This window comes from Gordionus sp. m RMFG-2023, chromosome 2, assembly GCF_954871325.1.
Source record: "Gordionus sp. m RMFG-2023 chromosome 2, tfGorSpeb1-WG-v2, whole genome shotgun sequence".
Taxonomy (NCBI): Eukaryota; Metazoa; Nematomorpha; class Gordioida; order Chordodea; family Parachordodidae; genus Gordionus; species Gordionus sp. m RMFG-2023.
The window spans coordinates 42,376,064-42,448,152 of NC_088776.1; the positions used below are offsets into that span (position 1 = coordinate 42,376,064).

General features: G+C 25.7%; 4 protein-coding genes and 2 long non-coding RNA genes across 8 annotated transcripts in view; 2 read left to right on the forward strand and 4 right to left on the reverse strand.

Annotated features, from left to right (window-relative positions):
* The window catches only part of LOC135923615 (ATP-dependent RNA helicase DDX25-like), an 8,374-nt gene extending 6,404 nt beyond the window's left edge, over positions 1 to 1,970 (reverse strand). Inside the window, exon 1 of one of the 2 annotated variants that reach the window (XM_065458460.1) lies at positions 755 to 1,970. In XM_065458460.1, the coding sequence (XP_065314532.1) occupies positions 755 to 1,756 (1,002 nt within the window). In that variant the 5' untranslated portion in view covers positions 1,757 to 1,970. Of the gene's footprint in view, positions 1 to 589 lie in introns of both variants that reach the window. The other variant, XM_065458459.1, reaches the window with a different exon arrangement.
* Positions 1,971 to 17,194: 15,224 nt separating this feature from the next.
* On the reverse strand, positions 17,195 to 17,776 carry LOC135924351 (glycosyltransferase-like protein gnt13). Its single transcript, XM_065459409.1, has one exon. It carries the CDS (start codon positions 17,774 to 17,776, stop codon positions 17,195 to 17,197), a length of 582 nt encoding a protein of 193 aa, XP_065315481.1.
* Positions 17,777 to 19,390: 1,614 nt separating this feature from the next.
* On the forward strand, positions 19,391 to 37,964 carry LOC135925403 (cullin-3-A-like). Of its 2 annotated transcripts, XM_065460698.1 has the most exons (19): positions 19,391 to 19,539; positions 19,581 to 19,778; positions 19,827 to 19,940; positions 26,121 to 26,281; positions 26,898 to 27,012; positions 27,364 to 27,495; positions 28,126 to 28,248; positions 28,691 to 28,738; positions 29,932 to 30,135; positions 31,164 to 31,340; positions 31,689 to 31,859; positions 32,678 to 32,785; positions 33,147 to 33,268; positions 33,784 to 34,141; positions 34,424 to 34,541; positions 34,899 to 34,967; positions 36,169 to 36,424; positions 36,622 to 36,705; positions 37,526 to 37,964. In XM_065460698.1, the coding sequence occupies exons 1-19, from the start codon at positions 19,483 to 19,485 to the stop codon at positions 37,548 to 37,550; spliced, it is 2,640 nt and encodes an 879-aa protein (XP_065316770.1). In that variant the 5' UTR covers positions 19,391 to 19,482; the 3' UTR covers positions 37,551 to 37,964. The 2 variants fall into 2 exon arrangements, with proteins under 2 accessions (XP_065316770.1, XP_065316771.1); XM_065460699.1 differs by lacking the exon at positions 28,126 to 28,248 and having other exon boundaries at positions 37,526 to 37,958.
* A 3,660-nt stretch (positions 37,965 to 41,624) lies between these two features.
* LOC135924657 (uncharacterized) lies at positions 41,625 to 42,869 on the reverse strand. Its single transcript, XR_010571351.1, has 4 exons — positions 42,776 to 42,869; positions 42,650 to 42,736; positions 42,386 to 42,572; positions 41,625 to 42,196 (listed from the first exon to the last, which is right to left on the reverse strand). It is a non-coding gene; the product is annotated as an uncharacterized LOC135924657 (long non-coding RNA).
* A 1,069-nt stretch (positions 42,870 to 43,938) lies between these two features.
* Positions 43,939 to 44,947, reverse strand: LOC135924656 (uncharacterized). Its single transcript, XR_010571350.1, has 4 exons — positions 44,868 to 44,947; positions 44,655 to 44,827; positions 44,184 to 44,613; positions 43,939 to 44,123 (listed from the first exon to the last, which is right to left on the reverse strand). It is a non-coding gene; the product is annotated as an uncharacterized LOC135924656 (long non-coding RNA).
* Positions 44,948 to 54,155: 9,208 nt separating this feature from the next.
* On the forward strand, positions 54,156 to 66,674 carry LOC135924353 (flap endonuclease 1-like). The gene is made up of 10 exons (XM_065459410.1): positions 54,156 to 54,253; positions 54,296 to 54,398; positions 54,438 to 54,604; positions 54,649 to 54,758; positions 58,328 to 58,464; positions 58,946 to 59,012; positions 59,159 to 59,323; positions 60,172 to 60,225; positions 60,558 to 60,761; positions 66,579 to 66,674. Exons 1-10 carry the CDS (start codon positions 54,172 to 54,174, stop codon positions 66,672 to 66,674), a joined length of 1,185 nt encoding a protein of 394 aa, XP_065315482.1. The 5' UTR covers positions 54,156 to 54,171.
* Positions 66,675 to 72,089: the final 5,415 nt, after the last annotated feature.

The window sequence follows — 72,089 nt, forward strand, 5'->3', positions numbered from 1 at the left end:
CAATTTATTTGATTTAAAAAAATCAAATTGTTTTATTATCTACAACAAGAAAAAAAATATAAAAATATTAGTAGTTATATTCAGATAGTAATGATGAAAAGCTCAAATTAACAATTTTTAAAGACAGCTAACTTAAGATTTTAGCCAAGGTTTACCTAAGCTTAGAAATTTTCCCCATCGACAAAAAGATTGGATATTTGTTGGCCTAATTTCAAGGCTTTACTAATATTTTGCCTAAACCTGATTCAGTGTTAATCATTGCCCATATCTTTCAATTTTTTTATATCTGCCAATCCACAATATTTTCACTGATTTAATCTGATATTACCATAAAACCTATCCAATAAATTGATCTGTTATTTAGATTGATCTATCTATGTCATTAAAAAAATGAATATTTTCTATGTCCAATCCAATTTTGAAAAATGGTAAGTATTAGCCCTGATCTTCAATATTTAATAAATATGGTATGGTCCTATTTTGAAATAAGAAATCCTTTACAAGTTGATCACCTCTAAATAATGACCAAAACATAAATAACTTTATGGAGGTGTATGTGTATTAAATTATGATAATTTTTTAAACTAACATTTTCACTGACACTAGTCTTAGTATTGCCATCACCAACCTTATAACCATTATCAAATCCATCTAAGCAGCTATTTTGCTTATAAATATTATTCTGCCTTCCACTACCTTTCAAAGCTTTACCAATCTTTAGTCCTCCCATGTACATTCCAAGTGACAAAAATACTTGATATGTTTGCAGGGCTAGTTCAAATGTTGGAGAGAGACAAATGACTTGAGGCAAAGGCAAATTTAGATCTATCCTGGATAAAGCTGCAATGACAAATGCAGCTGTTTTACCTGTTCCACTCTGAGACTGTGCAATAACATCTTTTCCCTTGAATTGATTCTCAGAATTCACATTTATATCTTGTTCATAACTTTTAATATCTTCTTTTCTGTTATTTTCAAGGGTAAATGAGGTAGGCAACATGATGGGTAAGGTCATTTCTTGTATTTTGGAGGGTTTGTGGAACCCATAATCATAGACTGCTCTAAGTATAGGAGGCTTGAGTTTTAGATCTGCAAATGATAGACTAGTGGATCCAAGGTCATTGAGAAGAGAATTCTCATTATTGTATATATCCAAACTTGTCATTGCAGTGTTGATAGAATGGATACCTGTCAATTTAGCATTTAAATATTTTGATAAGAGAGATGTTTCAGCCTTTGATGATTTATCAGTTTCCTCATTTTGGGAAACAAAATTTGTTGCAGCATTCTTATAGTTTGCTTTATTTAGGTTTGGTGATATATTTGGTATAGTTAAATTTTGTTGGAAAGAATTATTATTTGTATTGTTTAAAGCATTTATATAGGTACCATCAATACTTGTAGTATTATTATAATATAGAACCTTTGGAGTATACTTGGTGCTATTATTCCTTAAGTCATTTGAAAAGGAATGGTGCATTTTTGAATTAAGCATTATATCAAATTCAGATTTTTGATTGTAGTGATTGAAGGTTGAATTTATTGATTTGGAATTGTAAAAATTTCCATCTACCAATTCTTTTGAAATATGAGAATGATTAAGGCCACTTTTATTTAAATCAGTCTGAGAAAGATTAGTATCATATTTATTTAATCTACCAGGCAAATTAGAATCAAGGTTATGGCTGACCATTTTTGGAATATTATTTAACTCCTGCTGTTTGGCTAATTCTCTCCAGGATGGACTGGTAGACATATTGGTTAGCGGATTATAAGGTATTTATAATTAATCTTTTATTTATCATATATTCCTTACTATTTATTACATTTTATAATGATAAAAGTATAATAACATAATGACGTCTTTCCTTTTGGATTTTTGAAATTGAAGAAAATAAACTTATAAAGGCGAAGTAGTTAACTTACAAAGATTAAGAACTATTACTGGTTGATTTTTTTGCAATAAATGTCATTCTTTTTTGGCCTTAAAAAGAAAAAAATATTTCTTACATATTATCCAAGCAATGCGTAATAAGATAATGAATGACATCTGTCAATCATCTAAATGTTTGACTGACGAAGCGTCAAGTTTATTACTAAGGAAGCAATCGAAAAATTTTTTTTTTTATTTATTAGTCGAACCATAAAATATTAAAATATATAAATAGTAGAATTCGTCTTTGTTTTTGAGTAAATGATCAAGTACTTGATTATAAATGTTATTGCTAGATTTAAAATTTTTTAATAAGTTTTTTTCAATCAAAATCAAAAATAGATTTAAAATTCATCATTTATTCATTATTAGCAACTATAAAATTATTATACAAAATTATAAATAAATTTATCAGTGGCGTCACTAGGGGGAGGGGGCGCAGGGGCACGAGCCCCCTAAAAAATTTGAATAGCCCCCTGGAGGAAAAAAATTATTTTTAAATGCTCAATATTATCCCCTTGAACTAAAAATAAATTTTTTTAATTGCCCCCTTAACGATTTTTTTAATAATTTTATTAAGTAATATATAGATTTAATTTTATTATTTAAAAATTAATAAAATTATCTAAATTTTTATTAAATGAATACTATTTTAATTATTAGATTAGATTAATACATATAAATTATATGTTCACTCTGTCAGCTTGCAATCAAATTCTGTGTTAAAAATATATCAATATCACTCACTAAATATTAATTTAGCAATAACAGTTGAAGCATAATTGACTTTTATTATTTAAATGGTTATTGCTTAAGTCGAGGGGTATATTATTTTATTTTTTGTTAATTTTTTTTTTGTTAATTTTTTTTATGTTATTTTTTTTGTTATTTTTTTTGTTTTTTTTAAATGTTATTTTAAATTAATATAGTATTTATTTGGTGATAATTTTTTTGTGATAAATTTTTAAAATATTGTTGCATATTTTTATTATTTAGTGATAATTTTTTTTTGTGATAAATTTTTAAAATAATGTAGCATATTTTTATTATTTGGTGATAAATTTTTAAATTAATATGTATTTTTTCTTTTAAGATATTTTAAAATATTTTTTTCTTTTTAAAAATATTTCTTAATTCCTAGGGAGGGGAGGAGGGTAGAAGAATTGTGATGAGTCAATTTTATTCATTAAATTGAAATATAGTCTGATAATCTAAGCAATTTTAGGAAAATTAGCATAAAATCTTAAATTTTGTATTTATTAGGGGTAAAATAGACCCCATCTTTAAATTCTAAGTGATTTTTTTAACCTTTGTTGGGAAGGGTTAATTCGAAATAAATTGAAATATATTATTGAAAAATATATTATTCTGTAAATCAAAAGTAGTAATATATTTAAATCTATTTATCTTAGATATAATTGGTTGGATCAAACAAATTATTTCCATTATAGGGTCAATCATTCCCGAAACTTCGTTGACCCAAATGATAGATCCATTGACACCCAAAAAGATCAAAACGACTGTGGCGGGATCTTAAGGAAAACTATAAAAGATCTATGGGGATTCGAGTAGAATATTCATGAATATTCTACTTGAATCCCCATAGATATTTTAGAAAATTCCATAAAATTCAGTTACAATCGCTTTCGACTCTTTGGGTGTGAATGGATCTATCATTTAGGTCAATGAAGCTTCGGAATGATTGACATTTTAATGGAAACAATTTGTTCAATTTAATCGATTATATCTAAGATTGACTCGATTTAAATATACTACTACTTTTGATATTATAGATTAATATATGTATATACCCTAACCATGAGTCAGTCATTATCGTGGAATCTTGCATAACATTATCTTTAACCACACGCAGTGTGGTATCTTGATCCCTCGTTGTTGTTGCACTTAGAAATATTTCATCCGTCTCGCGACATATGCCACCGATGATCCATATAGCCTCGGAAATCAAATGCCGGCCACGATTATATTTACGCTTCCACACATGAGTTTCGTCTATTTCGATAACTCTGCCAGGCCCCCCGATCTTTGTATGATTCGAAGCTATATGGAACCCACATACCTTGCGAAATTTTTTAAACCTATATAAATTAAATATAAAAACCATATTTTACTTTAAATTACCATCCAGAAATTGCATTCCTATGATAATCCAATTCCTTCGAAGCACTTAAAATTTTATAACGGCCTAAAAATAATTTTGTTCTTTAATATTTTTTAAATAATTACTACTTATATACAGGTATACTAGTCTTAAAAATTTCCCAACGTCCTGAATCCCTTCAAAAATAGAATCTAAAAATTTGTCATTTATGATATAAAATTAATATTACCTTTCCATATCGAATATGATCTACGACATCTATTGCATCGATATCGCAAACTATTCTTATTTTTTTCTACCCGCATTATGGAATTGCAACAAGTATGCTCTATTCCTAAAGGGATAAATTGATTATTAAGGCAAAATTGATAAGTTGTTTCAACAGTATTAGTAAACACACCTAGTGTAAAAATATTCATTTTAAAAGAAAAAAACGGAAATAATATTAAGTTAGTATGGAAGGAATCATATTATATATATACATAATCTAATAATAATCGGAACTACGAATTATTTCTTTAAAAAAACGATTTTTTTAAAAAATATGTAGACACAATTCTTTTACCTACCTCCCCTCCCTAGTAATTAAGAAATATTTTTAAAAAAGAAAAAAATATTTTTAAATATCTTAAAAGAAAAAATACATATTAATTTAAAAATTTATCACCAAATAATAAAAATATGCTACATTATTTTAAAAATTTATCACAAAAAAAAATTATCACCAAATAATACTATATTAATTTAAAATAACATTTAAAAAAAACATAAAAAAAATAACATAAAATATCTTAAAAGAAAAAATACATATTAATTTAAAAATTTATCACCAATAATAAAAATATGCTACTTTATTTTAAAAATTTATCACAAAAAAAAATTATCACCAAATAATACTATATTAATTTAAAATAACATTTAAAAATAACATAATATATCTTAAAAGAAAAAATACATATTAATTTAAAAATTTATCACCAAATAATAAAAATATGCTACATTATTTTAAAAATTTATCACAAAAAAAAATTATCACCAAATAATACTATATTAATTTAAATTAACATTTAAAAAAAACATAAAAAAAATAACATAAAAAATAATAAAAAATAACAAAAAAAATAACAAAAAAAATAACAAAAAAAAATATACCCCTCGACTTAAGCAATAACCATTTAAATTATTGTATAACCTTAATTAAATAAATATAATAATTTATTACAAATTTAATATTGTATTTAGCCGAGTTCAAAATCACTAATCAACTACATTATTGATTTTTTAACTTAATTATCAACTCTCTTCCTAAAATTATTTTCAAGGTCCAAATCCAAATGAGTATAAGATATAATTTTAAAATTTTAATAATAAATGCTTTTGATAATAAATATAAGTAACAATTTGCATTTAATTATTTAACGCCATCTATTTATTAAATTATTTATTAAAATTGAACATCTTATTATTCATCCCACAATGGATGTAATAAATTAGATATCTTTTCTTCTCTTTTTTTTACGTGTTTTTAGGAAAGCTATTTTTTTCTTCTTTGAAAAAAAGTTTTGAGTTAAATTTTTAATACGAATATATTTTTGATATAAACAATCTTCTATTATTATAAGATATAATATACCAACTAGAGAATATGTAAAATCATAATTACTTTTATTATAACACTCTGGTTCTTATTTTATAGTTACAAAATGTTTCATTTCTAATATGTCATCCTTGCCATATAAATAACTCAAGATTTCAATAAATTTTCATAATTTCTTCTATAGATTTTTACTGTTTTTGTTTTATCAATTTATTTAACATAATAAATTCTGATATGGGTTACCATCGTGAGTGTCATGGCTATGATTGCAAATTAACCAGCATCTATTATTTGTGTTATGTAATTTAAGATTATTACTATAGCTGCTGAGAGCATATGATTGCATATTTTAGATAAGCAATAATGGTCAACTGTGTAGTCGTTTATATATCATTAAAAATGGAAGATAATCTTTTAGAAAATTAATATCTCACAAAAATTTTCTCGATTACTTATTAGCTTCCATCATGTCATCTAAAAGGAAGCTCTAGCCACCATATATTTTTATGATTTGGATTGGTCGTTTTTATTTTCTTCTTCAAGAATTGTTGATTTGGTAAGGTCTATAAATTTTTCCTTATCAGCCCATTCTATAAAACATTGTCTAAAATGGTAATGACCTTTTGCCAATGTAACTTGCTAAGAATTATATAACCTTATGTGGGTTTTTAAAAACTATTATCAATTGAGGCATATGTATGAATTAATTAACCTTTTTTATCACTTGTAATTCTTTACGCAAAATTTTTTTAAATCAGCAATCGAAAATATTTTATACTGTAATAAATAGATTTTGTATTAAAAAATATTATTTTTAGAAATTGTATTGTTTTAATTATTTATAAACTAGTTTATTTTGTATGCAAAATATTATAAATGACAAAATATGAAATTCAGAATAATTGCCTAGAGTTAACATATTTTAAAAATGTATAATATATTAATATAAAACCCGACCGAAGGCCGGGCTAAAGCGGGCCAAAAGCCCGCTAAATGGGGGGTATGGGGGGGCGAAGACCACCATAAATTTTTCTTTAGCTGAGCCTCCTGAAATTGTAAAGGCTAGCGAGGCCACTGAAATTTATATGCTTAAAACAATTTTGTGCATCAATGATATTGATTATAATTAATGGGCGTCATGGCTAAGCAAGAATTTATAAATTCCTTTGCATGATAAAAAAAAAATATCCTTCACAATCTTAAATTAATATCTATAGATATAAATGGAGAAAAATTAATATATGTATATACTTTTTTTATATATAAGTTTTAATATTATATATATTTTTTTATTATATTAATCTTATATTTTATAATATATATTTTATTTTTTAGATAAGAGTTAAATAAAAGTATATTTAAATTATCTTAAAAGTATCTATAAACAGATACAGATAGATACCTATACAATAACATATAGATATAGATACAGATACTTTTTATACAACTCTGATAATCTTAATAAATTTTCAATAATATAACTACAATTATTAAACATTAATTATGGCATTTAAAATAGAAAAAAAGTTTTATTTAAAAAAAGTAAGGAAGAAAATATAATATAAAATAATTTTTTCTCTTTTATTTATTAAAAAAATAAGCATTTTTTTATTTGCTTCCCCAATGTTTATTTTTTTCTCTTTATTTATTAAAAAAAATAAGGAAAATCAAATTTGCTCCCCTAATGTATATTTTTTTTTAACTTAGTAAATAAATAGTTAATTTTTTTTCGTAGTAAATATAATAGTTAATATTTTTTTAACTTAGTAAAAATAATAGTAATTCATCTTAACTTATTAAAAATAATATTAATATTTTTCGTTAATTTTTTTAACGATCAGATTAGTTTTTTTAACATATGAAGGATTATATTAAATTTATTTAATTTTGTAGGAAAATTTCAAGGGAAGCAATGCTTCCCTTGCTTCTATGGAAGCTTCATCACTGAAAGAGAGTCATGTATTATTTATGAGAAAGCAATATATATTGAAACATAATTTAATAAAGGATATGTTAAATATATCATTCTCCAACTACACCAATTCTCTCTTTACAGCAGTTTATCTGGTGGTAATTAACTATCTGGCTAAAGGAGGCTGCTAGTCTCCCAAAAATAAAAGTGGTGGGTACGTAATAAGATTTTAGATAATTTTATGATGCATAGAGCTTACTCCCGATCTTTTAAAGGCCAAAACCAATCATATGATTAGCTAAATCTTTTATTGAGAATGAAATGTTAAACGTTAATCCTTTTTTTTTATTATTTTGAAATAATTTGGCCACTTTTATTATATTTTCAAACTAAAAATTAAAAATTTATTATCTTGGAAATGGTTGAAGATGTCAAATCTTCTGTATCTTTTATAACCTTACCTCAATTCGAAATAAAGCTATAAAAATGGTTACATATTTAAATAAAATTATTGCTGATTTAAAGCTGCCAGATAATATCCGGGTACAAAATGAAGTGCTAAAAATCGAAACATGGACAATGAAAAGTAAAGAATGCAAAGATGAAAGCTCGAATATCCCGTCAATTTCTATATTTTTAAAGAATTTTGTCGTACAATTGATCAAATTATAAATAATTTAACAACCATAAGATTTTAAGTGAATAAAGAGTTTATAATAAATGTGAAATAGTTATAACCATTTTGATGAAATAAATATCTAAGATATTTCTGGCCTTGATAAGATTTCACAATTAGAAAATGTATTGTGAAAAATTATGAATTGTCTTCATTTGCCCGTATTTACAAAGATTTAATAGTCAGGTTAATGAAAATATTGACAATATAATTAGTGATAAGGAGGAGTCTAATAAATATTGAAATATTACAATATAGTAGTAACTCCAACCAATTAATCGATGCTTACGTGTATCTATGATATTCTTTGATGCTATGATAGTCACACAGAGTTTGACATGTTACTTAATAAAAGTTAACGGTCATCGCTATGAAATTGAACAGCTAAGTTATCATCGCCACTTCAAAATAATCTGAGAGTTATCAGGGGCGTCGTTAGCCTTTACAATCTCAGGGGGCTCAATTTAAAAATTACTAAACTCTTGAAGGATTATTCTTATTTTCATATTTTGTTTTTTATTATATTATACGTACAAAATAAACTAGAATATAAATAATTAAGACTAGAATATTGATCATTAAGATTAGAATATAAATATCATTAAGACTAGAATATAAATATCATTAAGACTAGAATATAAATAATTAAGACTAGAATATAAATAATTATAACTAGAATATAAATAATTAAAACAATACATTTCTACAAATTTTTCAATACAAAATCGATTTACTACAGTATAAAGTATTTTAAATTGCTGATATAAAAAATTTAGCGTCTAAAGAATTACAAGTGATAAAACCGATTAATTAATTCATACATATGCCTCAATTGTTAATGTTTTTAAAAACCCCATAAGGCAATATAATTCTAAGCAACTAACATTAACAAAAGGTCATGAAACTAATATAACTCTCTTTTACCATTTTAGACAAAGTTTTATAGAATGAATTAATAAGGAAAAATTTATAGGCCTAACCAAATCAACAATTCTTGAAGAAGAAAATATAAACGACCAATCCAAATCATAAAACTATATGGTGGTTAGAGCTTCCTCTTAGATGACATGATGGAAGCTAGATAAGTAATCGAGAAAATTATTGTGAGAGATTAAATTTCTAAAAGATTATCTTCCATTTTTAATCCTATATAAACTATTGGACAGTTGATCATTGTTGCTCATCTTAATTATGCAATCATAGGCTCTCAGCAGCTGTAGTAATAATCTTAAATTACATAGCCACAAAAATAATAGATGCTGGTTAATTTGCAGTCATAGCCATGACATACACGATGTTAACTCATATCAAAATCTAGTATGTTAGATATATTGATGAAGAAAACACATAAAATCTTGGAAGAAATTATGTTTGGAAGAAATTATGCAAATATATTGAAGCCTTGAGTTATTTACAATTTAAATGTGCCAAATTAGAAATAAATAATTTGGGAGCTAGAAAATAAGTACCATAGTGATATGATGAAAGCAATTAAGATCTTATATATTATTGTATTGTCAATGTATTCAAATATTTTTAATTAAATTTTTCAGAAACTTTGGTCATATCAAAAGAAAGCATTTACTGTTTTTTTCTGAATTTTTCCTATCTCAAAAAGAATTATTTATAAGCACCATGTCTTTTAGCTAATTTTGGATATGAAAAAAAAATTTATAAAATAAATATTAAACGATATATTTACACGCAGATACTAACGCCTAAAATTGCGTTTCAAAAATTATAAGGTTAAATTATTTATAAAATAAGTTATCTACACCGGCTAGTCATTATTGCATATTCATCCATAATGTGATCTATAGGAATGGTATTAATAATATTTTTTTCTATGCTCAATAGAGCCAACGAATTTAATCGTTCCTGACCCATTGTCGATCGAAATCTTTTCACCCGTTTTAATGCTGAAAACGATCTTTCACATGAGCAGGAATTAAAAGGTATAGTTAACGCAATTTTAAGGCAATTAAATATACGAGGGAATATATCTATGGGTAAGATTTTTATCAAATCTATTATTGATTTACACGTAGATTAGTGTTTTTTATTATAGGTTAAAATATAAGCCTTTAATATTATGTATTCTTCCATTGGATCAGGAAGATTATAATGTAAGATAAATGGTTTAATGATATCATTATTTAAAAAAAGGGGGAGGAGGGATGTAAAGCATTTATAGCTATTAAAATATCTGTGTTTTCTTGGCAAAATCTCTTTTTTAATTCATTTATCATAATATCCAAAATTGGATAAAAGACATGACATATATAAAAAGTTTCTGTTTGATCAGAATGATTAGAAGAAACAATATCATCTATTTGAATATAATTATTCAAAATGGTAAAAGGTATATTTGCTCTTTTATTTGTTATTTTTATATTATATAAATTGCAAAATTTATTTACTTCGGTAAATAATGAAGAAAAATACGAATTATTTATTAAATTTGACAAAGAACTGATAAGAGACTCAATAAGAGCCAATGCTGTTGATATGTCCGAATCTGATTTTGCAAAAATATAGAAATATTGGAATACATAGATAATAATTTTTGGAATATAAACATACACATAATTGTATCATATTGTAAAAGAATATATAAAATTCCCTTTGCTTTCACCACATCACCATGGTCTATATTTGCTAGATAAGAAATAATTGCAGGGAAAGTCATTACTGCCTCTATAGTTCTAATATGGGATCCCTAACGTGTAGAACTCAAGGCATCAATATTTTTGAATTTTAACCCTAATCTTAATTTCAAATCAAGAAATTTATTGTGATGGATAATAGATATTGAGAAAAAAGCCTGAATACCTTCTAATACATTAAAAAACTTTATAGATTGAGGTACTGATTTTCAGGCAGAGATCAGTACAAGGTTGAGTTTATGCGCATAGCAGTGCACATATATAGCCATTTTGTGATTTTGGCGATATCTTTCCTGGACTCCTGAAAGATGCCCTTTCATAACACTTGCACCATCATATGCTTGAGCAACGCAAATTGCATTTATGGAATTGTTGTTTAAGGTTGTTATTAATGTCTTCGTTAATGACTCTGCATCTAAGTCTTCAACATTTTGAAAAGATAGAAAGAATTCCTTTGGTGTTTTTGTTTTATCAACATATCTAACACATATACTAAATTGCTCATACGACCTAACATCACGAGTGTCATCAGCCATGACAGCAAAATAGCCTGCCTACCTTTTTTATGATGCTATGTACTTTACGATTAAGTTTCCAGCTGCAGATAGCATTTGATTTTGTGATTGAGGTGAGCAATGATGAGCATTGCCTGGTGGTTTATATGCTATTAAAAATGGATCATACTCTTTCAAACAGTTTAATATTGCACAATAATTTTCTTGATTATTGCTTGTCTTACTTTCATAATGACCTCTAAGGGTAAGTTCTAACTTACCACATAGTATTATAATTATGAATAATCGTTTCAAATATTCTCTTCTTTCAAGTATTGTTGATTTAGTTAGAGCTATAAATTTTTCTTTAATGGTGCCATCTATCAAAGATTGTTTAAAATGGTTCCAGAGAATTACATTCGTTGCATGACCATTTGTTGCTCCGTGAGTTGTTAAGTATTCTTTTACCTTACGAAATTTTTGATAACCTTGATTAAATAGGTATCCTTTTTGAGGTTGAGTGGGAAAATTACGACAAGGAAAACAAAAAATAGAGTTTCTGGTTATGCTATATTCAATCCAGGGAAAGGATTTGTACCACTGAGTTTGAAAGCATCGTTTATCTTTACCCATTCCAATATATGGATAGGCACTTAATATAGGTTGCATAGGACCAGTTGTTTTAGTACCCAGATCTAATTCTTCTGAAAAAAGTGATAAAAATTAATATAATGAATTAAAATATTATTGGTTTTAGAAATTATGACAAATATTATATATTTGAAGAAAAACATTGTTAAAATAAAAATAATACTTGTATAAGCTCTTCTAAAAAAGTGACAAATATTAATATAAAAATTAAAATATTATTGCTTTTATGAAAATTATGACAAATATTATATATTTGAAGAAAAATATTGTTAAAATGAAAAAAATACTTGAATAGTTGTTATTTTTAGATTGGGCCAAACGTATAGCTTCTATTATTTTATAAATAAATATAAAATATCTAATAAACAAATTAATTTACTTATTTTCTTTCCTTCTGTATCTACATTATTTATAATCATGTCATTCATAATACTTTCTTCATTATTTAATAAATCTAAATAAGGTTATTTTAAAATGTATTTCATCAAATGTAATTTGTTGTAATAAAACTTCTTTATCCAATATACCTTTATATTTACTGCTATCAAGAATCTGGCTTGTTGTAGTATCCTCTTCAGAATCCATGCCTAAAATTTTATATTTAATTATATTTAAAAAATTAATACCTTCAGAGATATCTATACATTGGATCTCACATATATCTTCAGATTGAGCCACATATATTGCTTCAATTATTTTATAAATAAAATATCTTATATATATATAAATTAATTTTTTACCTATTTTCTTTCCTTCTGTACTTACATTCAGTGGCGTAGCTAGGAATTTTCCTTAGAGGGGGTCCATACATATAAAATCCTGGGGACTTCGCCCCCAGACCCCCTTTAACGGGCCTTCGGCCCTTTTGCTCGGCCTTCGGCCGGGTTTATCTTAAAAATCATAACCACATCTTCGACAATATATATAAATATTTTTAAATGCATGAATAATGTTATTATAATTTAGTAGATAATGTTATTATAATTTAGTAGATAATGTTATTCTCATTTAGTAGATTATTCTCAATGACTTTATAATAATACTACCCAGAATAAATTCTATAGTAATATAATATCCTTTCACAAACATCAAAACCAGAAAAATATAAATATCAATGGTATTTATTTCATACAAAGTCACTTTTAAGTCGTTTGAACGTATAATCTAAAAAAAAATTGCTCTGGGAGGGGTCCAAACCCGAAAACCACCCCCGTAGCTACGCCACTGCTTACATTATTTACAATCATGTCATTCACAATACTTTCTTCATTATTCAATGAATCTAAATAAGATTAATTTTAAAATGTATTTCTTTTCAGTGTATTTATTTTTGTAAATATAATATATAAAAAGTAATATTCCATATTATAGTGTCCATTTTTCAAAAATATATATAAATAAGCAAACTATTCTAAATTTATTTAGCATTTTTATTAAAATATAGTTTATTATTAAGTTAGGATAAACAAATAAATATATAATTATCAAATTATGAAAGAATGATTGAGTAAACAATTTAGCCAATATTATCTTTATTAATGTAAAAAGAATAATAGTGTATGATTTTTTAAGATATTGACTATTTATATAGAAAATATTTACTATGTTTTATTTAGCTAATATTTTGACATCACCTTATGTGATTATAATAGAAAAATTTTAAAAAAAATTTCCATTTCTAGTGTCCTGCTCCTGAAAGGTGAAAATATATTGCAAAACAATTTTTGCTTAACTTGAAAACTAAAGAAATCAATATTGTTTAATACTCTGGTGAAAAATGACTTAAATAGAAATTCTATAGAAATTAGGCAAATTTGGGAGGAAATAGGAAAAACATATAATTTCAATTACAAGTGAAAAAGAAACCTTCCATTAAAATAGATGATTAACTAATAAATTTTTATTTTTTAAAACTTAAATGTCCAAAGTGTTTTGTTATTAATTTGTGAAAATTTTAAGGATTTTTTCAAAACATTTTGGACACAGACTTATATATAAATTTATTTACCTATTTTCTTTCTTTTAACATTTTTGTTTTCAATATTTATATCTTTTAAAACTACAATTAATCGTCTTTCAACTAAATCAAAGTTTGAATTTTAAAAACTGTATAAAATATACTTTGTTCATCACCAGCTTTATTATTGAATCCTCTTCTTTGGTCCTCAAGATTGCTACTTTTATCTTTAGTTTTTTACATAAAGTCTTTAATGCTTAATTTTTTAAATCGCAAAGTCATTTTATTTAAATAGTGATTTTAAACTCGGCTTACAATATTAAATTTGTTAATTTTCAATTAATAAATCTTTATATTTATTTAATTAAGGTTATATAATAATTTAATCAATAAAAATCAATAAAACTTCAACTGTTAATGCTAAATTGATATTTAAACATTATGCATGGTATTGATATTTTATTTTTAACAAAGAATTTGATTGCAAGCTGACATAGTGAAAATATAATTTATATGTATTAATCTAATCTAATAAAATTTAGATAGTCTTATTAATTTTTAAATAATAAAATTAAATCTATATATTACTTAATAGAATTATAATAAACAGGGGACAATCAAAAAAAGTTCTTTTTAGTTTAAGGGGATATTAAGGAACCATTAAAAAAAAATTTTTTTTGCTTCAGGGGGCTATTCAAATTTTTCAGGGGGCTTGAGCCCCTGCCCCCCTCTAGTGACGCCACTGTTTGGTTACCGAAACCCATGGTTTTTGTATCTTTATAGGATTATCATGATATATGTTACAATCGTCACAACTTTTCACTTCCATTACTATGTCATTGTTTATACCAGGCCACCACATGTATCTTTGGCTAAGGATTTGATTTTTCCTGCTCCCAAGTGACCTTCATGTAATGACTGTAGTATATTTTTCCTCATTGAAGACGGAATTATGATTATGTTGCTTTTGTAAAGACAATCCTTAATTATACTCAATTCTAAATCAATGTTTTTATAAATATTATTCATTATAGGCCTGTAGTTCTTAATATCATTTATGACTTGTTTTAATTCAATATCTTTCAAAGTTTCATCACGAATTTGATTAAAATTAATTAATGTTGTTAAATAGTCGTTTAAATTGAGCGGCTCAATGAGCCGCATGAGTCGACTCGATGAGTAGGCTTCAGAGTCCCTCTATATATTATACTTATTAAAGTTGTTTACTTAAAGCCGACTCATCGAGCCGATTCTGAAGCCGACTCATCGAGCCGACTCATGCAGCTCACTGAGCCGCTCAAATTGAAATGAGTTTTGTGACTCAAAACTCGACTATATTTTAGGCTAAGTCGACTCGACTTAGCCGTTTAACAACATTAAAATTAATAGGTAAATCCCTATATTCATTTATTATAGTGATATTTTCAACAGCTTCATTATGACATTCTTGTGGTAATCTCGAGAGACAATCAGGAATAACATATTTACCGGCTTTATACTTTAAATTAAAATCATATCCTCCTAAAGTAATATTATACTTCTGGAGTCTTAAAGACATAGTGCTATTATCTTTAAGACCCTTGGTAAAGATTTGAACTAGAGGTATATGGTCAGTAATAATTGTAAATTTCGTGCCGATTAAGTATTCCTGGAACCTCCTTATAGCGAACATAATAGCGAGAGCCTCACCACACTCAATATTGGTATAGTTCATTTCGGATTTTAATAAAGTTCTTGACGCGAAAGCTATAGGTTTTTCTTTACCATCTTTTTCAGTATAAAATAATACAGCTCCTAAACCACATTTCGATGCGCCAGTGGCTATCCCTATAGGTAATTCAGGGCTAAAATATGTCAAAGCAGGTGGAAGACTAATCAACTTCTTAAGATCATTAAAACTTTTAGAGTGTTCTAGGTTCCAAGCCCATTTTTCTCTGTTGACAATCTTATACAGAGAATCGGCTATTTCTGCAAAATTGTTCAAAAATTTTCTATAGTAGCCAGCCATTCCCAGAAATGTTGATAATTCAGCAGCTGATTTTGGTTCTGGCATATTAATGATTGCTTCAATTTTGTCGTGATTAGCATGAATCCACTTGGCGTCAATATCATGACCCAGGAACCTCACCTTGTTAAAGAACACACTTTTATTGAAGTTAGGTATTAGCCCAAACGATGTATCAAACACTTTTCTATGTTTTTAAGTGGGCTTCGTCGTTTTTTCCAGTTATAAGTAAATCATCAGTAAAAAATATGACGTCATCCATGTCACCGAAGATTTGATCCATGATCTGTTGAAAAATTGCAGATGAGGTCCTTAACCCAAAAGGAAGTCTAGTAAATTGGTAATATCCCTTGTGCGTAGATATGGTTAAAATATTTCTGCAACTTTTATCAATTGGGATCTGTAAGAATGCATTTTTAAAGTCAATCTTCGTAAATTTCTTTCCTTCGAGTTAAGCTATTAGATCATTGATTCGTGGTAGAGGGTATCTGAAATCTTCTAGAGCTATGTTTACAGTGTCCTTAAAATCAGCACAAAGCCTAATGCTCCCATCATCTTTGTAGACAGCAGTAACAGGACTTGCCCATCGGACATCCTTCACCGGCTCAATAATTTTATCATGTATCCATTTTTTAAGTTCATTGCTAACAAGATCAATTTTTGAATAAGGAATACGTCTAGGCGGTATAATTTTAGGTTGGGCATCTCTTCTTAAATGTAACTTGACACTTGCTTTGTTGATTGGTCCATTAGTCAATTTGGATTCACACTCTTTAATCAATTTTTTTATTTCATCTTCGTAATTAGTGTCAACATTTGCTATAAATTTATTTAAAATATTTTTGAAAGCATTGATCCATGTACGTCCCAACAAGGCATTTTTACTTGATTCAACGACTACCGCTTGTAAATATTTTGAGATACCTTCATAAGTCACTTTAATTTGAGTGATGCCGATGATCTTGATTAAATATACGTCATAAGAGATAAGTTGTAACTCGGATTTCTTAACATCTCTAATACCAAGTTTTTTAGCCAGACCATGAGGTATAATAGTATGTTTGGAGCCTGTGTCGACTTGCATACATGTAACAATATCGTTCACTTTTAAAGTAGTCATAAATGCATTATCTTTGTCATTGAGCATGTCCCCAGATAAGTTGTTAACATTGAAATCGTTATCATCTTTGTTTTTTTGTAGAGTCGACTTTCTCTTCAATAATTTCTTCAATATTCATATTATAATCATTGTTGTTGTATTGTATTTGCTTTCTATTATTGTTGTCGCTACCTCTAAAATTATTTGAGTTGTTGTTATATTGTATTTGCTTTCTCTGATTATTGTTATTATAAGATTGGTAAATGTTACGATTTCCGTCACCGTATTGGATCTGTTTTCTTTGATTATTAACATGCCATGTATTATTTCTACCATAATTAGATTGATTATTATTGTTGTAGCGATAGTTATTGTAGTTATAGTTGTTATAATTATCGTGGTATCTCGAATTATTATTACCGTAATTCCTATTGTATCTAAAATTATTGTTGTAATTCCTATTCCTATCTCTATTTCTATTATCATAATTATTTCTAAAATTATTTCTAATTTTATTAACAGGTCTAAAATAATTATTGTCATTTCTATTTCTATAGTTAAAGTTTTTATATTTATCAGACTTTTTATCGTTATACATATAACTTATATTATCAACATCTGATTTATCATTGATATTATCTAGTTTAATTCCTAGCTCTACCATTTCATTTAGGTTAATTTAATATTTTTACAAAATTAATATTTTATTTTGAAGGTAGATGTACGTAATTTTTCTTTTAATCTACTGTCGTCCGAAAAATTACATTTTTTATGTAGTTTCGATACTCTTATGTACCATTACATAAAATTCTCACTCGAATTCTGCTGTAATAAGTTAAATTTGTTTATTAAAATGTTTTTATCTTGTACAGGTAAAAGGTAAGTTAACTTTTTAGTCACTATTTTAAGATCTAATATGTCGGTATCGGAGCAAATTGATTTAATATTGTCAAAGACCTCGTCTGATAAATTATTAAGCAAAGTATTTATTTTAATAGAGTCCGGTAATGTGCTGGTCGAAAAATAATTTAATATTCTGTCTAAGTAAATCTCAATGAGTGGTCCAACCAATTTTGGAATTTTATATATTAATTCTGGTTATCCATATTTTATTAATATTTCGTATACATATTTAGAAATTATAACACTTTATATTTTTACAAAAACACAATGGAGTTGAATTAACTCCGAGTCATTATACACGTAAAACTTCCCATTAATCTGTTCAAAATAGTTGATCATTTCTTTAAGACTCACAAATTCAAACATGACGTCATCACTAACAAGTATTCTTGAGTAATGTACAACGCATTATAAGTTAATTCAAACAGTATATCATAAATAGAAATTTTCCAGGGAATATTAATAAGTTTGAATGAAAACATAATGGAAATAACTTTAAAATGATTTTTACCTTTTTTCCTTTCTTCCTTCTTTATATAGAATTTATTTGTTTCGTTTTATAATTTTTTTTATTATTCATATTTATATTTCGAAGAGAAAAAATTTTTTTTTTTTTAAAAAAAAGAAAAATTTCTAAAAAAAAATTTACGTGGTGGCGAGTTTTTTTTTGCCAACTGAGCACCATGAAGAGAAAAACAAATTTTAAGGAGAATATAAAAAATATATTTTATTAACTATTTTCATTTACTTTTCGTAAGGTACATATAACATTTTTACATTTAAAATTAGAATATAATATTAAAAAGGTTAAGATATAAAATAAATTAAAAATATAATTTGAATAAATTGAATTGTAATAACAGTACAAATATAAATTGAATTGTACAAATTTGAATATATAACAAAATAGGAAGGAGGTTTACCTTTGAAAAATCATGGCCACGCCTATGAATTGTATGGCATATATATTTCGCAATTAATATTTTATAACGCTTTTTGCCTAACACGCTTTATACCTTCATTATCCTGGTTTTTTTTTCACTGAAACGTGGAACTCAGAATTTAATATAAAATTTGTTTCAGTAAAATTTAAATAACTTGATCTAGCTTGCCTAATCCTGGAACTTTCCTGATGCCGTTTTTTAATATATTATATCTTAAATAAAAATAATGTTCTATTATATTACATTAATTGAACTAATAATTTTTAAAAGATTACCAGTGTGTTATACGTTCTAAATGATTAGTTAATTTTTTTTATAGATGCTTATAAATTCTATTGAAATAAATTACATAACAATGAATTGTATAAATTTTTATCTTTATTAAAATGATGAACTGTCAATGTCAAATCATTTATGCTTATCATTAAAAATATGATAACATTGCTATATTTGTGATCGTTAACTTCTATTCGTTCAATTTTTCTAAATTATCTCCATAAAAATCGATGTATATTAATCTAGTATGAACTTAAATAAGCCAATTAAAAAAGAATCTAAAATGAGGATTCGTGCCTTTCCAGTATTTTTATGAGATTATTTCTAATTTATATTTATTAAAAGATGTCGATGGATGAAAGATATGTCCAGAATATATGGGAATTGTTAAAGAATGCTATTCAAGAAATTCAGAAAAAGAATAATAGTGGATTAAGTTTTGAGGAATTATATAGGAATGCTTATACTATGGTACTTCATAAACATGGAGAAAAATTATATTTTGGTTTAAAAGAAGTTGTTACTCAGCATTTAATTGAGAAAGTAAATTTCATATATTCTTATTCAAATATAAATTATAAATTAATTTAGGTTCGTAAAGATATCATGGAATCTCTACATAACAATTTCTTAGCCACACTTATTAGCGCTTGGAATGATCATCAAATTGCAATGATTATGATCAGAGACATTCTTATGTACATGGTAAAAAATTTATTTAAGAAATTTTAATATCAGATTTTCATTTCTTAAATTTTAATAATCAAATTTTAATAATTCATGCAAATACTAGAATAGAAAATTGTTATTCATATCCTAAATTCAAGATAAAGCATCCTTAATTCATCTCAAAGATTTAGTCAAATCTTTAAATAGCAAGATGGACCCAATATATTGTGGCTAATGAAAGTTTAAAAAAATAAAACAAGTGATTTGCTGCATACAAATTGATTTAAGTAAGAATCAATTAGTTTTATTGGCCATAGAACAGGCTTAACTATTCTTGGCTAACCTTCACTAATTACATTCATTTAAGGGAGATGTATTGATAGTTAGTAGTAGTATCATTTGGTTTGGGGATGTATATCAATTTAATTCAGCAAAACTTTTATTGCGAATGTCGTTTATCATAATTCTGAGAATTTTTTTTCCACAAAACATTTATAGTGAAGAGAGTATCACAAATTTATTTCCAGGCACCCTTAACCCAGAATACATTTTAGCAAAACTTTTATCACAAATCTTTTACCACAAATGTATTAGTGTGGAGTAGTCTTGTTACATGGCACAATTTTTAAAAACAGCTAATCTAATATTTTAGCTAAAAAAAAATTACAGGATAGGTTCTAAATCGCCAAAACAAAAACTAAAAATTTGGAATCTGGCTTATAATTAGCAATTTAGAATGGGAAACAAAATTATGCAAGTTTCAAGATTTCATTAACTTCAGCTATCTATGAGCAACTTCACCAGACTTGCGTAATATTTTTGCAAAAATATCGGGTTAGCCATTTTTAAAACTTGAGCTGTTTAACAGCACTAATGCCAAGTTTTTATTGAGACACTATAAATATATTGTGAATGCATTTATTAGGAAAACAACATTATTATAATTATTTACCTGCATATGTTACTTAAAACATAAATGCAAAGTATTTTAAGAATCTTTTGTTACTTATTTTCTATTAAGTAAGCATGTAACTTTTATTTGATTTGATAATAAATTATAAATTTATGGGTCTCTCTTACTCATAGTTGTAAGTTTAGAGGGGGGGGGCATTTAAATTGAGTTTTTTATCCCAATAACTCCCTACCCCTCAACACAAATTTTAAAATGTACTTTATGCAAATAAAAGTAAATTTTAACAAATTTTGAAATGCTGGAATTTTTTCTATGCTTAATCAAAATAAAAAATACTGAAAGTTAAACAAGTTTACTGATTTTCTTCAATTATTTTTAAAAATCATAACGATTTTGTTAAGTAAATTTTTTTAAATTAAATTTACAGAATTGGAATTTTAAATATTTTTTTTATAAATAATAAAAGGGATCATTTTTTAAAATCTTTTATTTCTCTAGAAAATTGTCCCTCTATTGGACCCCACAATCTAAACATGTTAAGTATTTGTTTCTGAAGAAAGAGAGGATTAGGAAAATTAGGGAAACAAATCATCTAATTTTCAATTTATAATAATTGTTATAGTTTTTTTGTTTTGGATATTTTATTTTTAATGCCAGTTAAATTTAAATAATAGTGTTTGTTAGGAAAAATTACTAAACACCTTGCTCAATTTGTTTGCACTTTTACTTATTTTTCTCTAATAAAATAGTATTAATTCTAATCAGGATTTTCGAAAATAAATATATAATATGACCAGTTAATAAATACAATTAGTTCCAGATCAAACATATCAAGATGTTCTTAAAGAAGATCTGCAAAGCACGGCCCACAGGTTGGGCTTAAAAATTTAATAAAAATTTTAATGAGCTGGACAAAAAATTATACCGAGCTAGGCCAGGAAAGTTGTGCATAAAAAATTTTAGGCCAAGCAATTAGATAAAAAAAAAATCTATTCAGGCCGAGCATGACAATTTATATATGTATATAAATCAAGCAGAGTATCTCAAATGAGTTTTCATAAAAATTATACAGGCCAGCGCATGCATAAATATTTTGATATATTTTTTTCCAAGCTAATATTCTGATTTACTACATTATGTTAATTTCTTTGTATTTTAAGAGCTGTCTAACTAAAACACTAAATCAATTAACAGTATAGTATTAACCAAAAAAGTTAGAAATAGAAAACCATAAAGGTGAAATATAATGACTATGGGAGAAAATTAGATACAGATATTATAAATGTGCAGGCATATTTGTACAAAATTCGGTTCGAGTCGGACTATTAATAAAATTTATTGGGTTGGGCTTAATTTTTTGTAAATTTTTAACGGGCCGGGCCGTGTAAAATATTTAATGGTCTGGGGCTGGTAACTTGTGAAATTCTTGTCGGGCCGGGTTTTACATACCTCTAACTTCTATATCGTGACTCCGGGCAAAACGGGATAATTGTTTATTTATATTTATTTACCCTAACGTATTTATACATTTTTTTCTGGGAAAACTTATATCTTAGGGGGCAGGCTTGTAAAAATTTTTTAGCATAAGAGTTTTATATAGGTAATAAAATGAATTTTTAATAGAAAATTAGTGCTAAATTATCACTCTAAGTCCTCGGTAGATCACGGGGAAAGCATAGGACATGATAGCATAAAAAGTTATATTCAAATAATAAATTTTATAAACCAATTCTATGCTCAATAATCACTCTATACATTTATTAAGGTTAAAAGTTAAAAAATTTATCATCGAATCGATTTTTTGAACTATTTTTTTTAAATATTAATTAATTTATATGGCCTTAAAAATAATGTTTAAAATAACACTATTAGCCATTATTGCGATAATATCTTCGCGATATATATGTTTCACGGAATAGTATTTTGCTTCACGATTTGCTTTTGCGATAATGTCTTTATATAATTTTCGCTATTTTAAATCTGTGATAACGGTTTCACGATATTAATTTCTCAATATTGTCTTCGCTGAATAGTATTCGCGATATATGTTTCGCGATAATAAACATTAACGATAAAAGTTTCGCTAAAAAGTATTTCGTTGAATCGACATGAAACCCTGATGCACAGTATTTTTTAATTTTATTTTATCCAGCCTATATTAATAAAAATTAATATAATTATTTATTAATTAACCCATTAATGGTCAACCAACATACATCTCCAATGATTTTCCACATATTAATTATATAAATTGAAATAATTTACATATTATTCTTATAGCTCAAGCATATAAAAAAAATTTGAAAATTATTTCTTTTTGAGTATGCTGGATGTCATTGAAGTTTGGAAATTTTCGACGATTATAATTTATGATCTGCATTGTGCCTAATTTTTCAAGCCTGACCTGGCCAAAAATTAAAAAAAAAAAATTTGTCTGCTAAATTCTGAACGAATTTTTTTTTATTTGTCCCAAAAAACCTGACTCGGAATAATGTCCATCCGGTCCGCCCGAATTTATTTATATTTAATTTAAGTCTGGCCAGGTCTAGATTTTTTTAGGGCTGTGCCTATATTAAATATCGGTACCGATACTTGGTGTTGTCCGAAAATATCGGATCGAGCCGGTACCTCTAAAAACCGATTTGATCTTTTTACTTTTCTTTTTTTTGTTATTTTATTTTATGTTATGTATATTTATTTTACATAATTATAATATTTTCTAAATAATTTTTTTAAATTTTATTTCTTTTTTAAAATAGATTTATAGTATTTTAAAATAAAAATAGAAAGGAACACCCAAAGTTTTATTTATTTTAAATCTTTTTAAATAACGCCAATTTTTTTATTTATACTTTAAATAAAAGAATTTTTTTAAATATGATATCTGAATTATGGAAATATTTACAAAAGACAAAGATAATTTTGCAAAATGCGTTATCTGCGGAATCATCTGAGTCTGCCTTCAGTACGGCAGGAGATATAGATAGTCCATATCCTAGAAGCTTATTCCCAGAAAATCTAGAGGCTCTCATATTTATTAAAAAAATCTAATATATTATAATTTTATATATTAAATATTACAATTTTATAATTCATACCAACATAAAATGGATATATTATTAAATATATATTTTTTTATTATAGTCTTAACTCTTAATTGTAGAAATAAAAAAATTAAATAAAATTCATAATTCTATTTTTTGCATAAAAAATATTGATTTCTTAATCACATTTTGGTTCAAACGGGAATGATTAAAAATCAGTATAAAATCGGATCGGTTTTGAAGCAATATCGGAAAATATCGGACAGGTGAAAATATGTGGATCGGCACAGCTCCAATTTTTTTATAAATATTAGAACCGAACTCAAAAATATTATTTATAATAAGCCCGCCCAAAGCCCCTTTAAACTGGGTACGGGCCAGGATTTGCAGATCTCTAAATATAATGCTACATGTTCTAAGCTCCCTCGTTGAAGAGCATTTTTTAAAATGCAATTGACACAAATTTATTTTTTATAGATGCCTTAACCTGTAATTAATTTTGGCCCATACTTTTATAATCATTTATTTTTATTATACCATTTTTACAATTATTATATTTTAATATCTTATATATTTTTAAAGGTTATAATTTGAATATTATATTTGTAATATAAAATTATAACTTTCCTACATTTAATATTTAATTTGATAATTATATAAAAGTATATATATATATACAAAAGAATTACAAATAAAATTCATTATTTTTAAACGTAATCGATACAATAACAATGTTGACCATATAAGAGTATAAAATTAATAAAAATCTTCAACAATTTGGTATTATTTTACACAATTTATGCATAAATGAACAAATAACACCATATCGGATAACACATTCCTTTAAAATGTTTGTCAAAGGCAACTCCATTCGATTTGGATATAAAGCATCGACCCCTGCTTTCTCCATTGGATTAATATTTGCATTTAATATATATCAAAAATAAAAGCCCAATGGCTTCGAATCTTGGATTAGGATGTACGGTGTTTACAAATTTACTCAAAACTCTCTCTTGCATTCTATTTACTTCGATATTCATTTACATTAAAGCTTTCATTGAATTTGAAAATTTCTCCACTAGAATCAATAAGTTATGGCCATAGAAGTGAGAAGCTATTACGAATACCGATTTAAAAAGACAAATGAAATATTTATAGCTAACTGGAATGATAGTTTAGTGATGTCAGTTGCAGTAACAGGCAAAGCTCTTAGTCCTCTACTCTATGCAAGATGCCAAGATTTTCTCGAAAGATTTTCTCAAAATAGAAATTACACAACCTAATCTAATAAATTCATAGTAGATATGTGCGATAATCTAATGTCATAGAATAAATATACGTGATAAAAAATGGTGGCCTATTTTCAACAATTTTATTGATGTAGCAATGGTAAATTCGCGAGGAAAGGGAATCGAGATCCTGATGATAAAAAATTGTTACTTCATTTTGGTAGGAGATAATTAGGACACTTTTGAAAACTCCCCAAGTAAACGAAAAAGGTGGACAAATATTGAAAGTCTAATTTTCCTAACTAATTGAAACAACTGAAAATTATTATGGATATTTTAATAACGATAACTGATAACAAAAGAAGACGGTGTAAATTTTGACATAACCAGTCAAGATATATATGTAACATGTGTCATATTCCAATACTATTGACTGTTATTAGAAAAATTATGAAATATATAAATTTACAATATTGTATCTAATAAATGTAAATTATATCAATAGAAATTCTATGTTGTATTTTACAATAATGTGATATCTTACTTTCATGCCCTATGGTCAAACATTGCATCGGTTTATTTCCTATTTAGGATGCTTTTTTCGCACGGGTCAGTTAGACTATAAATAAAATTTTTGAAATTATGAATTTTTATCAGCACTAAAAAGTCTGGCCATTATTGGGCTAAGAATAAAATGAAATTTCAATTTAGTGATGTATTTACCACTAAATTTAAATTTCCTCTTCCTAAACGAAATTCAAAGAATCAAAGCTGCTTACAATTTTTTATATTTTGACTTTAATAATATTTGTATATTAGCATTAATACTTCAACTCCTATTTTTTTTAAATAAAAACCCCGCCCTCCTTTTCCTTCAAAGTAAAATCCTAAATATGCTACTGATTGAGGATATAAAATAATTTAAGTCATTTTTTTGTTTCTCATTGATAAGAATACACTTCAACAAAGTTTATTTGATAAAACATGGATTTGAAAATTATAATATTATAAATGGATCATGTTCTTTTAGGATAGAGTTTACGTTCAACAAAACAATGTAGATAATGTTTACAACTTGGGCCTCATCATATTTCGAGATATCATCATTAAATACCCTCAATTGCATGATTTCCTCAAAAATACCTTACTCGATAATATCATGAAGGAACGTAAGGGTGAAATCATAAACAGGTATGTATAATTTTTGAATAATGTATCAAAAATGTTTTATTTTAAAACTCATAGATCATTTTAATATGGTTTGTAAAACTTATCAATTTTTGTATAAAATCGTAAATATGCCTGCCAATATCTGATCGGTTACACGGGATTGCTTAATTTTATTTTTAAGGGATCGCCTCATTTTTAAATATATTTTTATTATTATGGCAAATAGGGTTTGTTTGCATAGCTAAGGTCCAATGCAAGCTGCACGATTTTAAAAAATTTGCACGATAATATATCGCAACAGCTTTGAATTCAATCTCTTTAATTAGATGTAAAATAAATGATTGCATTGTTCGATTAATTTTAATTTACCCCATAAATTACTTTCCTCTATGTCATATGTTTATAATTATTTTCAATATAATATTGATTTAAATATATATAAAAATGTCGATTTATCAAATACATTAATTTTTTATTTTTAGTTATACTTTTTATCAAAATAGTATTAGGCTTTTTTTGTGTTTTAATACCATGTTAATGTTTACTCACTAAATTACGAAATAAGTTATAAAATATATTGCCTAAAAAAAGACCAATCATTTTGCATAAAGCGCATTTTTGAAAATCATTTATATAGGATCGCGATAAAGAACGTTTGCCAGATGCTTATGATATTAGGCATCGACTCCAGATCCATTTACGAAGATCATTTCGAAAAACCGTTTTTGTTACAATCGGCAGAATTTTATAAGGTTACATATTTTTATATAAGCCATTTGATCAAATTTAAAAATGAATCAATAAGTTTTTCCAAATTAAGTTTTTTTAAAAACGCATCCCTTACATTTTTTTTATACAACGCAAAATTAAAATCATGATGGTATCGATAAATTTATTTATAATTAAGAACACTAGGTAGGTTATAATATACGAACCCACTTTTAGGACCATACTTTGACTCTGATTTTTGCTTGAGATCTGGACTATTTATTTTATTATTTTTTTAAAACTTATTAGTTAAATTACTAGAATTTGTCTGAACAAATGATCCTGAATAATGATACTATTTTTTTTTGAAAATATTTATAATGGATCACACAAAGTCGGAGAGTCAAAAATTTCTGGCGGAAAACAGCGCTTGTCTCTACGTTCACAAGGTAGAGGCTAGGATTAACGAAGAAGCTGAGAGAGCTAATCACTATTTGGATAAATCTACCGAAGATTATATAATTAAAGTAACTCTTTATAAACCTTGCCAATTTTTTTTTAATTTAAGATTATATAGTTAAAATTTCATATGGCCATATATGCACCCTTGATTAAGTATTACCTCCTGTGAAGTGACCATTTCATCAAATATTGCTCCTCGACACCTACTAAAATCAATGAATGACAGGATTTAACTATTCTATATAATGACTACCTCCTTAAATGCCCTCAAAATTATAAGCGCTCTCGAGTTGTTTACCATATAATTTAACTAGGCATTAATTCATTTTGAACTAATTTTAACAATGGCTAAAAAAAGGTTTGTTTTATTTGAAATTTATTTTTAAAAAATTAGAGATTATTTTTCCAGTTGTTTTTTTTTTAATTTTTTTATTTCGGTTTAAAAAAAGAGTATAAAATTGATTCAAATCAATGATTTTATATTTAATTTTACCTGAAATCTTAGAAAATTAATCATAATAAAATTACCTTATCTTTTAAAGTTAATTTAATAAAAAATATCCTCCCTTAAAATTGTCATTTTGGCAGAATTAATACATTATAAATAATCGAATATGTATTATAAATCAAATAACGTTGCTTGAAAATACACTAATAAAAAGAATATTTTCAATATTACATAACCCCCCGTAAAGCTTCCATTGTCGTCAATTGAGGGCAATTATATTTTGGCCACTTTAAGGAGGTCGTCACTTTACACAATAAATTTTATGTCGATTCTGGCACATGGACCAACCAAGAGTGGTCATAAAAGGGAGGTCGTAAATTATTCGAATTGTATAGTAAATACATGAGAAATCGTTTCGCCAAACGGTAATATAAAATTTGCCTTAAAATTTGGTTCAACGTGCTCCACCATTGGTTTCATTTCTATATTTTGGCGAGTGAAATGTCTGATTGGTCAATTTTAAAAATCACAAATTTTATATTTTTTATTTGTTGTAAAAATATGTAATTAGATCATTTATAATAAGTTTGAATTAAATAAGCTCTAAATAATTATTCAAGGATTAAGTTAGAATAAAAAAAGATATAACGTTCTTATAAGTGTTTGATCTATATTAATTAACAAAAATTTGAATATTGTTATGGTCATCGTTTAGTCCTAGCTGGATGATATATGTATGTCGATATTATAACATAAGAAATACTTTCTTTATGTTAATATCTTTATTATAAATTTTTGTAAAAATATGAAAGGTCGTCGAAGAAGAATTGATATGCCAACACATGAAGACCATTGTCGAAGTTATAGTCATTGAATTAATTATTTTATTTGTTATGTTAATAAATTATTATATTTACCTTCAAATTTTGAATATTTCTTTATTTTTTTTTAAAAAAAAAAATTTTATATAAAAGTTATGGCATTAACATTTTTCTTGTTTGTATATCTATGTATCTTCAAACCTATTTGTTATAGCTCATTAATCATTACAGTTTAAAAAATTCCGTAAAATAATAGCTAAAGTGCATTCATTTATTGTCATAATCTTAAGATTTGGTAACTTTATAGAAATATTAATATATCAATGATAATGGAATCTATTTTTTTAAATATAAAACTTTTCTATTAAAAATTTGAAGGATTTAGCCGAAAAATTATTCAACGTTGACGCTCCCCTTAAATTTTCTTTCATTTTTAGCTTTGAATAACTTTCTTTTTTTCTCCTTTTCTTACAAAAATTTGTAAATTTATTAATAAAAAAAATTATTATATCAGGTAAATTTATATTACTTGTCACAAGGTGTTTTTTTAAGAAAGCTCTTTTTTAAAAAAATTTTTAAGTATAAAATCACGTGGAAATATAATATTATATACATTTTTCCTCTGATTGTTGGCTTAATTTTAAAAATCATTTTGAGCACCTGATTGTTTTTGCAGGGAATTTTTCAGATCCGTCCTAATCTTCAGGGCTTATTTAAATAGTATTAAGTGTATTTGTAGATATAATATGCCAAAAATTTGGCGAAGTTTAGTCTCGGCATTGGCTTCTAAGCTTTATATATTTTTTTATAAGTTAAATTTTTGTTAACTCCTAGTTGGAATTTAAGATTAAAATTATATAAATACACTTTTAACAGTTTATTTTATATTTTCCCCTCTTTTAGTTTTATTTTGGTTGTAGAAATATTTTTCAACAGTTTTATGGTTTTATACTTTTCCGCTGAAAACTATAAAATAATTAAGTTATATTCTACCTATTCACAAAATTATTTTACACCAATTTATAACTCAATTTTTTTTTAAATATATGGCGCAGTTATTTTTGATATTTTTCAATTTATAAAAAGATTATAAAAAATTAATCAATCATATAATATTTAATGTTTTTAAACTATTTATTTATTTTTGTTAAAGCAAATGGTAATTGTTTATTTCTTCAAAAAATATTAATTTTAAAAAATATATTAAATGAATCTCTTGTCTAAAAAAAAAGATGGAAAATTCGGGCGTGACACATATGTTAAAAAACGACAAAACGGCGGACTTAGCTTGCATGTACAAACTCTTGAGCAGGGTACGCAATGGTTTGGAATGCATGACCCAATGTGTTAGTACTTACCTCAAAGATAAAGGACTGAGTTTAGTGAGTGAGCGACCCGATTGCGTTGCTTTAAGAAATCCTGTTACCTTTGTCCAAGTATTATGATTATCATTATATTGCATTTGTTGTTTCTTATGAAAATCCTTATCTATATCATATTAACTGATCGCCCAATAATGAGTTACATGCATGTATCATTATCGAAAAATTCTTTTCCGTGAGTCTTAATTTTTGCAAAGAGATATTTCCATGATTACATTTTTTGAATTTATTTCTGCAGAAACAATACGAGGCGGAATTTAATTTAATATTTTGTTCTATTTTTAAAATATACTCCTATATTGGTGTTTTATTGATGAAATCTAGAGGATGTGTAAGTTTCCAAACATGATCTTAAGAAATTTACTACTGCATATATAATAAAAATCCTAGCCCACATCGCACCTTAGTTTAAGATGCAAAATCGGCATTTACGTTAATATTTTCATGGATGCATTTATATTTTCATAAAATCGACACTTGCGGAAATGCCATTAATATAAAAAAAATTTGCTATATTGACCTTATATGCCAAAAATATATATCAATATATGATCATCCTTATATATTAACATGAAATTCTTTTAAAAAAATTTTTGAATTAACAAATTTTCTTGAAATATCTGTACTGAATTGTTTTTTAAACAAATTTGAAGGTTTTTAAAAACAATTATCTCTCATCTAACACGACCTAAAATCAAATGAGAATTAACAAATCTTATTACATAATTTTTTGTCAGGTCGGTTTAAATGAAAAATTATTAATTAAACTACACTTGGAGTTTTTATAATATTCACTCATGGTGTTGTGTTGCTAGTGGGGGTAAATGCATATTCGCAAAAAGTTTCTAAGCACCATATGATAGAAACTTAAATATCCGAATTTAAAAAATTAAAGCCAAGCTGCCTGATATTTTTTTGATTTGTGGGGGGAGGGAAGTGGCTACACTCGAAATGCCTTTAGGGTCTTACAATAAAAGATTAAATATATAGAGGTGGACTGTTTTTAACCTTTGTTAATAAATTTTTATAAAATTTGCCTTTATTAATACCATATAAAAATAATTATTTTATTTCTCTCTTAGAATTTGTTAGAACTGAAAGATCAATTCGACCATTTTCTTCACGAAGCCTTCTCAAACGACAAACTATTCAAGCAAGCCATAGCGGCTGATTTTGAATATTTCCTGAATCTAAATCCTAAATCACCAGAATATTTATCCCTTTTTATCGATGACAAACTCAAGAAAGGCGTCAAGGGGGTACAATTTTAAATATATTTTAAGCCCTCGATTTGAAGGTCAACTCAGATTTAAATCAGACCCGGTTATTAGGCCCGAAGTTTAATATTCAATTTTGACTTTATGAAAATGGGTTAACCATGAGCGACATTAAATTATCATTCATTCAATATAGATTCAATAGCGAGTCTTATTTTCACCTTAAGGATAATTGATGCAGTTTTGACATATTTATATTTATAAAATGATTAATCCAATTCCTGCCCATATTTTCTCTTCTCTTTTATATTTTTCTTTTATAGTTTTTATCGCTTTATAAATACAAGCAAACTTATCAATTTCATTTTCTTTAAATTATGCTATCATAAGCTATCTGAACAAGAAGTCGAAAATATGCTAGATAAATCAATGGTCCTCTTCAGATTTTTACAGGAAAAAGATGTCTTCGAACGTTATTACAAACAACACTTAGCCAAACGGCTCTTACTCAATAAAAGCATATCAGACGATACAGAAAAGAGCATGATTTCTAAACTTAAAGTAATCGGCTGAAGTGTTTTAAAATACCTTAAATATATAATACATCCTTCAACATTATTGAAGGTTATCCAAGCTAGAGGTTTGCAATGAACGGGGTTTTAGCCCACCCGACTATTCTAAGGCGACCATGGGTGGGCTTTCTAAGATTAAACATTGAGTGGCTGAGCGGATAGGTTAAAAAATATTTTTAAAATAATGGGAGGGTGATTTTAAATATTTTTTCGGGAGAAATGAGCAGAGCCGATTTCATTCATAAATCTTTTTTTCATAATATTGCATATTTTATAAGTTTAAAATTACATTAAAATAAATAAAGAGCCAAACCAACCATTAAAATAATTTTTAAACTGGTGGGTTAAACAAAATTTTAGATTCTTGATATTTTCTTTCGGAAAACTACAGTCATGAGCGTCGATCCCGATTTGAGACTGAGTGACTTCAAATTGATTTTTAAAAAGTAGATAATTTATGCTAAAATCAGGAACTCGATCTGTACACTTTGGCTAATAACCCGTTGTTAACATTTATAGCTGTTTGGTTATATTCCAGCTGCTAAATTTAAATAAACGTAGGATAAAAGGATATATAAAATTTTTAATCAGCTAAAATAATAAGATTAACATGAAATATTTTTACAAAACCGTTCTTGAACCTATTCAAAAAATATATAACTTCTGTTTGTTCTATTCCTAATTTCGGTTCCCTACGGTTCAGAAAATTATAGCAGTTCATTCTAGTTTTACAGTTCGATTTGTTCCAGTTGCTTCTATTATATTAATTTATATCTTACACATATTCATTTTTAAAATAATAATAAGACCGAGTGTGGTTGTCAATTTACGGCAAAATTGGAAGGCATGTTCAAAGACATGAACGTATCTCAGCTTTTGAATAACGATTTTAACACCCACTTGACTACGACTAACGTAAAAAATTAAAATTTATATATATATACTTTTTAAATATAATACTTGTGTGCACTCTATGAACTAAATTTTTTCTTTATTATCTTTATTGTTAACTTATAATTTGTGGTTTATTTTATTGAGAGGGCTAAGGTAATATATATAAGTTTTACCGAAATGTGTAATTATAAATAAAGAAGAAGAAAATTGATTAATATTTCCATAATTTTTCAAGAATATTAATTAGGCTTATAGTTTGATTTTAGTAGAACAAAAAAGTCAATCATTATAAAGAAAGGGAAGATGGGAATAAATAAAAAAAATTGTAAGGAAATTTGTGATCTAGCTGGAAAGAAATTTAATATTAAATTTTTTATAATAGAACGCGAATGGGATAGATCTTACAGTACAAGTCTTAACCACGGGTTATTGGCCGACCCAATCCATCTCACCACATTGTATACTGCCCCTATTGGCGCGGAACATATTCGACCAATTCAAAACGTAAAATTTTATTTGATCATTTGTAACAGTTGGATTTTTTTTTAATTATATGCAGTTTTCTAGCATTTTTCCTCATTAAATCATTTCCTTATATAAAAGTCTTACAAAATTATATTACTTTATTAAAATTGAGTATTATCGATTAGATAATGATTAACTCTTAAAATATATTCTACATTTTTATACTTTGATTATTCTCTTAATTGAAAATAAGGGTCATCGCCATTATCTTATTTAGACATGCTAATAAGTCAATTTTTTAATCATAATATTTAGACTTGCTCAAAAAATAAACATTTTGTTCTTAGGTATATTTTAATCTAGGTATGATAACGCCCTTTTGCCTTATCTTAAATGAAGTGAAGTTATTAGCTATAAATTGTCCTAGTTTTTTTTTGAAAATAATCAATTATATACTTTTCCATTAAAATATATTGAATTCACGATTAACCTAATTATTACATATAAAATGTTCTCGAACAACAACTCATCAAATCAAAAAAATATTTCAAAAGTTTTTACCTGAACAAGCATTGCGGACGTCAACTCACTCTTCAACCTCAATTGGGCTCGGCTGATATAACTGCTATTTTTTATGGTCCAACTAATACTATTACCACCACGACTAACAACAACAGTCTTCAAAACGATTTGAATTCTTCTACACTCGACAACGAAGCTGAGAATATAATATCAGATTCATCTAATGCAATAAACGTGGAATCTAATACGATCCACAACTTTATCATTAAAAATAATATGAGTGGGACGGCGAGCAAAACGGTAACTCCCAGAAAACATATAATATCGGTTTCGACTTATCAGATGTGTATACTGACTCTTTTCAATGGTCGGAATAGGTGGTCTTACGAAGTAATCATAACGATTTTTTTTAAATATAATATTAATTTTGGAATGTTTAACATGCTGGTTAAATATTTCTAAAACAAATTTTATTAGGGGAGAATAGTCAATTTTAAAATCTATGTATCCTCCAAAATTTTAATTTTGAAAACCCTTGGAATCATTGGGAACAAAATTATAGTTTAAATTATGGCTTAGATTAGATTATTAAGAATTTAAGTATACTAATTATAAGATTTTTTTTTAAACCTATAAATTTATTCATGCATTTCCTAATCACATTAATAAAAGGAAATAGCCTCTGAAACCGATATTCCTGAACGGGATTTGATCAGAGCTCTTCAGTCATTAGCTTTGGGAAAACCTTCGCAGAGGATTTTGCTGAAAACACCCAAAACTAAGGAAATAAGTTAGCTATATAATTATATTAGTGTGATATAATTGCCTAATTTTTAGAGTCCAGTTGGCCATTTTTAAAAAATTTAAACCATTCTCTGTGTTCAGTCTGTAATTTAAATTTTTAAAGTAATTTCCATCCCTTTCTTTAATTATAACATGTTCTAACAAAAAATCAAAGGAAAAAATTGTGAAACATTTATTCAAAGCCCAGGTGGCTAACCTTAAATATTCTCAGACCAGATGAGTATAAACAAGCCTGATTGGTCTTTCTTGTCCCCGCTTACTTATCTTACCTTGTTTTAAACGGGAGTATATAAAAAAATGTTTAAAACTATATAATTTGCTAACTAATAATAATATTTTGTAGGTAATGACCACGTATTTACTGTTAACGATTCCTTCACTTCCAAACTACATAGAGTCAAAATACAAACTGGTCAGTCAAATTATTATTTTTTCTCCTACAAGCCATTATCATATCGATTAGAAAAAGGTCGTGATTCGGATTAAAGTTCATCCAGTTGTTTTTATCGAATTAACATTAGGTCAGAAATCCTGGAGCAATCATTTAAAATTTCAACAAAAAAAATTATTGCTGGGTCTTGGCCATTCCGAAATGATTTACTAAAATAAATGCAAAAATATAAAAACCACACCTCTAGAATTTTAAATAATTTTTTCGCTTTTGAATCTGAATATCATTAAAATATTTTTTTTAGAATTTATTCTTTCTAAATCGATTATTGAAAATGTTAGGTTTAAAATATTTGTTTATCTTATCTCTATGCACAAATATCCTTACATATTCCCCTATTCGGCCACCCTTGATTTTTAGCTTATATACTTTAAATTTAATAATTAATCTTAAAAAATTAAAATCTTAATTAATATAAATATATATGAAATTAATTTATGTTATGTATAGAAATTAAAATTTAATTATATATGAACGAACTTTTATAAAAAATATTTGGAACATTTAAGTAATTGATCATCTTCTTTAAAAAAAAATTTTGCTTACAATCATTTAAAGATTAAAACAAAAAAAAAATGATAAATAGGTTTTAAAATTATTTTTGACCAAAAAATCCATAACATTTCTTATATTTTTGAATATAAAGAGAACCCTTCTTCAGGCGCCCCCTTCCCCTGTTTTCATTGAAATCATAATATACAAAAATTATGTTTATATATTTTCTTAAAAATAAAGTTTAAAAATAGTAATTATGACAATTATCATTTTCTATTTTCCATCTTCACTGAAATCATATAACTTATTTATATTTATTTTTACCAATGCTAAATTCTAAAAAAATTGCAACTTAGATGGTACATCCTCAGTGAGATAATATTTTAAGAAATATTTTAATTTTTCTTGGTGACGGGTTATTTTTGTTATTTAAAAAAAATTACACTGAATTATTTTCCTCCTTGTAGGACGATAATTTTGAATAGTTATATATTTTAATAATTTATATTAATTTTTGTTCAGTTGCTATTTTATAATAGATGGTTATGAAATAATATGTGTTATGATTTATTTTAATTAAAATTTTAACACTAAAAAATAAGAGTGGTTGCATACATGTCAATGAAGTTGGATAGTATGTTATACACGTTTTTCTATTTTGTTTAAGTTACCGCTAAGCCTAATTCTCAAAACAATGCCAACTCTTCTCTCAACTCTTCTTCCCATCCTTCGTCCTACAATAACCAAGCTTACAATGACTATTACGATGATACCAATGACAAAGACAGGAAAGAGATGAGAGAGAGAGTCGAGGAGGATAGGAAACTGGAGATAGAAGCTGCAATAGTCAGAGTTATGAAGGCTAGAAAGAAGCTTTCCCACGCTCAATTATTGACTGAGATTAGCGAACTACTTAAAGCTAGGTACTTTGTTATTATTAATTTCGTTATCCCTCCCTCCTCCCCCCCCCTTCTACCAAATTTTACTTCATTTTTTAAAAAAATCAATTAATTCTTAAAACATTTAGTGGCATCATAGTAGCTTCTTTTTTTTAAATGTTAACGTCTATCTATATTTTTACAAAGTGGTTTAACATATATATTAACATAAATAATAAAAGATTTCTACCTCAGCCTGGGGCCGTCAAAAAGAGGGTTGAAGCTTTGATTGAAAGGGAATACTTAGCGCGATGTGATCAAGATAGGTCAGTAACATTTTTTTAATTAATTTACTTGAAACCTTATTTATTTAAAAAGAAAAATATTAATTGCTTATTTAACCTATATCTCCAATCCAATTCTATAAAAAAAATAAACATTCTCATATTTGAAACTATATTGTAAAATAATGTTTTTGTTATCTTATTTATGGTAGTTGATTACTTATTTAGAAATATATTTGATCTTCTCATTAGACAGATTGATGTTAAACAGGATATTTTGAAATTTATCAAGGCCATGGCTTATATGGATTTCATATTTTAATAAACATTTAATAATTACTAGAGGATAATAGATTGAATAATGCACTGATTAGCAGATGCACCAAAACTCATGTTGTCATATTAACAGATTTCTAATATAATCATTAATTTTTATAAAAAAAATTAAAAAATAGTCTACATTAAGGCATGAATTGATAAGGAAGAAAGCATTGTTACCCCATCTATATATAAAACAAATTATATTTCATTTGAAAGTCCACCATTTTTATTGCTTAAATTAATAATCAAAGGATATTTTTGTAAAAATGAAGGATGGGATTTTTTTTCAAATATACGGTTTTTTTTATTATAGTTCCTGTAAAAAAATTGGTTGTAATGGCTTATAACATTTCTGCTGATTAATGAACACCTTTTGTGCCTCATTAATATTTAGATTTTACATCATTTAGAAATTTAGGTTAAAAATAAATTATAATCATATCTTTTATTCTGACCTCATGCAAAACAATTATTTAAAATTTTAATTAAAAAAATTATTTTTGGTTTATTAAATAACTAATTTTACATTAATTTATTTTAGAAAAATGTACACCTATTTAGCCTGAATCATTCTTTCAAAACAAAATTTCATCCTACCAAAAAATCCTGTAACCTAATTTGCAAACCAATTTTAAAATATTTTTAATATCAATTAAATTAGTGATTTATATTTATATAATAATGTAAATCGTTTACATGTTAAAGTTGTCTGTTTTATAAATCCATAAGTTATGTACAAGTCACACATTGAAAATACAACTTATAACATATGGATAAATATAATAATATTAATATAATGATTTCGATTAGCCTTTATTTTATTATTTTTTTCCCCAAATGATTTTTATACATAGTCTTTATTTACACTATATATTTATTATGCTTATAATTCATTATATTTTATATTTCAATGATCTTTTTTATTTTCTCATAAATAAATCAATATCTATTATGAATTGTGCAAACTATATTTATTTGAATTCGATTCAATTTGTTAATAAAGGATAACTCTTACTTTTATATAAAAGTTGAGGTACAATTAAAGGAGTCAAAAATAGCTAATTTATATTCATTTAATAATGATATTAGTTTAGGTAAGGATTCCATCTTCCTTTCTAATGTGTCATGTATTATTTTCCAATAAGAATCTGGAATTTGAATATGATTTTCATCTTTAAAATATTTATCATCATGGTTTAATTCTAAAATTTGATAGTATATTTTGAGGTGATTTGTTAATGAAGGATATTCTATTTGACTTTTAAGTGTACCTGATGCCATTAATGAATTGTAAATTGGAAAAATTATTTTTATGATGTTTTTGTTCATAGATGAGTATAAAACTATATATGAAAAATTGTATTCTTCATTTATATATATGATTTCATTACAAAATTTTGTTATCACATCTTCAAATTCATGTGGTAAATTACCTTTACTTGAAATTAAATTTGTATTAAAAATGCTAAATGATGCAATATTTGATGTTATTATATATTCTCCTAAAATTTTAAAGCAGCTAAAACACACAATATTATTTTTAGTGTTTATATTTGCATAATCTTTAAATAAAATACAAAAGGGTTTCTTATAACAAGGTACCTCATTACAACCACTGTGGGAATGACAATAAAATAGTTCATTTACACTCTGATCAAAATTAGGTGCATATTTAAGCTGAGATATTCTGACATTTGAGATTAATTTAGCTTGACAAAAGGTACAAAGAATTGAACAATTTTTTTTAACAGCTTCATTTTTTAAATTATCTATAAAATAATTTGACAAATCATCAAAACCTATTCTAAGTGAAATATTATTGTCACTTATTATTATATTTGTACAGTTTGTAGGATGCAAATGTATTTTATTTAAAATAATTTGATACTTATTGTAAATTATAATTCTATCATTTTTAATAACAAAATCTGAAATGTGAAATCTATTTTTAATTCTAGAATTGGTATTATAAACAAGATAAATAAAATAATTATAACTTGATGGAATTTTTATTCTCGAGGTATATATATAAGGATTTTATTAACAAGTTGATGTCGAGACAATATAAAATTTCATCCATGTGATTTAGTGAATGAAGGTAAATAAATATTTAATGTTAAGTCCCAACCGGTCTGTTTTATCTGTCGATATATAATTGACATTTATAGACGTTTTTTAATTCGTTTTCTGGTTCCCTCAATAATTCAACAATTTTTTTATTTCATGAATATAATAATGAATGATACGAACTCGACGAAACAGCGTAAAATAAAATAATAATCCCATAATGTATTACTCCACTAAAAAAGTCATAAATATATCTATTTTTAAAATATTAATAATAGTAAATTTTTAGTATATTAATAAATATGTTAATTTTTTCCCAATAAATTACGTTATTAACATTCAATTTATAAATACTAATTTTTATTATATTAATATATATGGCCATTAGATAAACTCTACCTTCTTTAAATATTATCAATAAAATACTATAAGGTAAATATTTTTAATTAAAAATAATGCTTAATATTAATTTTTTAAATATATTATAAAAATAATTTATTCTAGAGCAATAAATACGTTATTATAATTTTCACAATAAATTGTTATTGCCTAATGCGCCTAATATAATATGAATCATTTTTAAATCCTAAGGGAGATGAAAGACTTACGCCAAATGGCGTATTAGCAAGAAATAAAAGTTATATTTTTTCTTATTTATACGCATTTTCCGAATCGATAAAAAAGTTACGAAAATTTAACGAATCATTTAAAATTTGTATTTATAATAAAATGGATGTATAAATAATATCGTGGACGAAATTTAGTAAACTATAAAGCAATATAAAAATTTAAAATACATAAATCTTTATATATGAGATTTTAGAATGTCACCAAAAAGTACTACCATAGTAATACCTTTTTAAAATACATAAATCTTTATATATCAGATTTTAGAATGTCACCAAAAAGTACTAGCATAATAATACCTTTTTAAAATACATAAATCTTTATATATCAGATTTTAGAATTCCACCAAAAAGTACTACCATAGTAATACCTTTTTAAAATACATAAATATTTATATATCTGATTTTAGAATGTCACCAAAAAGTACTACCATAGTAATACCTTACTTATTTCCCAATATTTAGTAAACTATAAAGCAATATAAAAATTTAAATACATAAATCTTTATATATCAGATTTTAGAATGTCACAAAAAAGTACTACCATAGTAATATCTTTTTAAAATACATAAATCTTTATATATCAGATTTTAGAATGTTACCAAAAAGTACTACCATAGTAATACCTTACTTATTTCCCTTTAGTAAACTATAAAGCAATATAAAAATTTAAATTACATAAATCTTAAGATGGCTATGAATTAGGAAATTTAGAATGATTGAGTAAAGAATAAATCTTACCTTGTGCTTCAAATTTACAAACAATTACTCATTTTTTTATTGAATTTATGTTGAAATTTATAAATTATATTGTATGTCTTATTTTAAAGGTTACCTGGGAACATTAAAGTTCTTACCTTGTGATGACTTATTCTATAAAATTGGCACACAACAATCCCTAGCAAGCTTCAAATTTACAAACAATTACTCATTTTTTTATTGAATTTGTTGAAATTTATAAATTATATCTTTTGATATTATTTTTTGAAATAAAGTTCAAAAAATAAATTTCTCTTAATGAGCTCCCATAATGTTCTTAATTAATTTACCTAAATTAATTTAATTTTAAAAATTTATGATTGGACATTTTTAATCATTTTATAAATGATTGTATTAACTTCAATAATATATTTCAATTTAATGAATAAAATTTATTTAATACTATATTTCGTGTATAAATTATAATACTATATTTAATTGCGTCATTTAATACTATTTATCGATTTAACCCTTCACTAGAAATGTTAAAAATCACTTAAACTTCAAAGGTGGGGTCTATTTTATCCCTAATGCAAAATTAATAAAAATTAGATTTAAATAAAAAATTAAATTTGTAGGCAAAATTCTCCTAAAAATAACTTAAATATTTTACCACAAAAAAAAATTAAATTTGTATACAAAATCTCCTAAAAATAACTTAAATATTTTACTACCGAAAAAATTAAATTTGTAGGCAAAATTCACCTAAAATATGCGGAATTAATAATTCCTATATTTTACCACAAAAAAAATAAATTTGTAGGAAAAATTCTCCAAAAAATAACTTAAATATTTTACCACAAAAAAAATTAAATTTGTATGCAAAATCCTCCTAAAATATAACTTAAATATGCGCAATTAATAATTCCTATATTTTACCATAAAAAATTATAGGCAAAAATAAAAAATTTAAAAAAAACCATAAAAAAAATAAAAATAATATATCCCCCCCCCCCCCCCGACAGTGTTAACACTTTATTAAAACTTATTTGGAGGCAATTTTTTTTATTTAAAAAAATGATATTCATGTTATATACTAAATTTTTTATATAGTCATTTTTGAGTTGATGATTTAAAAAAAAGAGGATTAATTCAGATTTTAAAAAAATCTCCAAATTTATTTTTAGAATGTAAAAATTGTATTAGCAAAACAAATTAATCAAAGTAAAATAATAACTGGGATGATTATATGGTGTTGGTGTTGTAATGAAATTTATATAAAAATGGTATGATTAAAAAAGATATTTTTGTAGTCTATATATCTATTTATAATATGTTAAAATAGGATAAATAAAAAAAAATATGCATAAAAGTAAGACAAATACAATCAACTAAAATACTTTTGGTAAAAAATATAAAATATCAACATATGTAATTAATCTTCAAAATCAATAACATTTACAAAATGGGATTCAGAATTGTTAATATAAATGTTTTGGTCAAATTTTTTTATATTTCCATCATCATATTTAAATGGTGGATACATTTGCCAGCAAAATGAAGCTCCATACCTAGCATACACCAATATCGGGATATTGAGAAGTGTGGCAACACTTCGCAATTCAATATCCGATGCCCATTCACCATTCTTACTTGCCTTTTCTATTATATACTGTTGCACATCATCTTCACACGTATTTTGACCTTGAGTATAATCTAATATATTTTTTATCATTACTTTTAGCAGCATCAGCAAGACCATATGTGATCTAATCAAACCATAGGAGTCTTGTTTTCCTGTTATCTTTATACTTATACATCTAATTAATTTTTAAAAAATTTAATTATTTTACTGTTTCTAAAAACCTATCAATGTTTTAAAAAAATAATATTATGAATTAATATAGGATATAATCATTAAAATTTAAGGTAAAGAAAGAAACAAAACCATATTCTATGTATATTAGTAAAAAAATACAACCAAAATTATTTTTATATTTATAAATTACCGGTAAAAACAATTCCCATCTAGCTCAATTGTTTCCAATCGTGATGGAGCAGTTAGCACCCTTCCTATATTTTGAGAGGCTTTCTTTTTTTGCTGACGCTAAATTTAAGCGAGTAGCATGATATTTCCTCCAAATATTGGTAGTTGGATTATTAAAATGTATAGATTTTAACGAGTGGCATCTATGGCTTTAAATATTAAAAAAAAATTAAATTAATCATGATATTTAAGAATTACAATTAACTGTATATAATTATAAAATTACAATTTTTGAACTTTGAGTCTGAGTATACAAAGTCTACTAAGTCCACTTGAAGATCCTTCAAAAGGTGTAAAGAAGATTTTTTATAATCTAAAAAAGTTTAAAAATTTGTCTTTATCAACAATTTACCTTTGGTATCAACTATTTTTGGGTCAACAAAGTTTTGGGAATTAAGGTCTTGTTGAAATTTTAACTTGATTTTCTTTGGATTTGTATGCCTTTTCTATATAATATACTATTAACAATAAATAAAGTCAATGTACTTTTTTGTGAATCCAATATTGTAAATCCTAATGGTCTCCCGCTTTTATTTAATTTCTTAGGTAATTGAATTTCTTTTATGATATTATTTACACATTCATTTTCTTGACTATTATAAACATCTTTTTTTTAAAAAATTATTATTTTTATTTTACTATATATTAGGATCCACGTTTGAGTATGTAAGATCCTCATTTAATACATTTGCTATACTATCATTGGAGAATATCTGACCATTATTTTCATTTGAGCTTTTATTGAAATTATTTGAGGAAATAATTGGTAATATGCCTTTCATAGCAAAATCATGTAGTTTGTCAAAAGCCTGAGCAAACCCATGTTTCAAATTAGGTGGTAATAATGATATGGTGTGAAAAAGCATATTTTGATTTTTAAAATAATTATAGTATGAAATTTGGTCATTAAAAAGGGTTTTTTTGTATTTAATCACCTTTTTGTTATTTAATATATCTATATTATTATTATTGATAAATGTCGATGGATTTTTAAAATAATTTTTGTGCCACCTTTGATGACATAATTTTTCATCGTAAAGATCACTATTATTTTTTTTCCTTTCCATAAATACATGTCTGCATGTTATAGCTTCAACTACAAATTTATACTGTGCTTTATTAAGCTTTCTTTGTCTGGGTAATGATTAGGGATGTAAATTTCCCGGGAAACTATATTTCGAGGAAATTTCCTGGGAAATTTGGGGAAAAAACGGGAAATAATGGGAAAATAGGGAAATAACGGGGAAAAAACTGGAAACTATCTTTTTTATAATACTTTACAGGTCAATATTGATTTTTTTTTATGTTTTATTGAAAATATATAGATTATAAACATTATAATTAAACAAATATAAATTATTTTCAACTAATTTGCAATTACTTTACATGTTTTATTTGAAATATTATATATAGACTAAATAATATTTAAACAATTAATTTTAAATAGTTAATTATCTTCGTTTGAAGATGAAAATGATTCCAGATCAGAGCTTGAAATTCTGGAATCCAGCAATCCTTTCCCATAAAATGTAGATTGGCTCTTATATAAACTAATTTGCGAACTTAGTCATTTTTTATTCTATTTCTAGATTTAGAATGAATATTTCCAAAGGAGGACTATATTCTTTCGGATGCACTTGTTGGTGGTACTGATAAAATTCGTATGGCTAGGGTCGATATGTATTGATTGCAACATAGACCTAATAAAATATTGAATAACACAATTTTAAGATTAGAAAAAGAGTTAAGTTATTGTTTACAGAAATATAAAAGTATTTTTTCCACCAACTCACTAGATCTGTAAATGATGCGCCTTGCCAAAGACTTGCTATATTAAAAAAATCTTCTCTTGCACGATATTTGGATAGGTTTCCTATTACTCTTGCAATATCTAAATCTAGATATCCAGAAAATCGGTTAATAATATCCAACCCCTTTGCAACTTCATTGTCTCTTTAATTAAATCCGCAAAACCTTGGGTCAAATATATGAGCAGCACAATGAATGTCCCGTCAACAAAATTTTTTCGGCTTTTGATAAACTGCTCTATTTCTAAAATCTCGCTCTGCGACAATATATTTGATATGGTTTTATAAGCGTTAAATGTCTCCCTGATATGAATAAACGCTTGAGGGACATCAGATAAATTGGCTTTATCTCCTTCCACTATCTCTATTTGCGTAAATATGACTTTAATAAAATTATATAGTTGCATTAGATCATTTAAAAACCCATCGTTATCAAGAGGAGTAAGTCTCTTATCTCGATCAGTAAATATATCAAGAATAGCCATTTCCTGTAAAATATCTTTATTTTTTAACAAGCTATTTATCATCAAAACTATACCTGCCCAACGAGTTGGGCTAGGCAACTTTAGGGAAACAATTTTTCTCTATTAACATAACTTAAAATTTCATTGGTATTTATTTATAATATAAATATACTTTTCAGACTAGCTATTTAATTTTAACAAGTATCTTCTAAAATTGTGCATATGTAAATAGGGAAATTGACATAATTCAAAAACAAAACACAATTATAATTTATGATATGAACCACAAGGAAAAAATGATTTTATAAAATCTAATAAAAATCGTATTTATTTTATCATAAGATCATTTTCAAAATTGGGAAACTGTTAATATTATAAAAATCATGTTGATTTAGGCAAAAAAACCTATTATAAAAATTGGGGAAACTATAGGGGAAATTTCCCCTGTCTTACATCCCTAGTAATGATTGGTATAAATTTTCATCTAAAATTAATCAAAAAATGCATTTTTCTTTTGTTTTAAAAACATTATTTCATACTTTTATCTTATATATATTCTATCAAAATTTAATAAATTAACCCTATAAGCCTATCCAGTATCCATATCACTAAGTTAAATTATATATTTATCTTAATAATTTCAAGATTATGTGCCTTTACCATGGGGATGATTGTGATTTTCATGCATATCCTTGACAAATAATTTGTTTTTCATGAATGTAATTTGCAAATGGAATTGACATCCTTGTTTTATAGGCATATAATTGCGTAGACCTGTGGATTTTGTATTGTACTTTCCACCAAATATACAAAGAAACTTTATGCTTTTATATCTAAATTTTTCAAAAAGAGGTGATTTTAAAATTTTTGAATCTGATATATAAAGATTTATGTAATTTAAATTTTCATATTGCTTTATAGCATCTTGTAAATCTTTATAGGATAAAAATATATCTCCTTCTTTCATATTTAAGGTATTACTATGGTAGTACTTTTTGGTGACATTCTAAAATCTGATATATAAAGATTTATGTATTTTAAAAAGGTATTACTATGGTAGTACTTTTTGGTGACATTCCAAAATCTGATATATAAAGATTTATGTATTTTAAATTTTTATATTGCTTTATAGTTTACTAAATATTGGGAAATAAGTAAGGTATTACTATGGTAGTACTTTTTTGTGACATTCTAAAATCTGATATATAAAGATTTATGTATTTTAAATTTTTATATTGCTTTATAGTTTACTAAATTTCGTCCACGATATTATTTATACATCCATTTTATTATAAATACAAATTTTAAATGATTCGTTAAATTGAAATAAAATATTTAAATAATCATGATGAATTTAAAAATACAATCAAAATTCAGATTTTCATGGGCCTTGGTTTTTTGATCAGGTCAAGCCCAAGCCTGCAAAAATATTTGTTTTGGGCCAATGTCTGACCTATAATTAATAATAAAAAAATTCTCAAGCGTCCAAGCTCATAATAATTTTGAAAAATTTTCCACAAGCCCAGCCTAATATAATTTATAAAAATATTTTCCAAGCCCAGCCCAACCCATAATAATTTTATAAAAAAATTTTCTCAAACCTGGCTAACCGATAGTAATTTAAATTTTTCCAAGTCAGGAGATAGGTAAATCTCTAAAAACCATATCTATTTTTTAGTCTATTTTAACCCAGCTCACCCCAACCAAGGCCAATCCATTAAGACTAAGAGTGAATACTATTTTTTTGAATAAAAATATATTTAAATTAGATTTTACCTGAGGGCCATATAAATATTCTGTGTTAAATCAAAAAACCATTTTAAATGCATTGTCACTTTTTATATATTTTATTTCAGTGCTCAACTATCAAAATTATTATGGTCTTTTGCGGGTTTGAGAAAACCAAGTGCGAGTCTTTCTTTCTTTCTGGGAATTTTTTTAATATTAGGCATAGGTGTAATATTTAACACAGAATATTTATATGCCCTCAGGTAAAATCTAATTTAAATATATTTTTATTCAAAAAAATAGTACTCTTAGTCTTAATGGGTTGGCCTTGGTTGGGGTGAGCTGGGTTAAAATAGACTAAAAAATAGATATGGTTTTTAGAGATTTACCTATCTCCAGACTTGGGAAAAAAATTTAAATTACTATCGGGTGGCCAGGTTTGAGAAAATTTTTTTATAAAATTATTATGGATTGAACTGGGCTTGGAAAATATTTTTATAAATTATATTAGGCTGGGCTTGGGGAAAATTTTTCAAAATTATTATGAGCTTGAACGCTTGAGAATTTTTTTATTATTAATTATAGGTCAGACATTGGCCCAAAACAAATATTTTTGCAAGCCTGGGCTTGACCTGATCAAAAAACCAAGGCCCATGAAAATCTGAATTTTGATTGTATTTTTATATTCATTATGATTATTTAAATATTTTATTTCAGTTCTTAACTGCCAAAATTATTATGATCTTTCATTGGGCTTGGAAGAATTTTTTATAATCAATATGGCTTTGGACTTTGCCTGGAAATTTTTTTTAATATTAAATATTATGTATAAGTAATCAGTAATATTTAACAAATAATATTGGTATTATCAAGTATATAAGGATGCACCCCCCCTCCCCCGCTCATGTAGACACAGCATATAGCAAAGCTATTTGTTCATATTGATCTATGATCACTTTCCCATTCCTTAAGGCAATGGAGGGGAGTTTCTTAAAGCTACTAGGTTAAAATATTTTATTTTTTTATATGCGTCATATATCCTGTTAATATGATTTTTTTAATAAATTTTTTTAAATATATTTTTTTGATTGATATTTTTTTTTAATATATTTTTTAAAAATTTATATTTGATATATCTTTTGATAGCTAATTTTTATAATTTTTGTGTTATATGATTTTTTTAATAAATTTTTTTGATTGATATTTTTTAATATATATTTTTAAAATGATTATTATATATTTATATTTTACGTAATTTTATCTATTATATATCTTTTGATAGATATTTTTTTAGGTAATAGTGATAAAATCGTTATTTTTTGAACTTTTTTGAGTTTTTTTAAAGCAAATAGATAAAAATATGTTTTATGTTAAATTAATATTTCAGTGAAAGTGTACTATAGAAAAGTGACAATTGTCATAATCGTTATTTTTAAACTTTTTTGAGTTTTTTTAAAGTAGGGTAAAAATATGTTTTGTAAACATTGTTAAATTAATATATTAGTGAAAGTGTACTAAGGAAAAGTGACAATTGTCATAATCGTTATTTTTGAACTTTTTTAAGTTTTTTAAAGTAAATGGGTAAAAATAGTAAACATGTTATATTAATATTTCAGTGAAAGTGTACTATGGAAAAGTGACGATTGTCATAATCGTTATTTTTAAACTTTTTTGAGTTTTTTTAAAGTAAATGGGTAAAAATATGTTTTGTAAACATGTTAAATTAATGTTTCAGTGAAAGCGTACTATAGAAAAGTGACAATTGTCATAATCCTTATTTTTGAACTTTTTTGAGTTTTTTTAAAGTAAATAGGTAAAAATATGTTTTGTAAACGTTAAATTAATATTTCAGTGAAAGTGTACTATAGGAAAGTGACAATTGTCATAATCGTTATTTTTGAACTTTTTTAAGATTTTTTAAAGTAAATGGGTAAAAATATGTTTTGTAAACAAGTTAAATTAATATTTCAGTGAAAGTGTATTATAGAAAAGTGACAATTGTCATAATCGTTATTTTTGAACTTTTTTGTTTTTTCTTAAAGTAAATAGGTAAAAAAATGTTTTGTAAACATGTTAAATTAATATTTCAGTGAAAGTGTACTGTGGGAAAGTGACAATTGTCATAATCGTTATTTTTGAACTTTTTAAGTTTTTTTAAAGTAAATGGGTAAAAATATGTTTTGTAAACATGTTAAATTAATATTTCAGTGAAAGTGTACTATGGGAAAGTGACAATTGTCATAATCGTTATTTTTGAACTTTTTTGAGATTTTTTAAAGTAAATGGGTAAAAATATGTTTTGTAAATATGTTAAATTAATATTTCAGTGAAAGTGTATTATAGAAAACTGACAATTGTAATGATCGTTATTTTTAAACTTTTTTGAGTTTTTTAAAGTAAATGGGTAAAAATATGTTTTGTAAACATGTTAAGTTAATATTTAAGTGAAAGTGTATTATAGAAAAGTGACAATTGTCATAATCGTTATTTTTAAACTTTTTTGAGTTTTTTTAAAGTAAATGGGTAAAAAAATGTTTTGTAAACATGTTAAATTAATGTTTCAGTGAAAGCGTACTATATAAAAGTGACAATTGTCATAATCCTTATTTTTGAACTTTTTTGAGTTTTTTTAAAGTAAATATGTAAAAATATGTTTTGTAAACGTTAAATTAATATTTCAGTGAAAGTGTACTATGGGAAAGTGACAATTGTCATAATCGTTATTTTTGAACTTTTTTAAGATTTTTTAAAGTAAATGGGTAAAAATATGTTTTGTAAACATGTTAAATTAATATTTCAGTGAAAGTGTATTATAGAAAAGTGACAATTGTCATAATCGTTATTTTTGAACTTTTTAATGTTTTTTTAAAGTAAATAGGTAAAAAAATGTTTTGTAAACATGTTAAATTAATATTTCATTGAAAGTGTACTGTGGGAAAGTGACAATTGTCATAATCGTTATTTTTGAAATTTTTTGAGATTTTTTAAAGTAAATGGGTAAAAATATGTTTTGTAAATATGTTATATTAATATTTCAGTGAAAGTGTATTATAGAAAAGTAACAATTGTCATAATCGTTATTTTTAAACTTTTTTTAGTTTTTTTAAGGTAAATGGGTAAAAATATGTTTTGTAAATATGTTATATTAATATTTCAGTGAAAGTGTATTATAGAAAAGTAACAATTGTCATAATCGTTATTTTTAAACTTTTTTTAGTTTTTTTAAGGTAAATAGGTAAAAATATATTTTGTGAACATGTTAAATTAAAATTTCATAAGATTTATTTATTTTTTACTAAAATGTTAACTACGAAATATATTTAAATATAGACCAGTATCGGTTATTTGTATATCAACTAACTATAATATCTTTGACTTATTTATTTCAATTCTGTGAGTAAATACATTTTAAATATTTATTCACTTTAGTGAACGATCTGAAATTACAAGTTAGAGCTACTATTGAAATTTAAATCTATCAAAGTATTAAATAGCTTTTCGAAAATGAATATAATTACGAAATTAATTTTAGCATTTCCAAAGTTAGCCCTCATATTTATATTTATTTTAAACAATTACTAAGATTATACACCAAACATTCTAACAAAAATATAAAAAAATGAATAAAAATAATGACCTTATAAAATTTGTGAGAAATATTTTAAAAAATGATTATAAACCCGAGGAAAATTTAAAACACAAATTGGCCAAAGACCTTCAAAGAGAGAGCCTAGCATAATTCAATAAAATATAATTAAAAAAATTATCCAAAGGCCTTCATTTCTCGAAAAAAAACTTAAACTAAATATTGGGAAATAAGTAAGGTATTATTACTATGGTACTATTTTTTGGTGACATTCTAAATCTGATATATAAAGATTTATGTATTTTAAATTTTCATATTGCTTTATAGTTTACTAAATTTCGTTCTATTATTTATACATCCATATTTTAATTTAAATAATTCGTTAAATTTTCGTAACTTTTTTATCGATTCGGAGAATGCGTATAATAAGAAAAAATATAACTTTTATTTCTTGCTAATACGACATTTGGCGTAAGTCTATCATCTCCCTTTTTATCACTTGTAATCCTTTAGACGTAAATTTATTTTATATCAGCAATCGAGAATATTTTATACTGTAATAAATAGATATTGTATTAAAAATATTATTTTTAGAAATGTCTTATATTGTTTAATTATTTATATGCGAGTTTATTTTGTATTCATAATAAATGACAAAATATGAAATTCATAATAATTGTTCAGAGTTAGCAAATTTAAAAAAGGATAATATATTAATATAAAACCCGGCCGAAGGCTGGCAAAACAGGCCGAAGACCCGCAAATTAGATGTATGAGGAGCCCCCTGAAATTGTAAAGGCTAGCGACGCCCCTGTGATTGTCATTAAATCTTAATGGTTAGTGAGTCATAGCTTCATTAATCCGTAGAATCATTGATCAGTCATAATCATTATTATCTTAAGCTTGTTATTATTAATTCGGCATCACTGTAGGTGATTGGACAGAATTTTTCTAGTTGATTGGACAGAATATTATAAAAGATAAGTCAGCCAAATGTTGTTTTTTAAATTATATCAAAAATTTATTCATTATTCGTTCCTTCAATATTCAAGATACACTTCTTCCCTATCAATTATAATTCGAAATTTTAGATATTAACAAAATTTCTGATCCAAATATTCACATGAAAATATTTATTATATGATTTCCTTTCCTCTTTTTTTCTTGGGTCCAATATAATATCAAATGCAATTTATATTTCTCTTTATATGACCTCAAAAACATTCGAATATTACCTAATGGCTCCCTCAATTATTATCCTTTACATATATAAATCCACATTTATATATTAAAAATCAAAAAATATTTTTATTAATTACCTATACATATATGCATACAATATTGCGCATGTATATATATAAACTTTTAATATTATCCTTCTATTTAAAAACCTAAATTATTTATGACCAATTCTTGATTATCCATCCAACTTTAGCAAATGTTTAATATCTCACTTTCATATATGGGATTTGCATATTTTTTACTTCATCAGATAATGTTTCTTTTATATTTCATTTATCACTTTTTATTTATATACAACATTATTCAAACATTTCACATCCATCTTTTCTTTTTATTTTTTTTACACATTAGCAAAATGTTTCATATCCATAATTTTCATTTCATTTTTTTTTGAATTTACAAAATATTTATACCCATAATTTTCATATTAATGATACCAAGCTTAAGATAAAATTATCATGACTGACCAATGATGCAATATATCAATCAAGATAAACTCAATGACCATTAAGATTTAATGACAATCAACAGTAATATCAATCCAGCTATGACCTATACACCGTCAAATTAAATGATAATCAACAGCACAATGACAACTATTACGTATGGTTAAGAAAAAATATGGGTAGCAACAGCTCAATGACAATTATATATGGTCAAGAAAAAGTATGGATCCTGGAACTTCCTGGAACAGAAAAAATAAAATTTAATGAAAATAAATAATAATAATAAATTTTATATTTTTTTGATCATTTATTAGAATTTTGTAGACTTACTTTGATTATATATATATATATATATATATGATTAAATTCTATTTCTTTACCCTAGTTTGATTTCTCAATAATGAGGGGGGGGGGAGGTTGCGTGTTGTATCTGTCGATTTTGACAGATATGGTCGTTTTCCGAAAAACAGTCTTGAGTTAAATTTTTAATATAAGTATATTTTTGATAATATTACAAACTGTTGTAATTGTTAAACCAAATTACGAAGCCGAAAGATATTCAAATCTACTCAAGAAAAAAGAATTAAATTTCGAATGCAAATGATTTAAAGAAAGATGAATAAAAAAGAATGATTATTCAAATTAAAGAAAGTTCAAGATTTTTTTCAGTTTGTTTGTAAAACATTATGTAAATGAATATTATAGAAAAGTATATATATATTCGAATATTTGTATAGTGAGAGATCATGATTTTACGAACTTAATTATAATTTTTAATTTTAATTTTTTATTATTTTAATTTTTTTTTTAATTAATTTAGTTTGATTATATTTTTAACTTATTATTTAATAAAGAGTTAGTATCATTTTAGTTCTACCTTTCTATATTTGACAACGGTTCTAATCTCTCAATCCTTTCAAAAGTCACAAAAATTTACACAAACTACTGTTATTTTAAGATATAATATACCAAGGTGGTGCGACAATATATAAAATCTTAATTGTTTCATCATATCATTCTGGTCCTTATTTTATAGTTAGAAAATGTTTCATTTCTAATATGGCATTGCCGTGTAAATAACTCCAGACTTCAATATATTTGCATAATTATTTCTTCCAAAGATTTTTAGTGTTTTTATTTTATCAATTCATCCAACATAATAAATTCTGATATTAGTTTACATCGTGAGTGTCATGGCTATTACTGCAAATTAACCAGCATCTATTATTTGTGTTGCTATGTAATTTAAGATTATTACTATAACGGCAATTCCATATTTTAGATAAACAATAATGGCCAACTGTGTAGTCGTTTATATATCATTTAAAATGGAAGATAATCTTTTAGAAATTTAATATCTCACAAAAATTTTCTCGATTACTTATCTAGCTTCCATAATGTCATCTAAGAGGAAGCTCTAAATACAGTTTTATGATTTGGATTGGTCGTTTATACTCTCTCCTTCAAAAATTGTTGATTTGCTTTAGGCCTATAATTTTTTCCTATTCTATAAAACATTGTCTAAAATGGTTACGGAGAATTTTACTAGTCTGATAACCTTTTGTCAATGTAAGTTGCTAAGAATTATATTATTGCATTATGTGATTTTTTATATGCCTGTTTATTTTGTATGCATAATATAATAAATGACAAAATATGAAAATCAGAATAATTGTTCAGAGTTAACAAATTTTAAAAAAGTTTAATATATTAATATAAAACCCCGGGTAAAAGCTTGCCGAAGGCCCGCATATTGGAGGGAGGGTATGGGGGGCGAAGCTTCCCATTAATTTTTTTTTGGTTGAGCTCCCTAATATTGTGAAGGCTAGCGACGCCCTTGGTGAAAATATAATTAATATGTATTAATCTAATCTAATAATTAAAATAGTATTCATTTAATAAAAATTTAAATAGTCATATTAATTTTTAAATAATAAAATTAAATCTATTCAATAAAATTATATAAGAAATCGTTTAGGGGTCGATTAAAAAATTTATTTTTAGTTCAAGAGGATATTAAGGAGTCATTAAAGTTTCAGGGGGCTATTCAAGAGACCCCTCCCCTAGTGACACCACTGTGATTTTAAAAAAAAGCACTTGATAATAAAAAGCTAGTAATTTGCACATATTTTTTTAAATAAATATCGTTGTAATGTACAAAAAATTAATTAGATATTTCTTGCACTTTAATAGCAGCCCTTGCCACTAGATACAATTAACATTTAGATAATAGGATGATCATATCGTTGAAGAATAAATAAAATCAGATTATACATAATATAATTTAAATTCTATTATCGCTTCAACAAATAAAGTATATTCCGAATTAAATCACCAATATTTTCTAAACAAGAGATACACGGTAATTACTAATGATTATGAAAAATATTATAGCAAATATTACAAAATTATCAGTCATTGTTTAGTTTATTTAAATTACCATTTGTTCATGCAATAATAAACCCGCGAATCATATGGGAATTTTGGGATTATCTAAAATTATTGGTGATTATGCTCCACAGGCAGTAAAAGAAAATCAGATTAAGAATTATTTCGGTATAATTTTATTTTTTTACTCTTAAATTATATTGCTTATAGGAAGAAAAATAGCGATAGATGCCTCCATGAGTATTTATCAATTTTTAATAGCAGTGAGGCAAGAAGGAAATGTCCTTACTAATGAAAGTGGAGAGACAACAAGGTTATATAAATAAACTATATTATTTTATTTTTGGAATAGTCATTTAATGGGTATATTTTATCGCACTATTCGCATGATTGAAAATGGTATTAAACCCCTGTATGTGTTTGATGGGAAACCCCCAGATATGAAACACGATGAATTAGATAAAAGGAAAGAAAGAAGGGAGGAAGCTGAAAAACAAGCCGAGAAGGCAAAAGAAGATGGTTATTTTATGATAATAATTTATTTTTTAACATTTTTATTTTAGGTGATAAAAATTTAATGGATAAATTTAATAGAAGATTAGTCAAGGTAACCAAACAACATAATGAAGAATGTAAAACCTTATTAGCTTATATGGGTGTCCCATATTTAGATGTAATTAAAATGATATAAATTAATATATCAACAAATTATTCACAGCTAATTATATAAAAAAAGTTATAATAAAATGACCTAAAATATACTAACCTGTACTAATATTGTTGTTCTAACAAGTTTATAGATATTTTTTATTTTAGATTTTCTTATTTGTATTAAATCAAGAATTAATTTTTGAGCATTGCCATTTTAAGGTAAAATGAATACATTTTTTTCAAACTGTAATTTTATATATCATTATTGCATCTGTGAGGTCTCTTTTTCTAGTTTTGGCTATATAATAAATTCTCACATTATATAGCAAAGAGACAAGGTTTAAAAAAAAGATTTATCAAACCCAAATTATTTTAAAAAGTCTATTTTTTGCTTTGCCCAGATTTTATATTTCTATGCCTGGCTCATATAATTTATTTTTAAAGAAATTGACTTAATCCTGGTGTTTAAAAATTTTTTTTATTAGAGGTTTAAAATAATTTGCTTGATAAAAATATACCAACTCAGCATTTAATGGTTCATTTTTGATCTAATATGAAATAATTTAATATCTAATAACTTTTAAAATTATCTTCTTTATTCTAAAAGATTATTTTTTCATACTACAAAGAAAAAAAAATTTGAGTTCATGTTTGGCAAAATGTATTATTTTATTTTGTAATATACTAATGTCATTTATTTTTAAATTAAAAATATATATAGAAATAAAATTAATATTAAAATTAACATATCAAATATAAAATAAAATAAAACAATATTATATAAAAACAGAGGTGGAACTACAAGTTCCCAAAAAACATGAGTAATTATATTTTAAAATAGTGATTTGTAGGTTTTGTTTTAAAAAATAGAATTCTTTTGGTTCTGATGTAAGGGCTCTTGTCATATCGCCTATATTTTTTAAGAACTTTAAAGTTCCGCTTGGCATATGTCCAAGGGAAGAGATAACGATCGATGTAAAAATATAATTTGTGAATTTGGAATATTTCATTGTTTTTTTTTCTCGGCTATATCAACCGGATTAGAATTTAAATTTTTTGGGAAAGAAGATAGACATGTGAAGTCCCAAATTAAGGATTTCCCTAAAGACCAAGGCACGGAAGTTAAGCCATCTGGTCTTAAGCCATCATCTAATGATAAATTTGTAGGCTACAGGATGTTTGGTATTCGGGCCCTGGTTTGAGAACAGCTAATAGTTAAATTAGCCTGCCTTGACTATATATACAATATAGACCATGTCTCCCTTTAGAGTCAACTAATATTTTACATTTGATGCATGTATGTGGTTGAACAATGTTACATCCAAGTCGATGGCCTATGGCAACTCTTAATTGTTCATCTGATAAGAGGTTACCTAGGTTACGACTTGGTAATGCTTCCAACCATTCATAACCACTAGTACAGTCAGCATTCTGTAATAGTTGAATATACTCCAAAGGGGAGTTTGATGAGATTATTTTTAAATAATTTTTTATTAAAGGTTCGAAAATAGATTGGTGTGTTAAGATTGTGGCAAGACAGCTTCAGTTGGAGCCAAAGATACCCAGGCTGTCAAGGCTAAGTTTAAAAGGTTATCTTTAGGAGAGATAAAAGAAGATATCATAATGTCATTCATCAAACGTAATGCCAAAAATGAGGAAAGAGATATAAGATTTAAAGGATATAAATCTAAACCACCCATTTTCGATGGTAATTGTGAGAAACCCCAATTAAAATCTTCCAATTTAATATTTAAAATATTTTCTAATAAACTTCTAAAAAATTCATGAACACGATTAATAATTTCATTATTTAAAAAAAAGGAAGAAGATCTAAAAATATGGAAAATCTTTGGTAAAAATAAATATTTTTTTAAAAGAAAAAAGCTCTGGTGTGAAAGAATTTTTTTTAAAATAGTTTAAAGTCCTAATAAGCCTTCGAAAAATTTTTCCACTAACACCTCACAGTTGGAAAAACTGCTTAAAGGTGAACCTAGAAGATTAATTTCACTTTTTTAAATGATTATAAACCCTTGGACTTTGAGAGTATTTGAATTTAAAAAGCATATTTCAGATTTAGCTTTATTTAGAGTAAGGCCTATGTTTAGAGAATTCTTCTCTATATATTCTATCACTGCATGAATATTTTTAGAAGGTCCACAAATGGTATTATCATCTAAATACCATATGTTTAAATCTAAATTAAAAGGATTTTACACAATGAACAAGTTATGTATACCTAAACTAAAGATCAGAGTGTCCAAAGGGTCTCCTTGTTAAATACCTTTGTCAGATGAAATTGTATATTCCCCGAATTTGAGAGGGGTTCTACAGCCATAAGACTGTTCAATAAATCTTGCACAAACTGGGAATTTTTCATAAAAAATGTTCAAAAATGCTTTTCTGGATAAAGAATTAAAAGCATTTTTAAAATCAAGCTTACAGACTACGGCGTCTGGAGGAGGATCTTCGAATATATGCGAAGAGAGTGAGCGGCTATTTCGCATCCCCCTTTAGTACCAAAGCCTAGTTGATATGTTTGGAACATTTTTGAAGCATCAGGTTTGATGCGCTCAACGATTATCTTAGCTAATAGTCTCCTAAAAAAAGACCCTATTGCAATTGGCCGAACTCCACCATCAGGCTTAGAAAAAGCAATTAATCTTGTGCCAAAAAGAATTTGGTGAACTTGACTAGGTAAATCATTGTCAATTTATTTTCACTAAGTATTACTAATGAATTTACAAATGAATCTTGATAAGGATTTTTAGGGTTAATTTAAAATTGGAAATAAGAGGGGCAAAAACCGTCAATTCCCCCTGCAGAGTTTTGATTAAAAGATAAAACTGTTTTAATAAGTTCTTCCTTACCTATTTTGATTAAATTAGATTTTATAGGGATGGGAAGATCTTCAGGAAAAGCCTGAGGGTGCAATTCTTTTAATAAATTAAAAGTATGTTCATCAAATGGAGCCAATTTATCATTAGATGAAGCTAATTTAAGAGCTCCACATACGTCCCCTTGGTCTATTTTTTTGATATAATTTTGCATTTATGGGCAAAATCAGAATATTATAATTTTGATTTGCTGAAAATTAAAATTTATTATAATTTTTAGATTTCTAAATTAATAATTATTTTATTTACCTATACAGTAAGGTATGTAAGGAAAAATTAGAAGGCTTATTTATGGTTTATTTAATGTTATTAATATTTTATAATAAAGTATAAAAATTTTATAATCTTATATAAAAAAATTTTTGTAATATTCATTGGATTTGTTATATTGTAACTATGTTAAGCTTTAGTGTAGGCCTGCAAGACTCCAAAAAAAATTAAATTAGGAAATCAATTCTAAAATTGCTTATTTTATTATTTTAATAAATAAAAAATCATTTTGTTGTGGAAGCAAATAAAAAAATTCTTTATTTTAATTTTATATTTTGTCAAATTAAAAAGAAATTATTCAAATATAAGTAATAATGAATGAGAAACTAGAAAAATTATTTGCTTTGAGTATATCATAAATCGAAAATTTGTAAGGAGCAGTAGTAGTACAGGCTTATTTATATAAAAAAACAATTATATAATTAAGGCACCTTCCGAAGCAGAGGCACAATGTGCTATATTAGCTAAAGCAGGAAAGGTGTATGGGACTGCTACAGAGGATATGGATTGTTTAACATTTGGTAGTCCTATATTATTAAGGCACATGACATTCAGCGAAGCTCGGTAATTTATAATACTAATTTAAATATTTATTTATTCATACATATTTATTGGCGCCCTGCATGGAATCAAATTTTTTTGGCCTGATCCGATAATTATTTGTTGTTAATCCAAATTTGTGTAATTTTTTTAATGGTCCAGGAATTATATTCTAGGAATAAGTCTCATTTCATCCAAATTCTAATTATTATTAGACTGTTGAAAAAGTACGATATTTCAACAAATGTTAAGGAAAATAGATTTTGGTTATATTCCTGAAAATAATATTTTATAAAAGTATTAGGAAAACAAAATATTTAAAGTCCAAGTCCACCCTGGTCTAAATTAAAATTATTACATCAAGATTTTCCCAATCTGATGATAAGTCTTGGATTGGTCTGTGCAAGGTTCTTGATTGCTTAACATTAATAACTTTATTCAGAAAATTATATATTTTAAAAATTTTTTGTAAATATAAGCATCATTTTATTTTATTCACTTTTAGAAAAATGCCCATCAAAGAATTTAATTTAGCTGAAATTTTGACTCAAATGCAAATGTCCCAAGAACAAGTTTATCAATATTATAAATATAATTTTTTTATAACTTTAAGCTAAATTTATAATAAACAATTTAAAAACTCAAACTGGGAGTAATTATAAAATCTTAAATCTTGTTGCATTTTATTTATGGCTTTAAAAACATTACAAAAACTTAGTTTGTCGATTTTTGCATTTTGATGGGCTGTGACTATTGTGAAAGTATCAAAGGTATTGGACCTAAAAGATCAATCGAGCTAATCAAAGAACATAAAAACATAGAAACGATTATAACCAAGCTAGACACCAAGAAGTACCCCATACCCGATAATTGGAAATTTAAAGTTTTTTAATCTAAAGAAATCTCGTTTGAAAATGATGTTTTTATTTAATATAAAATCCTAAGTTATTTTTTCTTCAGATTACAGTGAATTAGGTAGCATACTAACTAATAGTAATGATAAGAAAACATAATAAATCATATTTTTGAATTTGTAAAATTTTCTGTCATAATAATATTATTGGTCAATTTTGTTCTCATATTTTATCACTTTATATTAGATTATTTAAAAAAAAATTACTTTTTGTATTGTTGAAAGTTATTATAGCTTGACTTTGATTATAAAATTATTTGGCATTTAATTTTAAGGATATGGTTTTTTTTAAAAAAATTTTAATTTCACATATTGACGTTTTTCGATTAGATAATTAAAACTAACCCTTTTTTAAAATTAGATATTGGACCAAGATATTAACACTAAATTTTAAAAATTCCTCGAAGAAATCAAAATTTTAAGCCGACAGAGTTTAAAACCAGTAAAAAAAGAGGTCAGTTCTATATTTTTAAGATTCTGTTGATTTCAGTTCCCGGAAATTTTTGAAAGAAAGTTCCGGTTTTATTTTAACCGTTTCGAGTATTCTGGTTCCAAATTTTGCTAATATAAAGATTAGATTCGGATTCCTATACATTTTAAAAGAGGTTTCTGTTATAATTTTTTAGAGAAACTTCCGGTTCTTGGATCTAAATCCTTATCGAAGGTTCTTTATCGACTGTTATATGTATCGATAATTTATAGGGTTATAATAATTAGTTGAAGTTGGGAAATTTGGCAACTTAAAAATAAAATAAAATTTTAGTTTATGATATATATTTTTTAGTAATAAAAACATACTTTTCATAAAAATAATATAGGAAGCAAGAGAACTGTTCCTGAATCCTGAAACGATTAACGTGACAAATATGGATGTAAATCTAATAAATTTTATAAATATTTTAATGTTCACCTATGTCAAAGTCTTAATAAAAATTATCGAAATCTTTTGTATCTCATGGTTGATAAAAAGATAATCATCTTCGATTAACCACTTTATAATGGTTTTAAGGATCAGAATTTTTTTGAATGAATTAAAAGATAAAAGCTATGATAGTACTACTGATTATGACAACCCATTCAAGTATTCTTAGTTTAAACGATAAATCTTATTTACAAAATGGTTATAATCAATTTTTTGCCTGAATACATACCTTTTATATTTTGATATAATATAATATCATCGAGTATAATATTATTTCTCCAGTTTAAATGGAAGGAACCTGAGGAGGAAAGTCTGATTAAGTACATGTGTGAAGAAAAAGGATTCAATGAGGAAAGAATTAAAAACGGAATTAAAAAGATGAAAAACGCTAGAAATTCGATTACCCAGGGTAGACTAGACGGGTTTTTCACGATTCTGGGCCGAGCCCCTACAACAACCTTAGAACAACAAAGAAAAGTTGCCAAAGTATGCAATGTATATATAGTTTATTAGGAAAAATATGACATAAAATACTGATTGAGCAATGCATGAAGGTAATGGGTTTCGATTAACTATAAATGGTTTAATTTCTGTGTCGAATCAGGTAGGATTAGATAACCTAACTTTGGACAACTCTTAACTGCTAAGTCAAGCTTTTCGCCTAAAAGTTTAAGTCAACCTTAATAGAGCTTGGCTAAGCGGTATTAGAAGTGACCAAAGTCAGACGATGTTGTTAAAATGCCCAGTTTTTACTGCTCCAACCTTGAGGTCGGAGCCAAAAAATTGGCTCAAGCCGGCTCGGTCATTTTTATATGCTAAATTTTCATGAAATTTTAATTTAACATGTTTACAATATATATTTTTACCCATTTGTGTTAAAAAACTCTAAAAATAACGATTATGACAATTGTCACTTATTTAGGGTACATCTACACTGAAGTTTTATTTAAATATTTTAGCAATACTTATTTTAGCCCATATACATCAAAAAAAATTTAAAACGATTATGACAATTGTCACTTTTATACGTTACATCTTAATTGAAATTTTAATTTAGCATGTTAAAAATACATATTTTTGTCCATTAGTGTCAAAAAAAATCTAATATTTTTAAAAATATTGATTATGATAATTGCCAGTTTTCCAAGGAACATCTTCATTGAATTTATAATTTAACATCTTTACAATATAAATATTATTTTACCCTTTATGTCAAAAAGTTTCAAAAATGTTCATAAATAACGAATATGACAATTGTCACATTAAAATGTCTAATTCTATTTAAAATAATTGGTTTCGAGTCAGGCCTAATATTTTTAAAAAATATTCGGGTCGAGCCGGACCTTAGAATTTTTTTAAAATATATCTAAATTTATCAATTTTATATTGAATTTTTTATGTAAAATAAAAATATTTGATTTTATTTATCGAAATTAAACGACATATAACATGTCTTTTATTTTGAGTAATTAAAAAAATTGGTCGGTAAATTTTTTTAAAAAAAATTTGGGTTCGGGTTGGGCCGGCAGAACTTTTTAAAAAAAATTCGAATTCGGGCCAGGCTGGCAAAACTTTTTTAAAAAAATTTCGGGCTGTGCCGGGCTTGAAAAATTAGGCCCGATGCAGATCACTAATTGAGTTAATGAAAGATTATATATCAAAATATCTTTAGCTTAAAAGAGAAAAATGATTTATATTTTAATTTATATACCTTTAAAATAAAATAACATGTACTAATAAAATTTACAAACAAAATAATTTTATAAATTCTAAATTTGTGTTTTTTTCCATTTATAGCATGGGTATATAATATACGCATAAATTATATAAATAATAATTTATAAAATTACTTTAAACAAATTCAATATAATAATATATAAAAAATGAATCAATCCTTTTTTTTATGTTTTTTTAAAAATTATTATATCATTTTTTTTAAAGATATTTTAAAATAGTTGGTTCCGATTATTTAATATCCACAGTCTTTTTTTTAAAATGAATATTTTTAAAGTAGGTGATATACTCAAAATGATTAAGCAACTTGTGAATGAGTTTTGCCTAAATAACAATTATCGTCAGGAATACAATATACTTTTTGCAATTTCATAATGCAGGTAGAAAAAAAACAAGAGTCTGCCATACCAATGCAATATGTGTCGTAGATCTTTTTTAATTATGGGATCTTCCTTTTGGCTTGAGTCTCAGTCAATTTTTGACTCAAAAACAAGCTGAATTTAGGACTAAACCGGCTTGGCTCAGCCGTTTAACAACACTAATCTCAAATAAATAAATTTTGGCTTATTGAAGCAACTCCCTAGCCAGCTTAAGCCGACTCAAACCAGCCAACTAAAATAGCTCAATGAGGAGGCTTGAACCTTAGTCAATTTTCGACTCAAAAAATGGCTGAGTTTAGGGCTAAGCTGGTGCAACGTACTATTTTTACTCTGTATAAAAATTACTCATTTATTTAGTGATATTGACATTTATGATTGACGTACATAAATTTAAAAATATATTTTTAGTGATATTGACATTTTTGACTGACATGTTTTACTATTTATATAAATTACTCACTTATTTAATGATATTGACATTTTTGACTGGCATATTTTACTCCTAAAAATTACTCACTTATTTAATGATATTGACATTTTTGACTGACATATTTTACTCCTTAAAAAAATTACTCACTTATTTAATGATTTTGACATTTTATACTGATATGTTTTACTCCTTATAAAAATTACTCACTTAGTTAAGGAAATTGACATTTTTGATTACGTGTAATGATTAAATATAATAAATATAGTGATATTGACACTATTATAAAAATTATTTACTTATTTGATATTTAAGACAATTTTTTATTCTCTTTGCAAAATTTATTTATAACTTGAAATAGGTGAAAACTTATTATTTAAATATGAGATATAAAAGCTTTAAAAAAATATCCTGATATAAATAAGATACGCGATATAAATAAGATTGCGATATAAATAAGATACACGATATAATTAAAATATATGATGTAAATAACATAAGCTATATAAATAAGATATGTTGTAAATAAGATACGCGATATGAATATATATATGATGTGAATAAGATACGCAATGTATATGATTTTCTTCCAAAATTAAGCTTTACATTTTTAATTTCTGGTTCTTGAAAATTTTCTTCATCATCTAAAAAAAGGAATATTATTTAATAATTAAATCAACTGTATGCCTTCTATGGTAGAAGAATGAAACTTTTCACTTGGTAACCTGAGAACTGTTTAAAAGTTATTTAATAAATTTTTAAAAGTTTTAATCTTTTTTTCTGTCCTGCTTTAATTGTGTCATCTTGATAAATATATAAATTAATTTATTTTTAAACTATACCTTTTCTTGTAACATAATGTTTTATGCTACAAAAATTTGCTCAGGTTTTTATCTGTTTCCCACAGGCACTCATTAGCTCTACATTGCCTAAATATTATAAATATTTTGTTGTTAAAAATCATAATTTATACTTTTGTCAATCCCAACTATTGTAAAAGGACCCAGCCAAGTGGTGTCATGTTTCCACCCTTCCTATCTGACGGCTGTTCCAGATAAGCACCTTATCATTTATCTTATAGGAAGTATTTTTCCCAGTATTGCGGGTTCTATAATCCCTCTGCTGGAGCTGGGCAAGATTAATATTGCCTATGGCAATATTATGTATGTCTTGCATCTTGCAAACAATACTTTGAAAATGGTTTTCCCTATCTTTCTCCTCAACATTGTCAGGATCTATATCATAATCATCATCATCCTTAAATATAATTAAGTATATAATATATAGTATATGATAATTAATTGGTTCATAAGCTTGTATTGCTTTTCTACCATACATAAGCTCAAAGGGCGTGTCGATGATTCATGATAGATGTGTTATAGGCAAATAATATGCCCAGCAAGGCATCTGTCCAATTGATCATCTTTAATACACTTTAGAAGTGCATTTTGGATTGCTCTATTAACCATTTCAACCATGCCATTTGCTTGAGAGTGATAAGCACTTGTCACCCTCTGCATGGTCCCCACGAGTTTGTGATAATTAGTGCTAACTTCATTCACAAACTCCTGTACTTGATCATCAATTTGAATCTTAAAACTAAAATTAATATTTTATTATCAAATAAATCATACTTTCGCATAGTAATTAATAAAGGAATTTCAATACTGATTTAACTGTTTTATCCTTTAAAGGCATGGCTACAAAATATATGCTGAAGTAATCAACAGCTACTGCAATATATTTATAGCCATCCTCACTTTCTGGCAAAGTACACAAATCAACTCCTATTTGTGACCATAACTGTTATAAATTTTTTTTATTGTTATACTATATATATTATATTAAAAAGAGTTAATCTCGTTAATTAATTTTAGTGTGGTTAAAAGGTTAGAGATGGGGATTAAGGTCAAGTAAAAAAACGAATATAAATTATAACCTGAAATTGTAGAGGCTTTACTATATAAACTAAAATTGATATATCATAAATTTCATGTAAAAAGATTCAATGGATAATTTAATAAATTTGCTTACCTACCACTTTATATGGTTCTTCTAATAAGGATAGAAGATATAATGAACTAACTTAAAATTTAAATGGTTCTATATGTGAAAATAACATAACTTATAAAAACAAGTGTCACATATATATATATATATAATAGTGTCATATCATTAATAAGACTATAAATAAAAAATATATTTAAAATTATATACAGTTAAAATGACTAAAACTATAAAAATTTTAAAAAATCAATGATTTTTATATAATAAATTATACTATCTTTGCTGTAACAGGAATTGATTGTAAATCATTGGTAGTTTTATCAAATCTTGTATTACACCTTTGACAAGTGTCACAAGAATTACTAGATTTGACTACATCATCTATCATATTTGGCCACCAGAAGCTATAATATAATATTAATTATGACAATGAAGACATTTTATTTAACAGCCAATTTTTTATGGGTCTTGTTAATACCAAAATGGCTAGCAAGTGAAATTGTTTCAATATTATTATCACAACCGCTGTGAACTGCTTTAATAAGTTCTTTTCTTCTAGAAGTGCTCATAATAACTTCCCCATTGTGTGTATGGTGATATTATTTATCATTTCGCATAGTAAATTTGGGGATTTTTTGTATAATATGAAGTTTTTAATTTCATCATATTCTAAAAAAGTTATATAAAATTCAAATATTTAATTTACTATCTTCATTATCAATTGTCATTTCAAATAAATGTTGATTCTAATTTGAATATTTTAATTTTATAGAAAATTTATGTATTTTGATTGACAAGTTAGAAAAAATATGAAATTAAATAATAAAACATTTTTTAAAATATATCATTATTAAAAATACACTGGTAAAAACTTACTCAGGTATGTAATTACATTATAATAGAAGAATAAGTATTAAATTTACTCATTAAAATAGGCCAAAAAGAGTGATTTTAATACATGAGTGATTCTAGCACGTTACAGAGCCTGAGCCAAATTTTTGGCTCAAAAATTTTCTGAGTTTTCGGCTAAGCCGGCTTGGCTCAGCCGTTTAACAACACTATCAGGAATACATCTGAGAGGAACCTATTTTGCCATCTATAGAAGTGGTATAATTTTTAAAATTATAGTTAATTGGTTTTATATGTTCATAATACATTCAATCAATATGAATCCAATTTTTTACTGGTGTCAGACTCAACCCTTTTATCTCTACCATTATTAAAAATGGGAAAACGATTATACCAAATTAGTTATTATATTATAGTAGGGGAAATTTTTAAAAAAATATCCATTTCATACTTTATTTTTTTTTAATTTAAAAAAATAGAGTTATCTTTTTTTTATAATCTTGCCTCTTTCTAACCCAAATTTTTGAATGATATAATAATTCTATTAGGGCAACGCCGATCCACAAATTTTTTCCAATCCGATTTACATACAAAACCTATCTGATATTTAAATTAATTTTTGCAAATAATTTTGTCTCATATAAGATATTTACTCTTTCATTGGGATAATTCAATTTTTTTAAATTATAAATAAGTCCAATTTTTGTTTCTTTTTTTTATCCATCTATTATTTTAGGAATATGTATAAAATATTTTTAAAAAAAGGAGCATATAATCCAAAAAAATGTTAAGATTAAATCATCTTTTTTTATAATCGGTGAATATCGTCGCCGATTCAATATTTAATATTGGCAACAGCCCTAAATTCATAACTTTTATTTTTATTACATTTCATTAACATAAAAGACAGAAGAAATTAAGAAAAAATTACCGAGCAAAAGTGGTAAAAAGACAAAAAAGATTAGCAACGCGAAAAATGCAAATAAGAAAATCAAAAAATAATTTATATGATTATTTAATTTGTATGATTATTATTTAATTTGTATGATTATTTTTATTTAATTTGTATGATTATTTTTATTTAATTTGTATGATTATTTTTATTTAATTTGTATGATTATTTTTATTTAATTTGTATAAAATCTATATTATATAATCTTGTGAGTATCAAATTATTTAATTCATAAGATTTTGTAGAATGCAAAATAATTTACAGCAATTTACTCTTCTAAAATCTTCTCAATGGGATTTTAGGAAGGAAAGATACCTTTAGTTTTCATTCAATTTTTAAAAGTATAAAATAATAGATTTTATTAATTTATCATAAGTATTACAACTTTGTTCATAAATATCATTTTGAGCTGTTCCCTTTATGGTTACACACTACCCTTCTCTCCACAAAAACTTAAAGAAAAAAGATATAATATTTTTTTGAAACAATGACATTCAAAATTTCAGGAAAACATGGCATATAAATTATTTTTTGCCTGAATTAGACCTTAAGATCTATAATGGCGAAAACCCCCATTTAATACCGTTCTTTTTTTTATGAACTATGCCTGTGCATAGATCATAGGGCGTAGACAGGATTTTCTTAAGGGGGGATTATTAAATTTCTGGAAGCTTTACACCCAGACCCCATTTTGGGCGGGCCTTTGGCCCGATTTTTCCTGGCTTTCCATAGGTTTACTTAGTATATTTATAGTTATAAAATATTTTTGCAAGATAGGAGATTAATTTTAATAAAAAATATTTTCTTTATTTAAAATATGCAAAATTGGTTAAGAGAATATCAAAAAGGGAAGTCTGGAACAAAATTACATATATACATTAATACAAAAATTACCTTTTAGAATTTGATAATTAATTGTTTCAGAATTAACTTGTGTTAATTCCTGATGAATATGTATGAGCGCTAAGCCATTTAATCTATTTTGCGAGGTAGTATAGTATTTTGCAAATATGCTTTTGACCTTGTAAATTTGAGAAAGTTCTTTCATTAGTACATGTCGTAATAGAGTGGCATGCTAAAATTTGAAATAATTTTGTAATGTTTGGAAAGTTTAGTAATGTGTTTAAAAACATTGAGTGCGCTTAGAGCATTCTCACTCAGGCTTAAAGTCCATTCTTTTTAAGTTTGCATACCATATTTAAATTCAAACAACTTCCAATTATGTCCCTACCATATGCAATTAAAACCTATATAAATAGTGAATTTTATCTCTAATCTCATCCTGCTCACTGATGGATTAGAGGATAAAAAAATTTGAAAGTTATTGAGGAACAGTTTATGATTCAATAAGCATTCTCTAATTTGAGTTAAACATAAGTTGTATAAAAATCGTACTTCTGTAATTCAACTGATTATGTGGAAATATTATTCCTATGTACTTGCCTTGATAAATTTTTTGGCATGTTTATTATCATATTATATGAATGCACCTTTTAACCATGTTAAAAATCTTGCTAAATTCAATCAGCATTCTTTCTTATTTGTAAAATAGAATGGTAAAGTTCCTAAATTAATTATGTACATATTTTTAAAATATAATTAACCAGATTGCAAATTTTATACTTAAATTAATTATTAAAATAAAATTTACTGCAGATCTTTCATCAACATTAACTTAAAAAATTATAAATATAATGTTAAAATACACTACCTATTGGGACTATCTGAATGATAGGATCATTTTTCTCAATCACAAATGTTTTATCATCAAGAGGCAAAGTTACTTAAACGGTTCCACGTCAATTCAGCGCAGGTTTGGCGCGGCAATAATTCAGCGCAGCGTCAATTCGACGTGACGACAATTCAGCGCAGCGTCAATTCCGCGCTTATCTATTACAGTTGCAATTTATTATAACTTAGTATAAAAATATTAAGATGATTAAATAGAAGTCATTTTGAATGTTGGTATTATTAATAATTTCTTCATATTTATTTTTACAAAAATCTCAATTTTATTTACTAAATGTGTAATATCGAAAAAAATTAACTAATATTTATACCTATTTCTTTAATGAACCAATTTACCACATTATAAGGTATGTTGATTAGTAGCCAATATTATGTAAGCTTGGAAATTTTGCGCATAGAAGGAAGAAAGATTTGACCTCGATCTCTAATCTTATATATTATTTTGACTACTATCTTAATTAACCGTTTTTAAAAATAGAACAAAATATCTCCCTGATAAGTACTATTATGTTAATTCTTAAATCCCCTTTTCACGCCTAATTTTAGACAATAAAAAAAAAATTATAAAAGTTTAAAAAAATAATATACCCCCCTGATAAATAATATAAGAATAACAAAAATTATGTTAAATCTTAAATCCCCTTTTCACGCCTAATTTTAGACAATCCGCCTAACTATTGACAAAAATTAATAAATAGAATTATATTTTATTGAAATTTTGTCCTTTCTTCCATTTCAAAATTTTAAAAAGTTTGTAAAAAACTTTATTTTTTTTCTTTTCCTTCCATAATTTAATCTTTATAATTTAATCATTATAAATTTAGAATTCTTGATAAAGGTAAATATTAATATGATTTCTGTATATCATTTATAATTTTTATACATTTATTTTTAAGAATGCCTTTAAAATATGTTATAAGTGAACGTGGGTCAAAACAACTTGTTCATGATCAATACATATTCAGGAAAGAGAGAACTATAAATCAAAAAACAATATGGAAATGTGTTGAGTCTTATAAATTATTGGTTGGAAGGTAGACCTACCCATTGCAAAGGGCGGTGCCATACAATAAATGAAGAAGTAATTCTTCATATAATTAATCATAATCATGTGTTAGATGGTACGGAGATATGAATGCTTAAATAATATTAAAAGCGTGCCATTAAGGTGACTGATACACCTCAAAAAATTATAAGCATTGCAATAGCAGGGGGTTCCCATCCCTTCATGCTGCCCTTACACCCATCGCGTCAATAAAGCGGACCATTAAGCGGGCTAGATCGCTTATAGGTTCTCCATTACCTAACCCGACGAACAGTTATGATCTAGATTTGCCCGCTATCTATAGAATAACATGTTCAGGGTTGCCATTCCTTCAATATGACAGAAAGCATTTGCAACCGGAACTGCCAAGAATTTTAATATCTGCCACCGTCCAAAACCTTACATTGATGGCGGAAAGCAGTCACTGGTATGCAGATGACACATTTAAGACAGCCCCCTTAATTTTTCACCAACTTTGGACCGTCCATGCCCTATATCATAAAACAATTGTACCCACAATTTTTGCGCTATTACCGAATAAAACCCAGATTACATATACAAGTGTCTTGGATGAGATAGAAAGATTAAAAAATAATCTAAATCCTATATCGGTAATGAGCGATTTTGAGCAGGCCGAAATAAATGCCTTTACACATTTTTCCGTCAATAAATGTAAGAGGGTTTTTTTCATATGACCCAAGCGATTTGAAGACATATACAGAATGATGGCGAGTTATTAGCACATTATTTAGATAAAGATGCAGGATATGAGTGGTCTATAAAAATTAGACAAATGCTCTCTCTTGCATTTGTTCCCATGGATGATGTAGTTGAGGCTTTTTATGGACTAACACAAACACCATTCTATCAAGATAATGAAAGGGTCTTATATAATCTTATAACATATTATGAAGCGAATTGGATTGGGAAAATTCTTCGTAATGGAGAAAGACAACCACCAAGGTTTCCAATTCCCCTATGGAATCAATATGCTGCTACATTGGAGGGAATCCCAAAAACAAATAATGCAGTTGAAGGTAATTTTTGTAAAATTTGCTATCTTTTTTTTAATCATTATTACACAATCATTTTTTATAATTTACTTTGCAATTTTTTACTATAGGTTGTCATAGAGTATTCTCATCTCTGCTATCGTCGCACCATCCCTCTATTTGGAAATTTTTAGATGTTCTACGGTTAGAACAATCGTTAACCGAAGCAAAAATTGAACAATATATTTCTGGTACGCAACATCCGAGATCAAGAAAGAGGTATCGGGATACAGCTGAAAATATTATATTAATTGTATCTGACTATGTAAATCGCCCCAATTAATGATTATTTAAGGGGGATCGCATATAATTTTAATTTACAAATATAATTTTTTTTTAATAGCATGTTTTGTATAGTATATTTATATTTTCTATATTCATTTTATAAATAAATAAAAAAAATTGTGCGTTAATTCATTTTTCATTTATATAATAGAAAAAATTAGCCAAGTATAATATATTTTTTAAAAAGGATTAATAGAATTTAAAGATTTTTAATAAATCTAAAAAATGAGTCAGTCTAAATTTTGATTCTGGGTCTATTTTAAAAAACGGTCGATTTAAATTCTAGCCAAAATAATATGTAAGATTCGAGATAGAGGTCCAAACCTTTCTTTTTCTATGCCCAAAATCTCGGCTTACATAACATTGGCTACTAATCAACATACCTTATGTGGAAATTGGTCAACCAAAGAAATAGGTATAAATATTGGTTGTTAATTTTTTTTGATATTACACATTTAATAAATAAAATTGAGATTTTTGTAAAAATAAATATGAAGAAATAATTAATAGGCCAACATTCAAAATGATTTCTACTTAATCATCCTTATTTTTTATACTAAGTAATATATAATAAATTGCAACTGTAATAGATACGCGCCGAATTGACGCTGCGCTGAATTGTCGCCGCGCCAAATTTTATGCGCCTAATTTTCCGCGCCGAATTGTGGTGAACCTACCTACCTAAACGCCCATCCCTTGGGAAATAAGAAGAGAGTTAAAAAGCCCATGCCCGATTAAAAAAAACTTGATTATGGAAAAATTATATTGGTTGGTTAATTTTACACATATTTAGTATTGTGAAAACCTAGAAATAAACATGATTCTATAAAATAAAAAATATCAGTACAAATAGTATCACTTGTCAATAAAACTAGTTCTTTATATTCAACTTTGAAAATAATCAAAAATCCATTCCATATTCAATATCAATCGTACCCACTTAGGATTTACATTAATAAATAATAATAATAATAAAGAAGATTGATAATGGTTGAACCAAAATTTTAAAAATTATAATTCATATGTTTTAATGAATATAACAGTATTTTGTTCTAGTAGAAAATTATTTATTAATATATATCTTTATTAATTTAACAAATATATAATTATTTTTTACATTTATATTCTTCACAAGATAATTTATGATGTCCATATCAATATTTCATAATCTTCTGTAAAATATATAATTCACTATTGGTAAAAATAATCTTATTATCATACGATATTAGATAGGCGTAGTCAGGATTTTCTTAAGGTGGGGGGGGGGGGTTAATGGTGGCTTCGCTCTCAGACCCTATTTTGGGCGGGTCTTCCGCCCCCTTTTGCCCGGTCTT

What these genes read in the sequence shown, in the direction of transcription:
- LOC135924353 (XM_065459410.1), top strand. Translation starts at nt 54,172, where the DNA reads ATGGGAATTTTGGGATTATCTAAAATTATTGGTGATTATGCTCCACAG. An exon ending in TCAGATTAAGAATTATTTCG is followed by an intron (nt 54,254 to 54,295) that starts GTATAATTTTAT and finishes TATTGCTTATAG; the next exon opens with GAAGAAAAATAGCGATAGAT. An exon ending in TGGGTGTCCCATATTTAGAT is followed by an intron (nt 54,759 to 58,327) that starts GTAATTAAAATG and finishes TATATAATTAAG; the next exon opens with GCACCTTCCGAAGCAGAGGC.
- LOC135925403 (XM_065460698.1), top strand. Translation starts at nt 19,483, where the DNA reads ATGAACTTAAATAAGCCAATTAAAAAAGAATCTAAAATGAGGATTCGT. An exon ending in GCATGATTTCTAAACTTAAA is followed by an intron (nt 31,860 to 32,677) that starts GTAATCGGCTGA and finishes AATAATAATAAG; the next exon opens with ACCGAGTGTGGTTGTCAATT. An exon ending in CCCACTTGACTACGACTAAC is followed by an intron (nt 32,786 to 33,146) that starts GTAAAAAATTAA and finishes TTTTTATAATAG; the next exon opens with AACGCGAATGGGATAGATCT.
- LOC135924351 (XM_065459409.1), bottom strand. Translation starts at nt 17,776, where the DNA reads ATGGTAGAGCTAGGAATTAAACTAGATAATATCAATGATAAATCAGAT.